The 72,089-nt window shown below is 48.7% G+C and overlaps 1 long non-coding RNA gene across 1 annotated transcript; it reads right to left on the bottom strand.

Moving 5' to 3' along the window:
- Positions 1–15,678: 15,678 nt before the first annotated feature.
- LOC146007590 (uncharacterized) lies at positions 15,679–22,683 on the bottom strand. Its single transcript, XR_014444358.1, has 3 exons — positions 22,524–22,683; positions 21,414–21,604; positions 15,679–19,269 (listed from the first exon to the last, which is right to left on the bottom strand). It is a non-coding gene; the product is annotated as an uncharacterized LOC146007590 (long non-coding RNA).
- Between the last annotated feature and the right edge of the window lie 49,406 nt (positions 22,684–72,089).

Below are 72,089 nucleotides of genomic sequence, written 5' to 3'. Positions count from 1 at the left end.
GATTACCTTTGCATGACGTCTGAATACCATGTACTAAATAATACTTGTTTAACCAATATTTGTCAGCATCCACATATGGTCTTGAGTTTATGGTTGTCTGTGATTTTCACATGCCAATCACCTCTGCATGACATCTGATTGCTACATACTCAGTACTACCTGCGTAACCAATACCTGACGGCATCCATAGGGTCCTTTGGGAGACCATTTACCACCTGATTTGTACTTATGTTTATTTATTACTAAATCCTAAGGACTGAATTGCTAATTATTCCCAGTCCTAATTACCCCAATCATTATTCGGATTCCCCGGTTTGTATCTGGTGTCTCTAGTAATATATACACTGACACTAGGTGCCTATTTCCCTTTCATCTAGGGACCGTGGGTACATTTACCATTTTTTGAATCCTCTCCTTAAGCCCTACGGGCTCACATACCCCCATCCCACCTGGTTGTTTCACTTTAGAGGAAGCTATCGCATGATCCTCTGACTCTCATCAAATCATCTGATGCTTGCATGATGTTTGACAGCAGAGATGAGGGTTCTGTTTGTTAGCACCTCCTATCACTGAACTATTCTATTTCGTGGCTCTCTCATCCATCCAGCCAGCACAAGCACTCCTGCAATGCTACATGGGTAACAGGTCTGCCTTGCTCTGAACGGTTTGGACAGCAGAAGCCTACTTGGGCTCATCCACCCTATTGACACCGGAATTAACCAGCAAGGGCTATACAGCCATACTTCACTGGACCGCCTGTATACCATCCGAACACAGAAGCTAAGCAGTGAGAGGCTGGACAAGTACCTATAAGGGGGACCTGTAGGGAACATCCAGTGCTGTATTCATCCACTGGGGCAGTACGTCTGTTAGTATCGTTGGGATGCAGCCACAACAAATTTGAACCCTCCCTTTCTCTCTTCCATCTTTTTGACCCAACAATCCATTTCTACCCTCTCCACCACTGTGGAGGACATCGTAGTGGCGGTGCGCAGTGACCCGTGCCCTCTTTTTGCCGATAACCGTATATTATATATAAAAATTTGGTATTAGGCAATGTATTATGTTAACATTTTCGCTCTTGTTGTAATAACTTGATTTCTGATATTGTCACATTAATTGGCGGGAGTCCACCATATATGGTGCTCTCCAATAATCACATAAACGGTGTGTGAAAATATTAATATGAATTTATTTTACTAACCAAGCTTTCCATTAAAAGTTACGTTTTATTGTTATATCATATGTACATCAATTAATCTGTAATTTATCATATTAAGTGTGCCCCAAAAACCTTTTTGGTTCTTCTTTAGTCTTCTTCGTTAGACTACATCCCTTTTTTCAGTGTATATTCTGAACTTTGTTTGGGAGCACCACCAACCGTTAATAGCCAGTCAGGGTTTTTCCCGCATGGCCACCCTCTTATGTTGGTTTACTTTAATTATTTAATTAATTAATAACACCTTAATTATATTTAATAATTGTCCCCTTAGCCTGTGCCAGCCCAACCCCTGTCACACTTTTGTTAATGCCAGCCGCAACGAGCGACGGTGGGGGTGCAGGCTCCATGTTACATTGCTGACAAGTTGTGTGAGTGCACATCATCAGCATTGTGCGTACACACTAGACCAGGGGTAGCCAACTCCAGTCCTCAATAGCTACCAACAATTCACATTTTTCAGAGCACCTAGCTTGTGCACAGGTGCACGCATTACTCAATGACACATTTTAAAAGATCCATAGGTGGAGCAAATTACTTTATTTGTGATTCTATGAGGAAACCTGGAAAACACGCACTGTTGGTAGCTCTCGAGGACTGGAGTTGGCTACCCCTGCATTAGACTAGATCAGGCATTCCCAATCACGGTCCTCAAGGCACATCAACAGTGCAGGTTTTAGTGATATCCAGGCTTCAGCACAGATGGTTTAATCAGAATCCCTCAGATACTAATTAAGTCACCTGTGCTCAAGCCTGGATATCTACAAAACCTGCACTGTTGGTGTGCCTTGAGGACTGTGATTGGGAATGCCTGGACTAGATTTTAGTTCTGTTATTCCGATCCATCGGTTCCTGCTAAAGTATTTAACATGTCACCTGATGCTATATATGTCACCTGATACTATATATGTCACCTGATGCTACTTATGTCACCTGATGCTATATATGTCACCTGATGCTTCTTATGTCACCTGATGCTATATATGTCACCTGATGCTATATATGTCACCTGATGCTATATATGTCACCTGATGCTACTTATGTCACCTGATGCTATATATGTCACCTGATGCTTCTTATGTCACCTGATGCTATATATGTCACCTGATGCTATATATGTCACCTGATGATAACATATTGGTGAGATTTAATAGGGTGAGAGATTCAAAAAGTGAGAGATTTGGTAAGAAATCTCCAGTTTTTTTTAAAGCGGCAATCATTTACTCTGCAAAACCAGTTTGATTTTGCCGTGTAAATGATTGCCACTTTAAAAAACTGGAGATTTCTTACCAAATCTCTCACTTTTTGAATCTCTCATCCTAAAAAATCTCACCTATTGTATTAACTTCCAAAAATGAAGAGGATTTCCCAGATATTAGGGGATTCTAGCAATAAAACATTAGTATGGGCTGGATGGTGTAATATTATTAATGAAACTTCCTGTCGGCAGATGTGAGATTGAGTGTGACCTCACACATTAACCATATTTGCTAGTGGATAAAATCTAACTTATGTAAAATAATGACACAGACAACAGTAAGGCCATTAAAATCAGTCAACCTTTTTATTTTGTAACATTTTAAATAACTATGGTGGCAGAGAGAAAGAACGGTCAGTTTACCAGTGACATAAGCCAATTGGCCAGTACACCACAATAGGCCAACTAGACAGTCAGTGACCCTGACCCCCAGTAGGGTAGGTCACACTTGATCAGTGTATTAGAAAGAGGGGTGCCGGATGACTGCCCGGCAATCGGGATCCTGACGGTAAGTGTACCAACATAGGAATTGCGACTGCCGGTGCTCTGACATGGGGGATCCCAACTGACAGGGTCTGTTCTCCCTTGTGGGGTCCATGACCCCCATAGAGGGAGAATAGAACCTGTGGCGAGCCACCGAGCCTGCAAGGGGCTTCTTTGCGCTCACCCCCTTGTCAGAGCACTAACTGGCAGTCGGGATTCCGATGTCGGTATACTGACTGTCATGATCCCGATTGTTGGACAGTCATACCACACCCTGAAAAGAGAGCGCACCTCCATAAAGCAGCGCATTAGCCACTGGACTGACGTTATTTCCCACCACAGAGAGGTTGACCAACCCCAACAGGCAAGAAAAAAGAAAAAAAAAGTTTGGGCTAGGGTGGGTGGGGAATCCAGGCTAAAAGAGTCAGCCCCTAGCTAGCCTACAATCAAAATGTCCACATCTCCAGAACTATAGAAATAACAACCTGACTAATGCCAAGGGAGTAAGGGGGTGGGATGACTTGGCCCGAGGTGAAAACCTGAAAAACCTGAAAAAACTGCACGGATAACACGAGCCAATAGTGTCACCGTGTATTCAGGAGAAAACAGGGAAAATCCCTCGGGACCCTCACCGCTAACGGTGACGAGTGGCAAATGCTCCCAAGTCTTGTCTATTCGTGATGTGGTGTAGAAAGTGGGGAAGCAGATCGTTGAAGGAGCCGCCCTGCCGATCAAGCAGGATTACACTATAAAAACTAGTGCATGGAGCAGCTGACTGGTCGACACAGGCGGCCCCAACCCCAAACCGCTAGCCCACCCCCACACCACCTGACGAATAGACCTATATACAATGATAGGCATTGCACCTCCTGCTGCTTTACTGATCGGAACGGCATCCTGGGCTGCAGTATCCGATCTCCTGTGACAACTTTGGCCAGCTCCGACCCAGTTGGGTCATGCAAGCCGACCATGGAATCTACTCCGATCAGGTCTGAAAATCTCAGTCCTCCGAAGTAGATCCTGGCCCCATCTTTCACAAACAACCTCCATCCCCATGCCATCCCCAAGCAGCATCAGACTATCAATCACTGACTGTCTGATGCCATAGTTCAACCAATGTTGTGGACACATACTGTACATGGGCAGTATGGGTCCAACACATGCGCAGGGTACCAAATATCAGTACTTTACTGAATGTGCCACTACAGCTTTGGATTATGATTCGGGCCCAATATGCTAATTTAGTATTTGAGTTTCTGTGCCATCGGCCGCAGGAGTGTTGGAGAAGTGTAAAAGAGACAAATACCAACCTGACTAATACCAAGTGAGGGGGGGGGGGGGGTGAGATGACTTGGCCCGAGGTAAAAACCTGATAAACCTGCACGGAGAACACGAGCCAATAGTGTCACCGTGTATTCAGGCAAAAACAGGACAAAATCCCTCGGGACCCTCACCGCTAACGGTGACGAGTGGCAAAGCTCTCAAGTCGTGTCAGCCCTAGGCTGCAGGAGTGTGGGTGGGGTGTAGTAAAAATAATTACTAACCTGACTAATACCAAGTGAGGGGGGAGGAGGGGGTGAGACGACTTGGCCCGAGGTAAAAACCTGAAATTCCTGATAAACCTGCACGGAGAACACGAGCCAATAGTGTCACCGTGTATTCAGGAGATAACAGGGAAAATCCCTCGGGACCCTCACCGCTAACGGTGACGAGTGGCAAAATGCTCCCAAGTTGTGTCAGCCCTAGGCCGCAGGAGTGTGGGTGGAGTGTAGTAAAAATAATTACCAACCTGACTAATACCAAGTGAGGGGGGAGGAGGGGGTGAGACGACTTGGCCCGAGGTAAAACCTGAAATTCCTGATAAACCTGCACGGAGAACACGAGCCAATAGTGTCACCGAGTATTCAGGAGATAACAGGGAAAATCCCTCGGGACCCTCACCGCTAACGGTGACGAGTGGCAAAATGCTCCCAAGTCGTGTCAGCCCTAGGCCGCATGAGTGTGGGTGGGGTGTAGTAAAAATAATTACCAACCTGACTAATACCAAGTGAGGGGGGAGGAGGGGGTGAGACGACTTGGCCCGAGGTAAAAACCTGAAATTCCTGATAAACCTGCACGGAGAACACGAGCCGATAGTGTCACCGTGTATTCAGGAGATAACAGGGAAAATCCCTCGGGACCTTCACCGCTAACGGTGACGAGTGGCAAAATGCTCCCAAGTCATGTCAGCCCTAGGCCGCATGAGTGTGGGTGGGGTGTAGTAAAAATAATTACCAACCTGACTAATACCAAGTGAGGGGGGAGGAGGGGGTGAGACGACTTGGCCCGAGGTAAAAACCTGAAATTCCTGATAAACCTGCACGGAGAACACGAGCCAATAGTGTCACCGTGTATTCAGGAGATAACAGGGAAAATCCCTCGGGACCCTCACCGCTAACGGTGACGAGTGGCAAAATGCTCCCAAGTCGTGTCAGCCCTAGGCCGCAGGAGTGTGGGTGGTGTGTAATAGAGGCAGCTGAAAGCTGATGGGATGGGATAGAGAGGTTGTGAAAAGAGGAGCGAGAAGAAAACCCAAAATGGCCACAGGAGTATGTGTGGAGTGTAGTAAAACCAAATACTAACATGACTAATGCTAAGTGAGTGGTAGGAGGGGGTGAGACGACTTGGCCCGAGGTAAAAACCTGAAATTCCTGATAAACCTGCACGGAGAACACGAGCCAATAGTGTCACCGTGTATTCAGGAGATAACAGGGAAAATCCCTCGGGACCCTCACCGCTAACGGTGACGAGTGGCAAAATGCTCCCAAGTCATGTCAGCCCTAGGCCGCAGGAGTGTGGGTGGGGTGTAATAGAGGCAGCTGAAAGCTGCTGGGATGGGATAGAGCGGTTGTGATGGTGCGAAAGACAGAAAAGAGTGTAAAGAAAAGAGGAGAGAGAAGAAGACCCAAAATGGGATAACACCTGTGAGGAGAGAGATAGAAGGAATTACCACGATGTACGGTGGAGAAGATCTTCATGTTCTCGGTGTATTCAGGAGAGACGACACAGGCCCGGCCACCGAGTGGATTGTCTGCGGCACACAGGACAGCTGGGATTTGAGTCCGTCCACACGTAGATGCAGCTCGGATGAAATCTGTGGCCACAGGGCAGAACTGACACCCGCTCTCCATTTTGGAACTCCATAATACAGATCACGCAGGATTGAGGATCATAGTGCAGGGAGGAGGAGGTCCGGGCAGCACAGCTCTGTGCTGCCCAGACACAGTGAGGGGGGGGGGGGGTCAGTGCGGGGCGGCGGTGGGTCAGTGTGGGGCGGCGGTGGATTCGTGTTAGAAGCCCATAGGCTTCTATGGGGCATCGCCAGATTTTTCTGGCGATGCCACCCGTCGCGGTAACCCGGCGGGGGATGCTTAGAGCATCCCAAAATGCGGTAAACACCCTGATAACGGGGTTTTTACCTCATTTTTAGTTTAGAGAATCTCCCCCTGTGTCTGCAAATACATCTGCTCCACGCCGCAGGAGGGCGGGGAGAGCAGGGGAGATAGAAGATGGCAGAGTGCTGATGGAATTGCACAGAGAGCTGGGATAGTATGGAAAGGAGAGAAGAGAAGGAAAAGAAACAGAGAAATATGGAAAGAGTGAGAAAAAGAGGGAAGAGAGAAGGAAACAGGATAACAGCAGAGAGATATAGGAGGAATTACCTGATTGTACGGTGATGTAGATCTTTATCCTCCTGCCGTACTCAGGAGATCCGGAACATGACCGGCGATGGGATGCACGGTCCTCGGCACACGGGGCAGCTGGGGTTTGTGTCCGTCCACTCGTAGATGCAGCTTGCGTGGAAAATGTGGCTGCAGGGCAGGACGGCCACCAGCTCTCCCGGCACGAAGTCCATCAGACAGATGACACAGGATTCTGCGGCTTCCTCCTCTGTAGCATGGTGAGCTGGGAATCCGCAGATGTCTGCCACCATGGGAGGGTTGTTCAGATCGCTGATCTCCACCAACCTGGCCGGAAGATTGTTGCTGGTGATCTCTGCCTCCATGACCTGGAAATCCTCACCTGGTCCGCCGAAAAATAGCATGAAGGCTGGGAGGTTCCGCCCGCTGATCTCCAGCAGCATGGGCGACGTGATGATGAAGTTGATCTCCGAAACGATGGCTGGGAGATTCGGCCCATTCTCTGCTGGTTGCTGACAGGGTTGGTGAAAATGGCTTGGCCCGGGAGGATGATCTGGGCCTGGTCTGTCCCTCGCTGAAGCAGAAGCAGGTGGAGGAGAACGGCTTCTGTCCTCTCGTTGTGGTCGCTGCAGACGAGCAGATGCTTCTCCTGATGACGGCTGCTCATGATGTTGCTGGCGAGTTCTTCTTCTTCTGCGCTCGGACCGCAGCCGCTCCTCAAACACGGTCTCCGAAGCGTCATCTGAAAATATATACATTATATAGCAGCCAAAGTAATTACAGCAATAACATTTAGGGGTTTGTGTTTTGATTTATTTTTGTTATATGTATTTATCCATTTGCTAACTTGGCAATTTCCAAACATGAAAACCCAGCTCCTAAGATAGAATAGCACAAGTCCAAATAGCCAATAATCCAGTTCAGCAATATATGTATACAATATGTTATTTGTACAGTAACAAAGTTAAATATTAAATTCAAATTAAAATGCATTTTTACTGGTTGTTGTTTTGTTTTTATAGTTTGCAATCTCATCACATGGAGGGACCCAGCCAGCGGGCGGCCTTGTCCTGTGCTGGTCGCTCCTCCGCATGCTGGAGTCAGCAGATACAGTTCTGCAATTGTTTGGAAAACTACAACTGAACCCAAATCAGGCCCCATGTACCGCTGTGGCCCCCATGTACCGCTGTGGCCCCCATACATCACTAGTAACCACAAAGAAATGATTCACAGACTCAACAAAAAAAATATTTTCATAAATTCTGTGATTATCCCCCCCCCCCCCCCCCAATATAGAGATCCCTTCCCCAATTTAGAGATTCCTCAATCTGCGCCCATACATTACAGATGTATATCATACTTGACTACTTTTGAAAATGAGTTTCAGGGAGATTATAGTTGGTAGTAGAATTTTGCACAGCGCCCCATTGAGGGGGCGTGTCATGCTCCACCCAAAGGGCGTGTCTAGTTCCATATATGGAGAGATTGTGAAAAGAGATTGTGAACGTGGCACCTAGAAGCGTGGGCGTGTACTGCTACATCTGAGAGGAATCTTTTAAAATGACTTATATCCAAATGTAGATGAGCTCCAAAGCAGTTACTAAGAGCTACTATACTTGGAAAAGTGCTGGGAAATGATGCTGGTGATTTAATGTAAACGTATCTTTCTCTCATTCTTTTTTTCCCCAAAAAATTAAAAATGTAATGTGGGTTAGGTGACATGAGGGAGATTGCTAGACTAATGAGGGAGATTGCTGCTATGTCAGGGAGTCTGCTGCAGAATCCAGGGGGGAGGTAACTATGATGTAACAGTGTAATGTGGGTTAGGTGACATGAGGGAGATTACTAGACTAATGAGGGAGAGAGGGAGATTGCTGCTATGTCAGGGAGTCTCCTGCAGAATGCAGGGGGGAGGTAACTATGATGTAACAGTGTAATGTGGGCTAGGTGACATGAGGGAGATTGCTAGACTAATGAGGGAGATTGCTGCTATGTCACGGAGTCTCCTGCAGAATGCAGGAGGGTAGGTAACTATGATGTAACAGTGTAATGTGGGCTAGGTGACATGAGGGAGATTGCTAGACTAATGAGGGAGATTGCTGCTATGTCAGGGAGTCTCCTGCAGAATGCAGGAGGGGGAGGTAACTATGATGTAACAGTGTAATGTGGGCTAGGTGACATGAGGGAGATTGCTAGACTAATTAAGGAAGATTGCTGCTATGTCAGGGAGTCTCCTGCAGAATGCAGGAGGGGAGGTAACTATGATGTAACAGTGTAATGTGGGCTAGGTGACATGAGGGAGATTGCTAGACTAATGAGGGAGATTGCTGCTATGTCAGGGAGTCTCCTGCAGAATGCAGGAGGGGAGGTAACTATGATATATATCAGTGATTTCAGATCTGACTCTTGAAAGGTGACATCGTCTCTTGTGGATCCCTCATACTATGTTTTTACCCTCAAAAAGCCCCCTATAAATCTGCATAAATACCAAACTAGTATTACTATACTATAATATACTATATATAGAACCTTGTTATTGCACAATATTAGAAAGCAGAGCTTATTATAATTATTATAGCATGGGCATCAGCACTGTAGTGTCCTTTCTTTGTAGAACTACAAGTCCCAGCATGATAGCACCTCTCGATGTGTGTGTACAATTAGGGTGTGCGGTGCAGGATTTCCCCCCCCCCATAGACTCTTCATGCTATCTCCATTCCCCTCCTCACATCATGTCACTGTCCCTGTCACATGCAGCCCTGTCATCACTGACACATACCTCCCAACTGTCCCGCTAAACGCAGGAACGTCCCGATTTTTGGGGACGTTTCCGCGTCCCTCCCGCGGCCGGCAGTGTCCCGCTGCGGGGGGCAGTTGGGAGTCCCAACCCCCCCAATCTCACAGAATAGACGTTGTGCGTATGCGCACAGCATCTATTCGTGACCGGAAACGAGGGCGTAGCCTAATTTGCGTAAGCAGCACCCTTATTTGTATACGCCACGCCCCCTTTTCGGGCACTATTTTAAACGTCACAAAGTTGGGAGGTATGCTGACATATCATGCAAGGGTGTAACTACCATATGTGCAAGGGGTGCAGCTGCTATGGGGCCCCGAGCTGAAGGGGCCCATCTTTGCTGTGTAATAATATGTTTTACATACATTTATCACCATCAGTTGCTAAATAGGGGGCCCTTACAAACTATTGCTATGGGGCCCACGAATATATAGGTACACCTCTGATATCATGCATGTCCTGATATACTCTGTGCTGCTGCCCCACCCCTAGGGGTGCTAGGGGGCGTGGTAACCCCACAGTATTTGTTCACAGATTGTAATTGATATGCGTACTATTTGGTGCTGGTGCCTCACTCCTTAGGGGTGCTAGGGCTGTCTTACCCCCACAGTGTTTGTTCCCAGATTGTAAGTCATATGTGTACGAAGTTTTGTGTAAATTGCTCCAGCCATTCTGGAGTTATGCTTTCTGCTGAAATACTCTGTGCTGGTGCCTCAGCCCCCACAGTGTTTGTTCCCAGATTGTAAGAAATATGTGTACCAAGTCCGGTGTAAATTGTTGCAGTCATTCCGGAGTTATGCTTGAACATAGATATGAGCGTAAAGCAAAAATGGTGGTTATTAATTAATAAAACATTAACAGTAATTCATTTTTATTTGGATTTTTTTTAGTTGCCTCAGCCATGTTTTAATGCGCTCGTTTGTAAAATGTCACGATCTTCCCTTGTAAATTGTGGATTTGTATAGAAAGACAGACACATTTTTGCTTTTATATATTAGATTGTATGAAAACCTGCGTTACCAATCCCAATCACTATGATCAGAATCTGCCATCTGTGACCCCCGTACATTGTAGATTTCATTTACACAATCATCTGTAAAATGCCAAATTGCCCCAGTTCATTGCTGATGTATGGGGGCCACATCTCCAAATGTCACCCGCATGCCACATAGGGTACAATGACATGGAGGGAGATTTATCAGTGCTTAGAGAGACAGAGATTAAGTATCAGCCAATCAGCTCCTAGCTGGCATGTCACATGATGTATTTGTAAAATGGCAGTTGAGAGCTGGTTAGTTGGCAGTCATTCTTTGTCCACTATATCTCTCTCCAAGTTTTAGTACATACACCACTTTGGGGGCGCATATATCATGAGTTTTAGCTATTTAAAACCCAATGTGTATGATAAATCCAGCCAATCAGCCCCAACTATCATTTTTTCAGACACATGACAGGAGCTGATTGGCTGGAGCAACACTTATCATACACATTGGGTTTTAAATCACAAAAACTCACTGATAAATGGTCTCCTTTACCTCTCCCCATCTGATCTCTCTCCAAGCTGTCATGAATCTCCCCCCAGAGTATAAGGTAGGACATATACTAATGTGCAGCTAACTTCAACTGCCGCCCGCATGCCACACAGGGTGAGAGGACAGAGGGGGAGATTTATCACAGCATCTAGAAAGGTACAGTGTTGAGAGAGATAAAGTACCAGCCAGTCAGCTCCTTACTGTCATTTTGGGTGGCAGTTAGGAGCTGGCGGTTTGGTACTTCATCTCTCCCCAGGCCCTGAAAAATTGCCCCCTTAGTATAGAATCACTGCCCCTAACATCACTTACCAGGATCTTCATGACGGCTCCTCCATCTTCTCTGGTCCTGGAGGAGCCGTCTCAGCTCTCTTCTGCTCATCTCCAGATGTTAGATGCTGCAAAGGAAAATATAAAATAAAAAAATCCAGGGAAAGCACAGATTTTATTGTGCGCTGTGTATCAGGAACCAAAGCCGGAAGTATAACACTAGATGCCGAGACAGTCTAGTTCGCTCTTCCAGAGGCAAGAGTCTAGCACATCCGCATAAACTGCTTCAACCGCTTCAACTCATCAAATGCCACTGATGGTCCAGTCTGCATGGGTTGTATACCTGTCCATAGGATTCAAACTGGCCAATCAGCTCTCAGCACTGCACTCCGGTGGCCATATTTGTTACTGGCATAGAGAAAACCAGCCATTGAGAATATGTATTCCCATGAATGTATTGAGTAGTTTATTATAAAATCTGTAGAAATATTGTGTAAAGCCCCACCCACTACCCCATAAGCACCTCCCCTGCAAGGCCACAGATTGGGACTGTGTGGCAGCAATGGTGGCAGTTGGCTGGTATGTCTCATGGTAAAATCTCATCCTCTGTCCCATTGCCATCACATCTTCCCCTAACATCTGCTCCATCCCAAATCATTACTCACCAGCCTGCAGCATAGTAATACATAGGCTCCAACTGATACTGGGGTAATTTGCTTATTATATATTTTATCTGATATTTGCCCCTTATGGTGATTGATGTTAAAATGCACCAATGAGAGGCACAGTATTAGCATATTCAGGTATTTCTATTCTATTCTATTTCAAAATATGGTGGGGTGGTGTTGTGTTTTTTGGGGGGGAGAACACTTAATAATCAGAGGGTTTCTCACACTGGTTATGATGTAACACTATGTAGGGGCAGGTCCAGATAAACAATGGGGTGGATGGAACTGCAGCTCCAGGCCCCTCATCCAAATAAGCCCATCAGCATTTGACAGGAAAAAATGTTTCCTACTACAGCAGCCTGCCAGTGTTTGTCCGGGGTCCCCCCACCCCCAGCAGTGGGCTGTGCCCCCCACTCTCCTATGACACCGGCAGACCAAACGGCATGCAAAACTCGATACTCATGGTGGTGCAGCGGAAGTCCTCACAAGCCGTCTCTGCTCCACATACGGGGTCTGAGTCTAAGGCAGAGGTTCCCAAACGCAGTCCTCAAGGCACCCCAACGGTCCAGGTTTTAGGTATATCCATGGCTCAGCACAGATGGTTAAATCAGACTGACTGAGTTACTAATTAAGTCACCTGTGGCCAAGCATGGATATACTTAATACCTGGACCGTGGGGGTTTCCTCTGGTCTGAGTCTGTTCATGGGGAATTCTCACTGCACTTCACTATAGAGCTGCACCAATAACATAATAAACCCATTTTTCTTCTGTATGCTATTCAGGTGCAGCAAATTTCCATTGGGCACCATTCAAAGCATGAGGTATCTTTTAAGATGCTTGTTTTATTAACTAAACCTTTTTTTAGGAAAAACGTAGCCCAATGCAAAATTAAATAGCAAAGTTGAAGAAAGGTGCAAATACAAGTTAAAGCAAACGACTTGCCTGATTATAGTAACCGTTGCTTTGTGGTATTATGCTTCATCTCCAACTTTATACCATTGTATATACATATATGACCGCGCCATCCCCCCCACAGCATTACTGGGAGTGTGGGAGGGGACGCGGTCACGCAGCAGCCACCTCTCCGCCATTGGTTGGTGCGGCCGCCGCGTGACCGCGTCCCCTCCTACAATCCCAGTACTGCTGTGCGTGCGGGGATGGCGCGGCTCGGGACCCTTCCGATGTCTGCCACTCACACACTGTCGCTGATGGCTGCCCGCACCGCAGTAATGTAATCTGCGGTGCCGGCGCAGCGGCCGGGCGGGGGGGGGGGGGGGGTTGGAGATCAATTCCCGGACTATATATAGTCCGGGACAGCCACCCTTCCGGACTCCGGACGCCGGTGTCAATTACCGGACTGTCCGGAGTAATCCTGGACGGGTGGTAACCCTACTAGCCGCATACGTTATTACATATGTGCTAGAATCACTGCGGCCGGCCAGCGATGTATATTACTACATCTCACCCCTAGTGAGTCCATTACAGTAGTTCCCCTTAGTAGTTGTACCCTGCCACTCAGTAGTTCCCCCTTTTGTTTTCACAAGCCCCCATAAAGTTAGGCAGCCTGTTAGTTCCCCCTTTAGTTTGTCCCCCACCTGCAGCCCCCATAGCATGCCCATGTGTATGTCCCCTCCCCTCTCTGCAGACAGTATGGACACATCCGTGCCAAGCGAAGATGACGATGGAAGCCGGGACTTATAGAGATCCGGTCTCGTGAGAATCCGATGCGGGAGGATGATGACGTTTTGGCCTTGTTTTCGGTTCGTATTATCGGTGGGATGGACGCGAACAGCTTGTGAATGCTTCAGAACAGGTAAGTTCGGGGGTGTTCGGATCTCTAGGATCTGTACGCGCTCATCTCTAATTACAGGTGCATAGTAGTTACAGACAAATAAAACCAATGGATATATACGGGTCCAGCTGTATACTCCAAGTATGTCACTTTGAGTACATTTGCACGAGGACCCCACATTATTTCTAGGACCACTGCTCCCTGCTGTATGAAATCCTCGGTCCCAGAAGTCTGTAAGAAAGTCAGAGTGGGCACATCATATACAAACAGAACAATCGGGTGCGAGAATAAAGAATATCGCTCCACTATTCAATATATATATATATAAAGAAGATTTTCAGGGCACTCCTTGAGATAATAGATAATGCTGCCCCGGTGCCTCCTCGTGTGCTCCCGCACAAACGTATAGGAAGAGACGGTAGTGGCACTCGTGGGTCTTTCAGGATAGAACAAAGCAACAGACACAAAAGTCCAGCAACGTTTCGGTTTATTACCGTTATCAAGCCTGAATATATATATACATGAATGATAAAGAATAATCTATAAAGAACATTGATAATAAGGCTGCTCCCACGGCAATGCTGGAAATTGCTTATGAACACTATATATATATTAAATACTCTGGAACCTATCAGATTAGTACAATAGTGCACCTAACAGTAACAGAGAGCGCCGCACACATCACTGTAAGAATAGCAATTTTTCACTTACAAATATTCAATTATATAAACACAATTCAATTATCTAAACACAATTCAATTATCTAAACACAATTCAATTATATAAACACAATTCAATTATCTAAACACAATTGGTGTAAAAACAATAATAATAATATAAAACATATCAGCTCCTCATAAAGGATTTCATGAGGTATATTCCTGTTATAACCAACTCCGGATTCCTAGCGCCTCTGTACATTCAGTTAGACAAGACTCTAAGTTCACATGAGGCTGTCACTGTAAATATAAGAACAGTGGCGTGGAATGAATGGTTAGGGAATTAGTCACACTTTGTGTCCACAATGGGTTTAATCCACAATTACTTTTGGGGGAAAAAAACACTTAGTGCGGCAATACCTCTTAGTTTATGTCCAATCCCAAGTTCCTGCGGTAGCCAGAGAATAATGGAGTATGGCTCCAGCTGCAACCCGCTGGGCGGTCGGCGGTCAGCTGCAACCCGCTGGGCGGTCCGCCATGGTGGTTGTCCCAGTCCATGATTGGCTGGTGGACGGGACAGTGATTACAGTGCTGCTGGGCTCCCGGACAAGCACTGAAGACGTCTGTGAGTATGTTTTCTCTCCACAGGTACCCCAGTGGATTCTACAGGACAAGGGGACCGATCCTTCATGGCAACATAGGTATGTATGGATGAATGGACTCCGTGTGTAATAAAGTTGTACTGTACATGTGTGTGTGTGTTTGTATTTATTTAACCATTTGTGCTACTGTGGGACTACATGTCCCAGCGGGCCCTTTATTGCCCCACATGCTGGGACTTGTGGTTCTCCAAGTCCCTGCATGTGGTGCAGGCTTGCTGGGACTCATAGTTCCACAGCAGTATACAATCGTTTTTCTATCTTTTTACACAAGTATAAGCTCGATGCCCACTGCCCAGGGGCATCGAGGACAGCCCGGGCTTCAGCGTGGGCAGGTAAGCTCTGGAGGGGGGACCCCTTCTTTGGGGGGTCCCCATTCCCCCAGGACCCCTGCCCACGCTGTCCTCTTCACAGCCGCCTCCCCCCGCACTGACAGCGGGGAGAACCGACTATCTCCGATGCCGCTAACAGCGCTACAGAGGCTGAGAGCGTGATTGGCCGGTGCGTCTCGGCTGAGCTATGCGTCTCCATGGAGACGCATAAGCCAAAGACGCTCTCAGCCTCTGTAGCGCTGGGACAGCGCAACAGAAGCTGTTAGCGGCATCGGAGATAGTCGGTTCTCCCTGCTGTCAGTGCGGGGGGAGCCGGCTGTGAAGAGGACAGCGCTGGACCTGGATCGGTAAGTATGTGGTTGTAAAAGTGAGGTGTGTGAATGTGTGTGTAATAAAGTTTTACTTCTCTGTGTGTGTGTTTTCTTTTAACATTCTTTTTACAGGTGGACTACAAGTCCCAGTGGGCCCATTAATGCCCCGCATGCTGGGACTTGTGGTTCTCCAAGTTCCAGCATGCGGGGGAGGTCTGCTAGTACTTGTAGTTCTCCTGTATCAAGCAATGTTATGTATGTAAGATTTAACCATATCAGGCCGGCGTCCACTGGCCACGGACGCCGGTGACAGCCCCGGGCTTCAGCCCTGGACGGGTGAAGCCTGGGGGGGGGGGACCCCTTTATGGGTGGGTCCCCACTCCTCCAGGTACCCCGTCCAAGGCTGAACAGCCACGGTGCTCATGTTTCGGCCGGGGGACCTTATATAAAAAGTGTCCCCCCGGCTGTGGCATGACACCGAGGGCTGTTGGAGCCCGGTGCTGGTTTCAAAATAAGGGGGACCCCCAGATATTTTGTCCCCCATATTTTTGGAACCAGGAACGGTCCAAGAGTCCGGGGCTGGTTTCAGAAATACGGGGGACCCCTATGCTTTTTGTCCTCCATATTTTTGGAACCAGCCCCGGCTCACTATTTTTTTGTCAAAAAACACTTTTCCACATTTTTTAACACAGGGCCATGCACAGATCTCTATGATCTGTGCAGGGTTCTGGCCAAATCGCATATCACAACCTGGTCTGATTATTTTTAGATTTTTAGACACATTTTTCAAATTCGCATCTTATTAAATATGCGAATTGTATACTTTTCAATGTGAAAACATCTGGATGCGAGTTCTGGCGAAAAAGTGCGATTTTGCGGCAAAACCGCACTTTTTGCAGATTTTCGCATCTCATTAAATATGCGACTTAGGGAAAAAGTGCGAAAACTGACGTTTTTGCGATAAAATTCGCCAAAGTCAGATTATCTCATCCCATAGAATGTCACCCAATGCGTCAGTAAGCCAGTGTTATACAGAGTAGGCTACTATAGTTGCACACAATGCGTCAGTAAGCCAGTGCTATTACAGAGTAGGCTACTATAGTTACACACAATGCATGTGTCAGTAAGCCAGTGCTATACAGGGAAGGCTACTATAGTTACACACAATGCGTCAGTAAGCCAGTGCTATTACAGAGTAGGCTACTATAGTTGCACACAATGCGTCAGTAAGCCAGTGCTATTACAGAGTAGGCTACTATAGTTACACACAATGCATGCGTCAGTAAGCCAGTGCTATACAGGGAAGGCTACTATAGTTGCACACAATGCGTCAGTAAGCCAGTGCTATACAGGGTGAGCTGCTATAATTACATGTAATTATTACTGAACAACGTCCCAATCCAAGCAGTCACCTTACTGGTCACATCCCGGGTGTTACTGTATATCGTCCCATTCCCAGCAGTCACCTCTCCGGTCACATTCCCCGGTGTTACTGTATATTGTCCCATTCCCAGCAGGCACCTCTCTGGTCACATTCCCCGGTGTTACTGTATAATATCCCCATACCCAGCAGTCACCTCTCCAGTCACATCCCCTGGTGTTACTGTATAATATCCCATTCCCAGCAGTCATCTCTTCGGTCACATACCCGGTGTTATTCTTTAACGTCCCATTCCCAGGAGTCACCTCTCTGGTCACATCCCCCTGTGTTACTGTATAATGTCCCATTCCCAGCAGTCACTTCTCCGGTCACATCCCCCTGTGTTACTGTATAATGTCCCATTCCCAGTAGTCACCTCTCTGGTCACATCCCCCGGTGTTACAGTATAACGCCCCATTCCCAGCAGTCACCTCTCCGGTCACATCCCCAGTGTTACTGTATAAAGTCCCATTCCCAGCAATCACCTCTCTGGTCACATCCCCCTGTGTTACTGTATAATGTCCCATTCCCAGCAGTCACCTCTACGGTCACATCCACCGTTGTTACTGTATAATGTCCCATTCCCAGCAGTCACCTCTCTGGTCACATTCCCCGGTGTTACTGTATAATGCCCCATTCCCAGCAGGCACCCCTCTGGTCACATCCCCCGGTGTTACTGTAAAATGTCCCATTCCCAGCAGTCACCTCTCTGGTCACATCCCCCTGTGTTACTGTATATCGTCCCATTGCCATCAGTCACCTCTCCGGTCACATCCCCCGGTGTAACGGTATAATGTCCCATTCCCAGCAGGCACCTCTCCTGTCACATTCCCCAATGTTACTGTATAATATCCCCATTCCCAGCAGTCACCTCTCCAGTCACATCCCCTGGTGTTACTGTATAATCTCCCATTCCCAGCAGTCACCTCTCCGATCACATACCTGGTGTTATTCTTTAATGTCCCATTCCCAGCAGTCGCCTCTCCGGTCTTATCCCCAGTGTTACTGTATAACATCCAATTCCCAGCAGTCACCTCTCAGGTCACATCCCCCTGTGTTACTGTATAATGTACCATTCCCAGCAGTCACCTCTCGGGTCACATCAAACAGTGTTACTGTATAATGTCCCATTCCCAGCGATCTCCTCTCAGGTCACATCCCCCTGTGTTACTGTATATTGTCCCATTCCCAGCAATCACCTCTCTGGTCACATCCCCCGGTGTTACTGTATATTGTCCCATTCCCAGCAGTCACCTCTCTGGTCACATCCACCAGTGTTACTGTATAATGTCCCATTCCCAGCAATCACCTCTCCGGTCACATCCCATGGTGTTACTGTATATTGCCCCATTCCCAGCAGTCACCTCTCCGGTCACATCCCACGGTGTTACTGTATATTGCCCCATTCCCAGCAATCACCTCTCCGGTCACATCCCCCTGTGTTACTGTATAATGTCCCATTCCCAGCAGTCACCTATTTGGTCACATCCCTCAGTGTTTCTGTAGAACTTCTTATTCCCAGCAGACACCTCCGCGGTCACAACCTCCAGTGTTAAAATATAATGTCCCCTCACTCACCTCCCCAGTCAGGTCCCTGTGTTAGCGATAGAGATACAAGTGGTGTCACTGTGACGCTCCCAGACCCCCTCACCTCCCCAGTCAGGTCCCTCTGATAGTAATAGAGGTGAGAGTGATGTCACTGTGACACTCCCAGACCCCCTCACCTCCCCAGTCAGGTCCCTCTGATAGTAATAGAGGTGAGAGTGATGTCACTGAGACACTCCCAGACCCCCTTACATCCCCAGTCAGGTCCCTGTGTTAGTAATAGAGATAAGAGTGATGTCACTAAGACACTCCCAGACCCCCTCACCTCCCCAGTCAGGTCCCCGTGTCAGTAATGGAGATAAGAGTGATGTCACTGTGACGCTCCCAGACCCCCTCACCTCCCCAGTCAGGTCCCTGTGTCAGTAATAGAGATAAGAGTGATGTCCATGTGACTTTAGCTCCCCAGTCAGCAGGCAGATGATCTCCAAGGTTATATTCTATAGCTTATTAGCGATGTGATTCTTCTCCTCCATTCCGTTCTCCATTCTCAGTAAATCAGATAATCTAGATGGAAGTCTTCTCCTATGTGTAAGTATCGCAGTTATGCGGCTTCTGGTTAGGAAATGATTCTAGCAGGTACAGTTTTCATCTATGAATGAAACGATGACATTAATAATGGCTAATGACTTAGTGCAGAGCTCACACTGATTCCTTGCCCTCAGATTAGTCCGAGACACAGTGCACAGAACATCAGAGTCTACCATGGAATCGCAAATCATCCCCGGTGTTACTGTATAATGCCCCATTCCCAGCAGGCACCCCTCTGGTCACATCCCCCGGTGTTACTGTAAAATGTCCCATTCCCAGCAGTCACCTCTCTGGTCACATCCCCCTGTGTTACTGTATATCGTCCCATTCCCATCAGTCACCTCTCCGGTCACATCCCCCAATGTTACTGTATAATGTCCCATTCCCAGCAGTCACCTCTCCGGTCACATCCCCCAGTGTTACAGTATAATGTCCCATTCCCAGCAGTCACCTCTCTGGTCACATCTCCCTGTGTTACTGTATAATATCCCCATTCCCAGCAGTCACCTCTCCAGTCACATCCCCTGGTGTTACTGTATAATCTCCCATTCCCAGCAATCACCTCTCCGATCACATACCTGGTGTTATTCTTTAATGTCCCATTCCCAGCAGTCGCCTCTCCGGTCACATACCCAGTGTTACTGTATAACATCCCATTCCCCGCAGTCACCTCTCCGGTCACATCCCCCTGTGTTACTGTATAATGTCCCATTCCCAGCAGGCACCTCTCCTGTCACATTCCCCAATGTTACTGTATAATGTCCCATTCCCAGCAGGCACCTCTCCAGTCACATCCCCCAGTGTTACAGTATAATGTCCCATTCCCAGCAGTCACCTCTCCGGTCACATCCCCCAGTGTTACAGTATAATGTCCCATTCCCAGCAGTCACCTCTCTGGTCACATCTCCCTGTGTTACTGTATAATATCCCCATTCCCAGCAGTCACCTCTCCAGTCACATCCCCTGGTGTTACTGTATAATCTCCCATTCCCAGCAGTCACCTCTCCGATCACATACCTGGTGTTATTCTTTAATGTCCCATTCCCAGCAGTCGCCTCTCCGGTCACATCCCCAGTGTTACTGTATAACATCCCATTCCCCGCAGTCACCTCTCCGGTCACATCCCCCTGTGTTACTGTATAATGTCCCATTCCCAGCAGTCACCTCTACGGTCACATCAAACAGTGTTACTGTATAATGTCCCATTCCCAGCGATCTCCTCTCAGGTCACATCCCCCTGTGTTACTGTATATTGTCCCATTCCCAGCAATCACCTCTCCGGTCACATCCCCCGGTGTTACTGTATATTGTCCCATTCCCAGCAGTCACCTCTCCGGTCACACCCACCAGTGTTACTGTATAATGTCCCATTCCCAGTAATCACCTCTCTGGTCACATCCCTCAGTGTTACTGTATAACATCCCATTCCCAGCAGTCACTTCCCCAGTCACCTCCCCTGTGTTACTGTATAATGTCCCATTCCCAGCAGTCACCTCCCTGGTCACATCCCCCGGTGTTACAGTATAACGTCCCATTCCCAGCAGTCACCTCTCTGGTCACATCCCCCGGTGTTACTGTATAATGTCCCATTCCCAGCAGTCACCTATTTGGTCACATCCCTCAGTGTTACTGTAGAACTTCTTATTCCCAGCAGACACCTCCGCGGTCACATCCTCCAGTGTTAAAATATAACGTCCCCTTACTCACCTCCCCAGTCAGGTCCCTGTGTTAGCGATAGAGATACAAGTGGTGTCACTGTGACGCTCCCAGACCCCCTCACCTCCCCAGTCAGGTCCCTCTGATAGTAATAGAGGTGAGAGTGATGTCACTGTGACACTCCCAGACCCCCTCACCTCCCCAGTCAGGTCCCTGTGTTAGTAATGGAGATAAGAGTGGTGTCACTGTGACGCTCCCAGACCCCCTCATCTCCCCAGTCAGGTCCCTCTGATAGTAATAGAGATAAGAGTGATGTCACTGTGACGCTCCCAGACCCCCTCATCTCCCCAGTCAGGTCCCTCTGATAGTAATAGAGATAAGAGTGATGTCACTGTGACGCTCCCAGACCCCCTCACCTCCCCAGTCAGGTCCCCGTGTCAGTAATGGAGATAAGAGTGATGTCACTGTGACGCTCCCAGACCCACTCACCTCCCCAGTCAGGTCCCCGTGTCAGTAATAGAGATAAGAGTGATGTCCATGTGACTTTACCTCCCCAGTCAGCAGGCAGATGATCTCCAAGGTTATATTCAATAGCTTATTAGCGATGTGATTCTTCTCCTGCATTCCGTTCTCCATTCTCAGTAAATCAGATAATCTAGATGGAAGTCTTCTCCTATGTGTAAGTATCGCAGTTATGCGGCTTCTGGTTAGGAAACGATTCTAGCAGGTACAGTTTTCATCTATGAATGAAACGATGACATTAATAGTGGCTAATGACTTAGTGCAGAGCTCACACTGTGATTCCTTGCCCTCAGATTAGTCCGAGACACAGTGCACAGAACATCAGAGTCTACGATGGAATCGCAAATCATCCCGAATCCCCACTTTGCACAGGGATAGAGACTGCGCGTGCGGCTGGATATGGGCTCTCTTATATGTCTGTTATGGGTGTAACCCAGGACAGTGCCAACCTGGGTATCAACCCTTACCCTATATACAGATACCCAGCTGGCATTGACACCAAAAACAAACAAAACCATACCCCTTTCGCATCGCACCTTAAACCCGAATTATTGCAGGGTTGATGTTATGAGGTGCGGTGTGAAAGCTCCCAACCAAATAACCCAGGTCGACCAACTCGGCCATTCGACCCGGTTATTAGAAGGGTTGCTACGCCCGATGGGGGTTATTCAGACCTGATCGCTCCGGTCAGTTTTAGCAGCACCTTATGACTATACTGCTATTAGTTATAGCGACAGAGTGTAATCCCACCCCGTGCCAACCTGCGAATGGTTTGCGCTTAGGGATAACAATCCCTGGGCATTTTTCTAATCCGGAGATATGGGATTGTAAAATGCTCAATCCCAGGATTGGTTTACTTAATATAACAAATGCCGGGCGGGTGGGCGCTGCGGCCCTGCGCAGCCTGACCTCTGACTACATCACGCTGCGCAGAGCCAGGGACGGGAGAAGCCGGGCAGCATTTGAGTGGGTGCACAGCCCAATCTAGAAATCCGGCCAATGTTGGGGCCCAATCCCAGGATCCCGCTGTTCCTGGGATTGGCCACTCTACCTGCGAATAGCTAAATCCATTCGCAACTCACTCACCACTGAATGATTTTCCCAGTGTGTGCAGCCTGTGCCAAGCCCAGAACTTACTCGGTGGCTGCAATCGAGGCCAGAGGGGATGTCACACGCCTTCCCAGACACGTTCAGAAAACGGACGGGTCATACCCCCAAACACTGGGTCCCTGTCAATCATCTTGCTTATGGAAACTGATTATAAAAAAAAAAAAAAAGAGACGCTGTATTTCATCAGTGGATGGCCTGAGCACTAGGACCTATATGCATGCGCAGACATTCCTTAATCGCCCGGCCTCCACATTTTTAGTCTTGCAATCAGGAGTGAATTACCCCCTACATGGCTGACTATGCGCACTCCCAAACATAGTCAGCAACATCCTCTGTCGGCCGTGCTTGAGGACATCGTTAGCAAGATCAATGCTGTGGAATGCAGAGAGGAGGAAATCTGGCCAGTAATGCGAAAGAGAAGTTGGCCTCAGCAACCAATGAGCTGCATATTGTCACATTATGGACAGTGCTAGATAAATGTGACGTCCCATGCACACGTTAGGATTTAAATAATAATAATAATAATATCGCTCACAAGGGCTTGTGTACACTCAATATCGTTATCGACCACCCCCGTAGGCTGAACATGCAGTCCGATATTGGCTACATAACCAAATGACCTGCACGTTCACCGGGTCCTGGTAACATTGCAGTAAAAGCAACATGGACGCACACTCAGCCCTTCTTCATGCAGGCCGAGGGGTAGGAGCCTCTAAAAGCGCTACAGAGTTACTCATTTTTCAACGAGTGATAACAATCGTCGTGACTGATAACACTTGTTGCGTATGATAATTGGTACACCAGCCAATCCACCCCTAACAGTCATTTTTTTTACAAATGACAGGGGCTGAAAACATGGCGGTTGGGGCGGATTGGTTGGAGCACTATTTATCATATGCAACATGTGTTATCATTCACAGCGAGTTTTATCACTCCTTGATAAATTAGGACCTTTGCATGCTTATATTAACACCTTCAATTCCACTCAAGTTTAAGTCCCGCTATAGTCACCCTCCCACACGTATGCCAATGTAATAATAGATAAGGGATCACCACCTTCATTACTGCGGATAAGATACCACAAACTAGGAAGACCCAATTATTGCGAGACACCAAGATCAAACCATAGTCTGCCAAAAGGAGGTGGGTAAGTTCAGGAAGAACCCGATTGGTCGATGGGAGCCAGTCCAAAATGCCAAAAACATCTCATCCACAGTGTGTAATTGTGTGTGTGTGTGTATATATATATATATATATATATATATATATATATATTATATATATAATTGTGAAATACCTGCATTACTCTTGCACTTTAGATAGATCACTAATAAAACAACCTGCAATATGACACACGTACCTATTAATATATGGGGAAATATCAGGAAGGAGGGCCACAAGCACCCGGGATTAGGGGGTACTCACCGCCACTGCATCACAAGTCTCTCTGGATTCGCTACACAGCACGCCCGGGATGCTGCGCTCCGCAGTTGCGGTGTAATGGCTGTGGCTGCTCCCAGAGGATCTCTGTCTTGTGTCCTGTCTGTGTCATCGGCTCCTGCAGCAGGAGGTGCTGGGTCGTCCATGGCTCCGCCTGTCGTGCTGTTCTGGGTCGGCCTCTGCTTCCACCCCCGGCTCCTATCAGGCTGGGGATCTTCCTCTGTCCTCTCCTCCACTGGGTTGTCCCCTGTCCTCTGCGCGGCTCTTGTCCTTGATGTTGCCTAGTGTTCAAAACTCACTTTCGGACAGGCAACTCTAGGGGCAGCTCCGCACCACTGAGGGGGCTTATACAGGTCTCCAGCTAGGGGTCCTTTGCGTGTCCTTCCTCGACAGCGGGTGTCCTCCGCGGTGCCTGCAGTCCTTGGTCTCCACTTGCTGCGTCCTCTATCTTCTTCGGAGCAACCCCGGGAGAATCCTCCGGCTGGGTGTGCTCCCAGGTAATTTACCCCTTCAGCACCTTCTTCCTCGAGGTTCTAGTCTTCACCCTCTCGGCTCCCCCACGGGCAGGCACTATGTAGGACACCTCGGCAGCACACATCATTCTGTTCTCTCCGGGTTTGGGGCTCCTCCTGTGGTTGGCAACTAATGGGGGCAGCGCGGTTCCCTTCCCTCTGGCAGGTGGCAGCAGTAGGGGACTTGGAGGAGCCTGGCTCTCCTGGTGCCATTCCTGGTCACACAGCTGCGCAGCCCCCGCTCCTTACAGGTTAGCAGCTCACAGCACTGCACAGGCCCTTGTCCTCTCCAGGGATCACCCTTCCCTGTGCCGGCTCTCTCTGCTGTGGGGTATGCATCGCTGCAGGACCGCCTCTGCCCCCCCTGCCCTACTCTCTCTTTAGTCCCCCTCAGGCATACCTTGCAGCCAACGACTCCTCTATTTCCCGCTGTAACCGCCTGTGCAGGGTCCCACAGGTCTACATCCCACAAGAGTTGCGTACAGAGAGAGGACAGAGGGCGTGTCACCTCGTGGGATGGGACAGACTGGCCAGAGGAGGGCATGTATGACCGGGTAAGTGGCTGTCTGTCCGTAGGGAAGCAGTATGAAATCCCGACCGCCGAAATCCCGACAAGGGGGGAACGTGGATCGCCCCGTCCCCCCCCCCCGTCCCCCCCCCTTGCGGGCTCGCTCCAAGTCACAGGAAACTAGTGATCTCCCCTAAATGCCAGGCTGGAGACCTACAGTGGGGAAAGGGGCTGTCTGCAGACACAAGTTGTCACTGGGGATAGAGCGCAAAATCTTTCTCAATTGGGAAGAACCCTGCTGCACTGCAGGTGGGGCAGATGTAACATGCAAAGAGAGATACATTTGGGTGGGGTGTGTTCAAACTGAATTCTAATGTGCAGTGTAAATATAAAGCATCCAATATTTACCCTACACAGAAACAAATAACTCGCCCAAATCTCTCTCTGCACATGTTACATCTGCCCCACCTGCAGCGCAGCATGGTGTTACCCAGGTCTCTCTGCACATGTTACATCTGCCCCACCTGCAGCGCAGCATGGTGTTACCCAGCTCTCTCTGCACATGTTACATCTGCCCCACCTGCAGCGCAGCATGGTGTTACCCAGGTCTCTCTGCACATGTTACATCTGCCCCACCTGCAGCGCAGCATGGTGTTACCCAGGTCTCTCTGCACATGTTACATCTGCCCCACCTGCAGCGCAGCATGGTGTTACCCAGCTCTCTCTGCACATGTTACATCTGCCCCACCTGCAGCGCAGCATGGTGTTACCCAGGTCTCTCTGCACATGTTACATCTGCCCCACCTGCAGCGCAGCATGGTGTTACCCAGCTCTCTCTGCACATGTTACATCTGCCCCACCTGCAGCGCAGCATGGTGTTACCCAGCTCTCTCTGCACATGTTACATCTGCCCCACCTGCAGCGCAGCATGGTGTTACCCAGGTCTCTCTGCACATGTTACATCTGCCCCACCTGCAGCGCAGCATGGTGTTACCCAGGTCTCTCTGCACATGTTACATCTGCCCCACCAGCAGCGCAGCATGGTGTTACCCAGCTCTCTCTGCACACGTTACATCTGCCCCACCTGCAGCGCAGCATGGTGTTACCCAGGTCTCTCTGCACACGTTACATCTGCCCCACCTGCAGCGCAGCATGGTGTTACCCAGGTCTCTCTGCACATGTTACATCTGCCCCACCTGCAGCGCAGCATGGTGTTACCCAGGTCTCTCTGCACATGTTACATCTGCCCCACCTGCAGCGCAGCATGGTGTTACCCAGCTCTCTCTGCACATGTTACATCTGCCCCACCTGCAGCGCAGCATGGTGTTACCCAGGTCTCTCTGCACATGTTACATTTGCCCCACCTGCAGCGCAGCATGGTGTTACCCAGCTCTCTCTGCACATGTTACATCTGCCCCACCTGCAGCGCAGCATGGTGTTACCCAGGTCTCTCTGCACATGTTACATCTGCCCCACCTGCAGCGCAGCATGGTGTTACCCAGGTCTCTCTGCACATGTTACATCTGCCCCACCTGCAGCGCAGCATGGTGTTACCCAGGTCTCTCTGCACATGTTACATCTGCCCCACCTGCAGCGCAGCATGGTGTTACCCAGGTCTCTCTGCACATGTTACATCTGCCCCACCTGCAGCGCAGCATGGTGTTACCCAGCTCTCTCTGCACATGTTACATCTGCCCCACCTGCAGCGCAGCATGGTGTTACCCAGCTCTCTCTGCACATGTTACATCTGCCCCACCTGCAGCGCAGCATGGTGTTACCCAGCTCTCTCTGCACATGTTACATCTGCCCCACCTGCAGCGCAGCATGGTGTTACCCAGCTCTCTCTGCACATGTTACATCTGCCCCACCTGCAGCGCAGCATGGTGTTACCCAGGTCTCTCTGCACATGTTACATCTGCCCCACCTGCAGCGCAGCATGGTGTTACCCAGGTCTCTCTGCACATGTTACATCTGCCCCACCTGCAGCGCAGCATGGTGTTACCCAGGTCTCTCTGCACATGTTACATCTGCCCCACCTGCAGCGCAGCATGGTGTCACTTTAATGTCCCATTCCCAGCAGTCGCCTCTCCGGTCACATCCCCAGTGTTACTGTATAACATCCCATTCCCCGCAGTCACCTCTCCGGTCACATCCCCCTGTGTTACTGTATAATGTCCCATTCCCAGCAGGCACCTCTCCTGTCACATTCCCCAATGTTACTGTATAATGTCCCATTCCCAGCAGGCACCTCTCCAGTCACATCCCCCAGTGTTACAGTATAATGTCCCATTCCCAGCAGTCACCTCTCCGGTCACATCCCCCAGTGTTACAGTATAATGTCCCATTCCCAGCAGTCACCTCTCTGGTCACATCTCCCTGTGTTACTGTATAATATCTCCATTCCCAGCAGTCACCTCTCCAGTCACATCCCCTGGTGTTACTGTATAATCTCCCATTCCCAGCAGTCACCTCTCCGATCACATACCTGGTGTTACTGTATAACATCCCATTCCCCGCAGTCACCTCTCCGGTCACATCCCCCTGTGTTACTGTATAATGTCCCATTCCCAGCAGTCACCTCTCCGGTCACATCAAACAGTGTTACTGTATAATGTCCCATTCCCAGCGATCTCCTCTCAGGTCACATCCCCCTGTGTTACTGTATATTGTCCCATTCCCAGCAATCACCTCTCCGGTCACATCCCCCGGTGTTACTGTATATTGTCCCATTCCCAGCAGTCACCTCTCCGGTCACACCCACCAGTGTTACTGTATAATGTCCCATTCCCAGTAATCACCTCTCTGGTCACATCCCTCAGTGTTACTGTATAACATCCCATTCCCAGCAGTCACTTCCCCAGTCACCTCCCCTGTGTTACTGTATAATGTCCCATTCCCAGCAGTCACCTCCCTGGTCACATCCCCCGGTGTTACAGTATAACGTCCCATTCCCAGCAGTCACCTCTCTGGTCACATCCCCCGGTGTTACTGTATAATGTCCCATTCCCAGCAGTCACCTATTTGGTCACATCCCTCAGTGTTACTGTAGAACTTCTTATTCCCAGCAGACACCTCCGCGGTCACATCCTCCAGTGTTAAAATATAACGTCCCCTTACTCACCTCCCCAGTCAGGTCCCTGTGTTAGCGATAGAGATACAAGTGGTGTCACTGTGACGCTCCCAGACCCCCTCACCTCCCCAGTCAGGTCCCTCTGATAGTAATAGAGGTGAGAGTGATGTCACTGTGACACTCCCAGACCCCCTCACCTCCCCAGTCAGGTCCCTGTGTTAGTAATGGAGATAAGAGTGATGTCACTGTGACGCTCCCAGACCCCCTCATCTCCCCAGTCAGGTCCCTCTGATAGTAATAGAGATAAGAGTGATGTCACTGTGACGCTCCCAGACCCCCTCACCTCCCCAGTCAGGTCCCCGTGTCAGTAATGGAGATAAGAGTGATGTCACTGTGACGCTCCCAGACCTTCTCACCTCCCCAGTCAGGTCCCCGCGTCAGTAATAGAGATAAGAGTGATGTCCATGTGACTTTACCTCCCCAGTCAGCAGGCAGATGATCTCCAAGGTTATATTCAATAGCTTATTAGCGATGTGATTCTTCTCCTGCATTCCGTTCTCCATTCTCAGTAAATCAGATAATCTAGATGGAAGTCTTCTCCTATGTGTAAGTATCGCAGTTATGCGGCTTCTGGTTAGGAAACGATTCTAGCAGGTACAGTTTTCATCTATGAATGAAACAATGACATTAATAGTGGCTAATGACTTAGTGCAGAGCTCACACTGTGATTCCTTGCCCTCAGATTAGTCCGAGACACAGTGCACAGAACATCAGAGTCTACGATGGAATCGCAAATCATCCCAAATCCCCACTTTGCACAGGGATAGAGACTGCGCGTGCGGCTGGATATGGGCTCTCTTATATGTCTGTTATGGGTGTAACCCAGGACAGTGCCAACCTGGGTATCAACCCTTACCCTATATACAGATACCCAGCTGGCATTGACACCAAAAACAAACAAAACCATACCCCTTTCGCATCGCACCTTAAACCCGAATTATTGCAGGGTTGATGTTATGAGGTGCGGTGTGAAAGCTCCCAACCAAATAACCCAGGTCGACCAACTCGGCCATTCGACCCGGTTATTAGAAGGGTTGCTACGCCCGATGGGGGTTATTCAGACCTGATCGCTCCGGTCAGTTTTAGCAGCACCTTATGACTATACTGCTATTAGTTATAGCGACAGAGTGTAATCCCACCCCGTGCCAACCTGCGAATGGTTTGCGCTTAGGGATAACAATCCCTGGGCATTTTTCTAATCCGGAGATATGGGATTGTAAAATGCTCAATTGGTTTACTTAATATAACAAATGCCGGGCGGGTGGGCGCTGCGGCCCTGCGCAGCCTGACCTCTGACTACATCACGCTGCGCAGAGCCAGGGACGGGAGAAGCCGGGCAGCATTTGAGTGGGTGCACAGCCCAATCTAGAAATCCGGCCAATGTTGGGGCCCAATCCCAGGATCCCGCTGTTCCTGGGATTGGCCACTCTACCTGCGAATAGCTAAATCCATTCGCAACTCACTCACCACTGAATGATTTTCCCAGTGTGTGCAGCCTGTGCCAAGCCCAGAACTTACTCGGTGGCTGCAATCGAGGCCAGAGGGGATGTCACACGCCTTCCCAGACACGTTCAGAAAACGGACGGGTCATACCCCCAAACACTGGGTCCCTGTCAATCATCTTGCTTATGGAAACTGATTATAAAAATAAAAAAAAAGAGACGCTGTATTTCATCAGTGGATGGCCTGAGCACTAGGACCTATATGCATGCGCAGACATTCCTTAATCGCCCGGCCTCCACATTTTTAGTCTTGCAATCAGGAGTGAATTACCCCCTACATGGCTGACTATGCGCACTCCCAAACATAGTCAGCAACATCCTCTGTCGGCCGTGCTTGAGGACATCGTTAGCAAGATCAATGCTGTGGAATGCAGAGAGGAGGAAATCTGGCCAGTAATGCGAAAGAGAAGTTGGCCTCAGCAACCAATGAGCTGCATATTGTCACATTATGGACAGTGCTAGATAAATGTGACGTCCCATGCACACGTTAGGATTTAAATAATAATAATAATAATATCGCTCACAAGGGCTTGTGTACACTCAATATCGTTATCGACCACCCCCGTAGGCTGAACATGCAGTCCGATATTGGCTACATAACCAAATGACCTGCACGTTCACCGGGTCCTGGTAACATTGCAGTAAAAGCAACATGGACGCACACTCAGCCCTTCTTCATGCAGGCCGAGGGGTAGGAGCCTCTAAAAGCGCTACAGAGTTACTCATTTTTCAACGAGTGATAACAATCGTCGTGACTGATAACACTTGTTGCGTATGATAATTGGTACACCAGCCAATCCACCCCTAACAGTCATTTTTTTTACAAATGACAGGGGCTGAAAACATGGCGGTTGGGGCGGATTGGTTGGAGCACTATTTATCATATGCAACATGTGTTATCATTCACAGCGAGTTTTATCACTCCTTGATAAATTAGGACCTTTGCATGCTTATATTAACACCTTCAATTCCACTCAAGTTTAAGTCCCGCTATAGTCACCCTCCCACACGTATGCCAATGTAATAATAGATAAGGGATCACCACCTTCATTACTGCGGATAAGATACCACAAACTAGGAAGACCCAATTATTGCGAGACACCAAGATCAAACCATAGTCTGCCAAAAGGAGGTGGGTAAGTTCAGGAAGAACCCGATTGGTCGATGGGAGCCAGTCCAAAATGCCAAAAACATCTCATCCACAGGGGTATGGGTAAAATCCGGAATCGGATAAGACACCGGAATGCCGGACTGGACATCAAACTCTGCATCAAACTCTGCATTCCGGAGCTTGAAGTATCCGGTCCGGGGGTGTCCTGTCCGGGGGTGCTCCATCTGATGAGGCTGCTCTCGCACCTGTCACCTGGGAGAGGAGAGGGGGGAGAATACAGCCTCACTGCATGGTCCGGGGGTGTAATAAAAACTGGAACGGTCCAGACCACACGGGGAGGCTGTAATCTCCCCTTCCCCATGTCCACTGCATCACAAGTCTCTCTGGATTCGCTACACAGCACGCCCGGGATGCTGCGCTCCGCAGTTGCGGTGTAATGGCTGTGGCTGCTCCTTTGCAGCATTGTACCCTCGCGGGCTCGCTACGCTCGCACGCTTCGGGCACGGTGGCTCGCTTCGCTCGCCACAGATTTATATTCCCCCTCCAGGTATACGTGGACCCAGGGCATGATGGGAAAATTACCTAAACTGCATGGGATCTAGACACTACCCAGAGGGGGATCTCTGTCTTGTGTCCTGTCTGTGTCATCGGCTCCTGCAGCAGGAGGTGCTGGGTCGTCCATGGCTCCGCCTGTCGTGCTGTTCTGGGTCGGCCTCTGCTTCCACCCCCGGCTCCTATCAGGCTGGGGATCTTCCTCTGTCCTCTCCTCCACTGGGCTGTCCCCTGTCCTCTGCGCGGCTCTTGTCCTTGATGTTGCCTAGTGTTCAAAACTCACTTTCGGACAGGCAACTCTAGGGGCAGCTCCGCACCACTGAGGGGGCTTCTACAGGTCTCCAGCTAGGGGTCCTTTGCGTGTCCTTCCTCGACAGCGGGTGTCCTCCGCGGTGCCTGCAGTCCTTGGTCTCCACTTGCTGCGTCCTCTATCTTCTTCGGAGCAACCCCGGGAGAATCCTCCAGCTGGGTGTGCTCCCAGGTAATTTACCCCTTCAGCACCTTCTTCCTCGAGGTTCTAGTCTTCACCCTCTCGGCTCCTCCACAGGCAGGCACTATGTAGGACACCTCGGCAGCACACATCATTCTGTTCTCTCCGGGTTTGGGGCTCCTCCTGTGGTTGGCAACTAATGGGGGCAGCGCGGTTCCCTTCCCTCTGGCAGGTGGCAGCAGTAGGGGACTTGGAGGAGCCTGGCTCTCCTGGTGCCATTCCTGGTCACACAGCTGCGCAGCCCCCGCTCCTTACAGGTTAGCAGCTCACAGCACTGCACAGGCCCTTGTCCTCTCCAGGGATCACCCTTCCCGGTGCCGGCTCTCTCTGCTGTGGGGTATGCATCGCTGCAGGACCGCCTCTGCCCCCCCTGCCCTACTCTCTCTTTAGTCCCCCTCAGGCATACCTTGCAGCCAATGACTCCTCTATTTCCCGCTGCAACCGCCTGCGCAGGGTCCCACAGGCCTACATCCCACAAGAGTTGCGTACAGAGAGAGGACAGAGGGCGTGTCACCTCGTGGGATGGGACAGACTGGCCAGAGGAGGGCATGTATGACCGGGTAAGTGGCTGTCTGTCCGTAGGGAAGCAGTATGAAATCCCGACCGCCGAAATCCCGACAAGGGGGGAACGTGGATCGCGCCCCCCCCCCCCCCCCGTCCCCCCCCCTTGCGGGCTCGCTCCAAGTCACAGGAAACTAGTGATCTCCCCTAAATGCCAGGCTGGAGACCTACAGTGGGGAAAGGGGCTGTCTGCAGACACAAGTTGTCACTGGGGATAGAGCGCAAAATCTTTCTCAATTGGGAAGAACCCTGCTGCACTGCAGGTGGGGCAGATGTAACATGCAAAGAGAGATACATTTGGGTGGGGTGTGTTCAAACTGAATTCTAATGTGCAGTGTAAATATAAAGCATCCAATATTTACCCTACACAGAAACAAATAACTCGCCCAAATCTCTCTCTGCACATGTTACATCTGCCCCACCTGCAGCGCAGCATGGTGTTACCCAGCTCTCTCTGCACATGTTACATCTGCCCCACCTGCAGCGCAGCATGGTGTTACCCAGCTCTCTCTGCACATGTTACATCTGCCCCACCTGCAGCGCAGCATGGTGTTACCCAGCTCTCTCTGCACATGTTACATCTGCCCCACCTGCAGCGCAGCATGGTGTTACCCAGGTCTCTCTGCACATGTTACATCTGCCCCACCTGCAGCGCAGCATGGTGTTACCCAGGTCTCTCTGCACATGTTACATCTGCCCCACCTGCAGCGCAGCATGGTGTTACCCAGGTCTCTCTGCACATGTTACATCTGCCCCACCTGCAGCGCAGCATGGTGTTACCCAGGTCTCTCTGCACATGTTACATCTGCCCCACCTGCAGCGCAGCATGGTGTTACCCAGGTCTCTCTGCACATGTTACATCTGCCCCACCAGCAGCGCAGCATGGTGTTACCCAGGTCTCTCTGCACATGTTACATCTGCCCCACCTGCAGCGCAGCATGGTGTTACCCAGGTCTCTCTGCACATGTTACATCTGCCCCACCTGCAGCGCAGCATGGTGTTACCCAGGTCTCTCTGCACATGTTACATCTGCCCCACCTGCAGCGCAGCATGGTGTTACCCAGGTCTCTCTGCACATGTTACATCTGCCCCACCTGCAGCGCAGCATGGTGTTACCCAGCTCTCTCTGCACATGTTACATCTGCCCCACCTGCAGCGCAGCATGGTGTTACCCAGCTCTCTCTGCACATGTTACATCTGCCCCACCTGCAGCGCAGCATGGTGTTACCCAGCTCTCTCTGCACATGTTACATCTGCCCCACCTGCAGCGCAGCATGGTGTTACCCAGGTCTCTCTGCACATGTTACATCTGCCCCACCTGCAGCGCAGCATGGTGTTACCCAGGTCTCTCTGCACATGTTACATCTGCCCCACCTGCAGCGCAGCATGGTGTTACCCAGGTCTCTCTGCACATGTTACATCTGCCCCACCTGCAGCGCAGCATGGTGTTACCCAGCTCTCTCTGCACATGTTACATCTGCCCCACCTGCAGCGCAGCATGGTGTTACCCAGGTCTCTCTGCACATGTTACATCTGCCCCACCTGCAGCGCAGCATGGTGTTACCCAGGTCTCTCTGCACATGTTACATCTGCCCCACCTGCAGCGCAGCATGGTGTTACCCTTTTGAGAAAGATTTTTCTTTTGTGATCAACTCTGAATCCGGCCCTAAGTATCCAGGGAGCTTGGGGTACTTAAGATAAGGGGAGACCCACTAAGGATAAAAACACACACACCATACACACAGCATATATACATACACACAGCATATATACATACACACACACACACATACACAGCATATATACATACACACAGCATATATACATACACACAACACACACAGCATATATACATACACACAGCATATATACATACAAACAGCATATATACATACACACAGCATATATACATACACACACACACACAGCATATATACATACACACACAGCATGTATACATACACACAACACACATACACAGCATATATACATACACACACACACACAGCATATATACATACACACACAGCATATATACATACACACAGCATATATACATACACATACACACAGCATATATACATACACACACACAGCATATATACATATACACATACACACAGCATATATACACATACACACAGCATATATACATACACACACAGCATATATACATACACACACAGCATATATACATACACACACACCATACACACAGCATATATACATACACACATACACACAGCATATATACATACACACACAGCATATATACATACACACATACACATACACACAGCATATATACATACACACACAGCATATATACATACACACACAGCATATATACATACACACACACCATACACACAGCATATATACATACACACATACACACAGCATATATACATACACACACAGCATATATACATACACACATACACATAGTGTTCCTTCTAGGAACCGGGGCAGGCAGGGCGCCGCTGAACGGGGGGCATCGTCAAGGGGGCGGACCGGGCCCGCCGTTGTCACTGTTCTGGGCGGTCCCGGGCCGCCAACATCACAAAAGGGGCTTGTCCGGGCCGCGTCGTGACGAAAAGGGGCGGGCCCGGCTGGCGACGTCAGGAAAAGGGGCGGGCTCGGCTGGCGACGTCAGGAAAAGGGGTGGGCCCGGCCAGCATCGTCATTAAAGGGGGCAGGCCCGCCCGCACCGAAGGCTCTCCGCTGCCGGGGAAGCGCCGGGCACCGCTATATACTGCGGCGCCGGGCTTCCCCGGTGTCACGATAAGAGGAGAGGGCAGGCTGTTTTAGCGGGGTGCTGCCAGAGGGGCAGGGCGCATTTTGCCCTTGAAAAATCGGGCAGGGCGCAGCGCCCCGCTAAAACAGCCTAGCGGGAACACTAACACATATATACACACACACACACACAGCATATATACATACACACAACACACATACAAGGCACGCATACATTAAGGAGCAGATGTGCTGTTATCGTGGCCCCTGTGCATAGATTGGGACAAGCCTGACTCTGTCTCTTAAAACATATTTGGTGCATCGCTTGCCGGCAGGCACGGGGGGGGGGGGGGGGGGGGGGTAATGTATCTCCCTAGGGTAAAACTGGAGTGGTCAGGACCATAAAGGGGGCTGTAATCTCTCCCTCCCAGTAATAGCTGTTCACACAAAACGTTAGGTAAAAAATGGCAGAGATCCAATGACCATTATCAGTGCTTTCTGGGTACAACCCTGCAAGCTGTGCAGGTTGTGTTTTCTGGTCACTGGACCTGGGTTACACTGGGATACTAGCATACCTCCCAACTTCTTGGCTGCTGGAATAGGGACACGCCCGGAAAGGGGACGGGCCTATGCAAATGAGGGTGTGGCTTATGCAAATTAGCCGCGACCCCATTTTCGGCCGCAAATAGACGCACAGCGTCTATTCAATCAGCTTGGGCGGGCTCCCAACTGCCACCCCCCGCAGCGGGACAATGCCGGCCGCTGGTGGGACTGTGGGACAGGACCCGAAAATCGGGACTGTCCCGCTGAAATCGGGACACTTGGGAGGTATGTACTAGAGTGGATGTCACCTACTGTATATCTCCCTAGTGTTGTTCAGCCCCTGCATGTCTTAGCTAAGCCAACAAGCCACTGTTGGTTGCAGGCCCTTAGATCCCCTCCCTTACCACTGTGCCCAGTGTTGTTTTAGAATATAATTCTTCATCTTGGATCTGCAGGTTCTAGTAGATGCTCCGTGTACCACAGACCGGCATTCCCTTCTAGAGGAGGAGAACAACATCTTCCATCGTATGAGGACAAAGCAGCGTCATAGGTGCCACTGCTGCAGACTATGCTCCTGGTGTAAGTCACTGATACCCAGGTCTCTGTATTATGCCAGGAATTTTAGAACTACAGATGTAGCCGGCCTTACTGTTGCTGTCAGGGATAAACTGGGGCTAAACTTAAGCCCTGGCATTCCTTCTGTCTGTGTATGCACACAAACAGGGGGTGTGGTCACATGCCACGGCCCAATATGCGCATACCAGTCTGGCGGAACTGCTGGCAAAAGGCCTCAAGACTGTCTGAACGGTGCATCAGGCCATTGGTCCTTATGACATTTGTCAGATTGCTAGTACTGCCTTGGTGTCAGCTGATGAGGAGGGGTCTGGTGTGTGCATCCTGGGCATAAGATGCCCATAAGATGCCATACTATGCTGACCATCAGAGCACAAGTTAATGAAATGTATAAACTACATTCTTATATTCACTATTGTGTGATATTGCCTTTGGCGTTTCCCCTGGTAAGTGAATCCATAATCAAATTCAACCAACGATTTTACAAACTTTTATGAAAAAACTGGTATGTAGAACCATCCGCCAAATGTTCTGTGCTAAATTAGTCCTCCCCCCACCCTGCTCCTTGTCTCATGTCATTATGCAAATTTATTTTAGATGCGGCATAATTTGCACACTCTAGTAGGACACGTCTGAGGTCCTTTTTTTACCAAGTGGAAGTTGATCCATGTGTTAAAATCACATTATTCATTGGTATGTACGTTTTCTCAATATCTTGGCACTATCCATATTCTATAGATAGAAGCTAACTTATTCCTCCATTCTCCTTCACCACCTAGACAGTCACCCCTGATGAAGTCAGTGTGACGAAACGCGTTGGGTGTTTCAATGTACCGAGTGAAAATGACTCAAACTTCAAACAAGATTTTTTAAATCTTTTTTTATTATGTATTAAATCACTGAAAATTGTGATAAGTGTCATTACATTTTTTGTACATTGTCTGTACATTGGTGGTGGAAAGTTAAGATATTGGCGCACTCTGTCCTTTGTATCTATCCATTCCCACTCTTCCCCTACTAACAGAGGGGACTTAACAGAGCTGCTGCCCAGATAACTTATCTGAAATCAGCGCATTGAAGGGGTACCCTCTTTTTTCCATATATATATATATATATATATATATATATATATATATATATATATATATATATATATATATATATATATAAAGTGCATTTGTGAGTCAGTCTGGAGGAAGGCAAGTTGTGCCGAAACGGATTCGTCGACTGCGACCACAGCCACACAGCCGTTACAGCCAAACTATGGATGGGTGAATGTATCTAAACTCCCACTATTCCTAATCAAAACGCTGTTGACTATGCTTATTGTCATGCTGGTGGCCTGAAACCATATTTTGAAAATTTTGAATAAATAAGGAACTATCTTTTTTCACTTGATGAACGGAGTGCTGCCCTGTCTGTACCTTAAGGATACACGGTTTTCTTATATAATTTTCCATATATGCCGGCACTCCAATTATAATAGACAGCTTGGTCGGTGCACTCCTAATCAATTTGTAGACTTCCAAGAATGAAGGGACACAACACAGGATAAAGTTTTCACCGCAAGTGTATTTTCTGGCTAGTTACATCTAGCAGAAAATACACTTGCGGTGAAAAGTTTTGCTGTATATGCTGCAATATGCTGATCTCTGGTGCCCTCCGTAACAGCCAGCTGGACGCCAGCTGTGTATGTAGCAGGATGGGGGGGGGGGGGGGGGGGCGGCGGCACTCAGTGAATAAATGACACCAGGACTCTGGTTACGGTCACCAACGTTTCTGAGCCGGTGCGGCTCCTTTATCAAGGTGCAGAAGACGTCCTCAGGCTTTTATCAAAACAGCTTACATGTAAGCTGTTTTGATAAAAGCCTGAGGGCTGAAACGTCAACTTAACCATTGTCTGGCTATGAGTTGTTTGTTATTGAACCAGTCCCGAGTGACGCAGTCTTCTCCTATTATATATATATAGAGATTTCGGCAGAGTCTGCACTCAAGTTGACCATCTCAATGAGGGGGGTGCTCCTACAGATGCCTAAACATCAAAGTATATCGGAGGTGTGAATCACACGTGACCTACCAGGTCAAAAGGACATTAGCTAATGTCCTTTTGACCTGGTAGGTCACGTGTGATTCACACAGCATATCAACAGCGCTCCCCTGCCGTCATTCGGCAGGTGGAACGCACAGGACAGTTCCTCCTCATGTCCTTTGGAACGCGGGCTACTTCCGGCGTTGAGTTGAGTCTGTGGAACGCACAGCTCACTTCCGCCGCTTACAGCTGACACGCAGGTTACTTCCGGTCCGGCGTACTTCCGGTCCGGAGGTTTACAGCGTGGTTTACATTGTTTTAGACTATCTATAGATCTTTTACATGCCCCTAAGTGGCGTTTTATGTCTGGAGACATCCCTAACTCTTTTTCTGGCATTTAAGTACGTTTATTCATATGTTTTGTGGAGTTGATTGAGTGAGATGTGGAAATGCATGGAGTAATGATGTCAATTCCTGCATATGGGTATTTAAACTGGCCCGGTGAGGCAGTACAGGTGTATCCTCCCCAGGGATGGATGCCAGGTTGCTTGTCTGACTGTTGCTGTAACCCAAGCTGTATCAAATCCTGATGATGGTCTTTTGTAAGACCGAAACGTCACGTTACGTCGATGGTATGTCAGCTTTTTCTATTTTCATGGAATAAAACCTAAAATTGCTTTTAATATGGTGAGTGCCCTTTTTTCACCTCCGATATATATATATATATATATATATATATAGCTTGGGGGCATCGGCACTCGGATGCAAAAAAATAGACAAGAAGCGGTATGTGGGAACTTGTGCTTCCGAACTTGTGCTTCCGAGTGCCGCAAATCGTGGTGTGGACATCCAGGAGTGCCACCTGAAGCAACACATATATATATATATATATATATATATATATATATATATATATATATATATATATATATATAATTAGGGATGGCCATCGCCCATCGATGATTCAAAATCATCGATGGTACATGGCCGATGTCGATTACTTTTGCCATCGATGGGGGAGAACCAGATGGTTTCCCTCCTTCAATGGAACAGCAAAACAATGTTCTGCTGTTTTTTGTCAAAGCGCCGGGACACGGAGCATAGCTCCGACACCCGCCAAGCCCCGCCCCCTATATTTTGAATGGCCCACAGGCCAATCAATCAAACATAATGGATGACCATCAAAATGTAAATGTAATATCGATGGTCATCCATTGCATAGTTAAGCACTATCAATGGCCAGTTGCAGAATTGCCATCGATGGCAACCATCGATGGCCATCCTTAAGGAGAGAGATCCTTGAGAGAAAGGTTGATCACACAGGGAAGAAAAGTATTTTTTGCCAGAATTTATTGGTATTTATACACTTGTATACGATTAAGCATGTCACCAGCTTAACTCTACTCTATAAAAATAATTGGTCTGGAATCACAGGCATTCCTCCCCGTTTTCTATTGGAGGAGCAATAAGCACTTTATTCCTATTATAGGAAAGAAAAGAATTTTATGATGTTACCCCTGATGAAGTCATTCTAGACGAAACGCGTTGGGATACTTCTCACGGTTTTGCCGATGAAAAAGTTGACATCAATAAACAAAGAAATTGGATGAATTCTTCTGGTCTGTTTTACTGATCTATGACCACCATACATATGGACTTTATTTATTATTTTTAAGGCGCCATACCACAATTGTGCTTCATATATATATATATATATATATATATATATAGATATGTGTAGAAATATAGATATGTGTAGAAATATAGATAGATATGTTTGCTCCTCAGGAATGGTAGCTGTCACAACAGTGGAGAGATGGCAGAGGCAATGACAGATTAAAAAAACTGGGTCCCCATGCCCAAAAACCACCCTGCCCTTGGTGTGGTGACCCCTGAGCACTAATCTGTCACTTTTCACTGATTTCCCAAATGTGTTACTGTGTAATATCAGTGGGAAGATGATGTGAGGCATGGGACAGAGAGACCAACTGCCATTTCCAACTGCCGCCCGCATGCCACATGCCAGGTGATAAACCTCAGTGTGCTGGCCTCTCACTGGCATTTCTTGAGCAGGAGCAGAGGTGAGCACAAGAAAAAAATACCCCCCTAGAGAGATCCAGCTTTTACAGCGAGTTTCCTCCAGGTATTATCAGTGATCAGAGAGATCAGCGCACATTAACATCTGTGTTTTCTTTTCTTTTTTTCTTTTTTTTTTCTGTGCACCTTTGGTGCAATTTACCATCAACAATGAGCCGGAGGGAACTGGCCCAGTTATTTGGAACTGGGCCATATCCGAACACCTCCTGGCTACGATCTGGACGCCGCAGACCATCTTCAGGCGTACCATCTGCAGCAGCCCAACCAGCAGCGGCACCGTCCTCAGGAGCACCAGCAGCGGCAGCACCATCCTTGGTAGCACGGAGACCAGCAGTCATCCTTGCCCGCCTTCCATCCTACAGGAGATGCACCTTTACAGGAGGCGGCGCTGTAGAGTCCTGCACCATCTGCATCTCCCAGTTTCGGGTTTGTGAGGAAGTGGCGGTCACATCCTGCAGGCATGTTTTCCACGTCTCATGCCTGACACAGTGGCTGGACGTCAACAGCATCTGCCCCCTGTGCCGCGCCCGATGCTTTGACCTGAGCAGATTTCCCCAGCGTCATCTTTAGAGGAAATCAAGAACATCATTGCCCCCAAACATCCAGGGGTGCAATCCAAGGACGTAAGTACTATTCTAACTGGTCATGTCCTTGTTGTCTTGTCTCCCCCTGTCTACCCTACTCGGGGATTAGCTACTTGCTGCTGTTGTCAGCAGAAGTCTTGAGGGATTTTACCTTTTTTACCTGAACTGACGGACTTAATTTGGCACATTAAAATTTGGCTTTCAATTTCAAATTCTTCAGTCCCTCAGCAGGATTTTGGTTTCACCTCTTGCCGAGTTCTACTTGTGTTATCCTTGCTCTCCTGCAACCCCCTATTCCCTTATGTGTCTTTATGTTGCTTCTGATTGGCCCTGAAGCTTGTCATTATTCGGCTAATTGGCATTCAATTAAACATTTTTTCTTTTTTTGGCAGATCATCCATTTTACTAAATTTTAATGCTTTGGGAGCTATCCACGAAGCAGTGGAAAGAGGGGAGAATTGTGATTGGTTGCTATGGGTAACATCTCTACTGGCTCCTCCCTCCATTCTTCTCACTGCTTCCCCAATAGACCCCTTTGCCACCAATCTTAGTTTAAACATATTTAAATATTTTTAATGTGCTTCAAATAAATTCCACCTTTTATTCTGCCAAATACATGTCTCTGAGTCTTTATTTATATTATGGTTACTTATGATTGTGTGATTATATTGTATATACATGGGACACCCCTCAGATGGTGGAAGGTAATGGGCACCATACATTTCCTAATTGATTTAGTTCTAATAAATAAATAAATAACCAATGAATGGCAATCACTGTGTCTGAGTCTTTCTGTTATATAATTTTATTAATGGTATTTCATGGTTATATTATTATTTTGTGGCTGGCGTGGGGGTCAGATAGAAGATGTTAATCCTATGTCGCATAATGCATGTGCAAGGGTGATTAGCGTCAGAAAATGCAAATGGATCATAAACACAAACTGTCCAGACTCTGGGCCAGATGCACTAAGCTTCAAAAGTGATAAAATGGAGAGTGTTAAACAACCAACCAATCAGCACCAGCCTGACATTTTTCAAACACAGTCTGTGATGTGTCAAGTAGGAGCTGATTGGCTGGCTGTTCATCACTCTCCATTTTATCACTTTTGAAGCTTAGTGCATCTGGCCATGTGACTGACAGGAAACCGGCGTTTGGGGGGGGGGGGTGGAAACCTGCCATATTCCAGGTGTTTCTGAAAAATGCAGCCATGCCCAGGTATTTAAGAGGAGGGTCCGCAGGGGCTGGCTGGCAACTTTCAGCCTGGGGGGCAACACAAGCCAGTGGCCCATCACCATCGCCATTGTTTCACGACCCTATCCCCTCCCCTCTAGTATGCAGCAAGGATTACACAATCCTTCCCCCCCACACACATACACCAGAAATGGGAACAGTGCGTGCCGAAGGCGCATTGCAAAAATGTACACTATAATGCCCACTACACATATTGCCACACACCGTAATGCCCACTACACATAATGCCACACACCGTAATGCCCACTACACATAATGCCAACACCGTAATGCCCACTACACATAATGCCAATGCCGTAATGCCCATTACACAAAATGCCAATGCCATAATGCCAAGGTCGTAATGCCCATTACACATAATGCCAACGTCGCAATGCCCATTACACATAATGCCAACATCGCAATGCCATTACACATAATGACAACGCCGCAATGCCCATTACACATAATGCCTCAATGCCCATTACACATAATGCCAATGCCTCAATGCCCATTACACATAATGCCAATGCCGCAATGCCCATTACACAATGCCAATGCCGCAATGCCCATTACACAATGCCAATGCCGCAATGCCCATTACACAATGCCAATGCCGCAATGCCCATTACACAATGCCAAGGCCGCAATGCCCATTACACAATGCCAACGCAGGAATGCCCATTACACAATTCCAACACCGCAATGCCCACTACACATAATGCCACACACCGTAATGCCCACTACACATAATGCCAACACCGTAATGCCCACTACACATAATGCCAATACCATAATGCCCAGTACACATAATGCCAATACCATAATGCCCATTAAATATAATAATGCCTATTACATATTATACTATCTACCTACTGCTTACCTACATGCTCATTATCAGAGTTGCAGTCACTGGTGCCAGGGGTTTCATTTCTGCCATGTGGAGTAATATTTCTTGCCAGGGGGGAGCCAGGCTACATCCACATAACCAATGGGTCCATTTAAATAGCGCGCCAGCGCTACCCGAATCTGCACTTCCGGGTAGCGCTGGCAGCGCTGTTCTCTAAGTTCTGACAGACACTAGAGGTATGGCTATACCTCTAGTGTCTGTCTCCTCTACGGCGGCGGACATTTTTGGAGAGGCCGTCGCTACTCACAGTTATGCGCCGTATGCGGCCGGACTCTGAGTTTGCTGAACAGGGAGGCGGCCGGCGGCTGCGGTGGGGACGGCTGCGGCAGCGTGTGCAAGAAGCACACAGCCGGCCCAGCCACTAAATAGCCAGATCGGCCTGGGGGGCATGTTGCACCCTGCCCCCCGGCCCAGCCCGCCCCTGAGGGTCTGTGATGTCAGCAATGACCACTGTCACACTCCTAGATTAATGGAAGGGGGGGGGGGATTTGAGGAAGAATTACTTCACAGAAAGAGTAGTAGATACGTGGAATAGCCTTCCATCTGAGGTGGTAGCGGCAAATACAGTAGTACAATGTAAACATGCTTTGGATAGGCATATTGATATCCTTACAAAAAAATGAGGATCAAATATGGTTTGAGGTAACGGGGGAAATTTATTAAGAAAAATTAGTGGAAAAAAATTGTATTTTCATACGAAAATACGGTTTTTGGGGGGCTTATTCGTATTTTTGGCATTTACTGTGCCAAAAATATGAATTTTCGTATTGATGGGACATTCGTATTTGTATTTACAAATACGAATAAATACACCATCGATAGAATACGACAGAAATCACCATTCAAAAGAATGGTGGTTCCTGATTTAATAAGCAGCTGTATTGAAAATACGACCGCTAATTAGCATAAAACGGCCGCGAATTGCCGGGCAAATACGGCAGGAAAATACACTTTATTTTCCTGTCGTATTTGCAGCCTTCAGTGTTAAAAAAAATAAGAATTAAATAAATATATATATATATATATATATATATATATATATATATATATATATATTAAAAAAAAACGGCGTGGGGTCCCCCCACAGCCGTAAACAGCACCAGGCGGAAAGAGCCGGGGCGGGTAATAAAAAAAATCAGGAAACCCGACAAATAGGGGTTCTCCGATTTTTTAAAACCAGCCCCAGGCTCCAGGTCCAGGTCCCAAAATACGGGGGACAAAATGAGTAGGGGTCCCCTGTATTTTAAGAACCAGCCCCAGACCAAATCAGCCAGCAGGGTAATGTCACAGCCGGGGGACACTTATTATATAAGGTCCCGTGGCCAAAACATTCATCCCTATTGACCAGTCAGCCTGCCAGGGGCCCTGGGGGAGTGGGGACCCCCCCAATAAAGGGGTCCCCCCCTCCAGGACTTACTTGACCAGGCTGAAGCCTGGTGCTTTCCTCGATGCCCCAGGGCGGTGGGCATCGAGCTGATTGCCGTGTAAAAAAAAGAATAAACTATTGTTTAATACTGTGGAACTATGAGTCCAGCAAGCCTCCCCCGCAAGCTGGGACTTGGAGAACCACAAGTCCCAGCATGTGGGGCATTAAAGGGCCCGCTGGTACTTGTAGTTCCACAGTATGAAAAATAGTCAAATAAATACACACTGACATATGAAAAATAAAACTTTAATACAGCCAAAGCCCACACATACTGATACTTACCTATCTTGAGAACGTTGGTATGTCCCTGGGTCCGGGGCTCCATGGTCCAGGGTCTGGTGCCTTGGTTCCTGGGTCCGTGGCTGCAGAGTCCGTGGTCCGGGGCCTTGGTTCTGGGGTCCGGGTCTCCAGGGCTGAAGAGTCCGGGGTCCAGGATCCAAAGAAATCCATTTGGTGACCTGTGGAAGGAAATCCTACTCACCAGGTCCTCTGGCGAAGATCCCGTCCTCTTCTCTCTGCCGCAGTCCAAGTCGCACATCACCCCGCTCGGACTGAGGAGAGACGCAGAGAACATTCATCTTCCGCGTCTCTCCTCCGAATGATTCAATTGGCCGCCTAGCGGCCAAACAGGAGCCGACTTTCTCAGCTCCAACATAGAATAGCAATTAGCGATTCATACACAATTCTCTCACAATTTAGCAAAGGGTGTATTCTCTTTCTGCCTGGACGGTCAGGTAAGGGCCTGCGTCCTTTGTAAATATACCATGCAAATGGGTGTGGCCCAGAGGCAGATTTACCACAAGTAACCACTGCACCTGCCTAGGGCCCAGCACGTCCCAAGGGGCCCCATAAGGATATCCTGGTCATCCAAAACATTCCCAGAGGAGCATTGCATGACTACTGCCTGATGTCCTGGCATCACATGGACCAGCGCACACTCCCAAAGTCCCTTTAATAGGATATAAAACATATGGTGTCATCCACTGTATGTGGGAAACCAGGTTACTGTACATGTGACCCAGGTAGTCAGCTACTTCCATAAGACCTAGAGCCTGATTCAGATTTGTACTCAATGCCGATGTTCATGCAGCTGAGCATTTATAGGTAAACCCTGCATGCGCCAAGGTACTTTATCTATGGCGCCTGCAATCAGCAGCAAGATTATAGTGCTATGGATTGTTTGAGGAGGGCCTCAAACCGGTATCTTGCCTTGGGCACCGTGAGGTTTAAATCCGCCTCTGGTGTGACCAGCTGTAGGTGGGTGCAGTGGCATTACTTATTACCCGGGCCCAGGTCTGCTGGAGGTTCCCCCTCCCCTGTTGCAGGGAGCCGGGTAGTCGGGAGAAATGAAAGGCTGCCACAGCACAGCCTCTCTCTTCTGCTCAGGACATGCTGCTCAGTGCTCAGTGCGGAGCTGGGGAGAGAGGCAGATGCTGCAGCCCTGATCCCTCCATGCCACCCACCTGTAGTGCCCACTGCCTGTGCAATTTTTTTTTTTTAACAAGGGCATTACTCCGGTAACCATAGCGGGGCCCATGCTCCCCGTCAGTGCCCCTGGATGGGTATGACTACCCATCACCTGGTGCAGACACATGCTTGGAGAGCTTGGGCCAGGGGATGTGTTGGCCACCTCTACTTACATCTCTTCCTTCAGTAATGTCAGGTAGTTACACCAACATGTTTATAAATCGTGTCTGTGTAAAACCCCTCCGTGCAAAGTGACCGTACTGACATCCAACACTATAACAATGGAGATTACCATCATTTTACCAAGTCAACGTAATGGCATATGTGTTTTGTTATTTTTTTTTAACCCTTTGCGACCAACATCTCATGTGTTCAAAATATCTGCTAAAATTGCCAGGTTTGTTATATCAATTCAAATAACAAAAGTGTAAAAACAGATGATATTTCCTATATAAGGTAACATTGCCGGTCGTTATGATGATGTTTGCTTGGCAATTTTCACACCTATTTTGACAAAATCATTGGCACTCAAAGGGTTAAAGCACCACAAAGCCATTCCCCAATGAAATGCAATCCAGTAAAGGGCTGGTTTTCTATAACCACAAAAGGCCTGAAGCAGCGGCATCTCATATGTACCACCCTGCGCATGTTGTCCAAGTCAGACATATTCCTCTCTATGGATCTGTGGCCAATATGGGCTGTGCACAACTGAACTTCATCTCCTCGTGTGGCTACATGGGGGACACTGGATGGCAACGGGGCATTTGCACATAGAGTATAAATCAGGTTGGCATGCAAATGCATACACAGCTGTGATTATATAGTTTATGTAACCACCAATCATCACAGGAGAAGCTGCCATCCAAGAAAGAAGACAGACACCCGCGGAGCCATCTCAAGTCACTATTGAGGAACATCAACTCCTAGGGTTAACCTATGGCCCTTCAGTCTGGGCGACGCAGTGGTGAGGCTGGTGACATGGTTCTCTGCATGCAATATAGCAGCTAACGAGGTAATGGGCAAGTTCTAAGGGGATGTACCAGTGGCGTAAATACAGTAAGGCAGCCCCCGCTGCTGCTTGGAGGAGCAGGGGCTGCGTGGGCGCTGGGTGCCGGCACATCGATGAGTGAGTGTGTGACAGTGTGTGTATGTCAGTGAATAAAAAACCCTCCCCTCCACACTCACGATCGTGGCTGCTGCCTGTTAGGCAGAGGCTGGTCCTGCTGCTCCTGTAGCTGGCAGCTGCTGTAGCCGGAGCTAATAAAAATGGCTGCCCCCATAGGACTACAAAAAGATGGCCGCCGTCCTCCAATCAGCAGCCAAAGTTTCATTTCATAGAAACACTAGAGCCGGGTAGAGAGAGGAAGAGGGGGCGGGGCCTAACGGAGGAGTGCTCAGTTCTGGCCAGAGGAGCTGAAGGAGGAAGTTTTGATGAACCCCAGGAGCCTGAGGCTGGGATGAGAGACACAGAGGTCAGGGGTGAAGATACTCCAGAAAGCAGAAGACCCTGCTGCATGCCTACTCCACCTTTTCATTAATCAGGTAAGTGTCTTGGGGGAGGGGAGATCCTATCTATCTATCTATCTATCTATCTATCTATCTATCTATCTATCTATCTATCACACAATATATGTGTCAGTGTGACATATGAAAGCTTTGCTGGTGTGGGGTGTCATTTTGCTTAGAATATGTGTAGACTATGGGGGGAATTCAGGATACAGACAGATGGCCGGCATTTGGGATGCCGGCAGTCAGAATACCGACACCAGCATCCCAAAGGAGGGAATCTTGTCCCCACAGCCTAATTCTTCCCCTAACCCCTGTACCTGCTGCCTAATCCTAACCCCCCACCCCCGCCCGGGCATCCTAAATTTAAGTGACCCCTTATATGTGTCTAGACCTAACCATCCCAAATACTGCCTAACCCTAACCCCTGTACCTCACTACCTAACCCTCCCTCCCTGCAGCCTAACTCAAATTTTCCCCCACCTGCAGCCTAACCTTCCCCATCCGCAGGCTAGCCCTTATTGCCCCCCTAGTGCCCAAACATAACACCCCCTTCCTCAACATGACTCTAACCCGCCCCAGTATACTTACGTTCGGCATCCCAGTAGTCGGCATTCTAATTAATGTTAAGATTCTGGTGCCGGGATACCAGCATTGGTATGTTAAACGCCACAATGCTGAACACTTCCCAGGGAATTCAATTAGGTGCCAGGAGGATTAACCCCGATGAATCCGTGTGACACTTGCACAGTTTATTGCAGTGGGGATCTTGCATAAAACTACTACCAGACCCATAGGTAGCTAGCACTTTTATGCTCCTCCTCTCCCTGCCCAGCATGTACCCCCTCTCACTGCACATTATCTGTCCCCCATCCCTCTCTGCCCAGGATCTGTCCTCCTCTTCCTGCCCATTATCTGTCCCCCAATACCTCTCTGTCCAGCACCTGTCCCTGCCTTCCCAGCATCTATCTCCTCCCCACCCTCTGCCCATATCTGCACCACTCTCTCTCCACACATACTGTATGTACCACCCTCTCCCTGCCCAGCATCTATCATCCTCTCCCTGCCCAGCATCTATCCCCCTCTCCCTGCCCACCATCTGTTCCCCCCTCCTTGCCCTTCATCTCTCCCCCTCTCTGACCATATTCCCCCCCCCCCCCCCCCCCCACACCGCTCTCTGTCAGGGGAGCTCAGTGCGCACAGTGCCTGCAACTCCCGGCAACGAGCATATAGGTTAAAAAAAATTTATATATCGCAGGGGGGGCGCCCGAAACTTTTTTGGCAGGGGGGCGCAAAATTTCTAGTTACGCCACTGGGATGTACTAAAGCCGTATACACACGGTAGCGATATGGGCTATAATCGCTGGAAATATGGTCGCTGGTGACCATATTGCCAGTGATGGGAGTGTGCCCCTGCTATAAATCGCTCCCGTTTTCAGCCCCATTCTAATCGCTGGTCGCAGGAGTTTGCTGCTGCGACCAGTTGATTACCTCTGCGGCTCCCCCGGCAGAGGTTCCTTTTCATCAGCGACCATCTCTGGTCGCTGATGAAAAGGAGACACTGAGCAATATATCTCCCCGTGTGTACGCACCTTTAGTTTGAAAAGTGATAAAATGGAGAGTGATAAAGCACCAACCAATCAGCGCCTGTCATTTTTCGAAACAGCATGTAACATATGGCCTAATTCAGACCAGACCACTGGGCTGCGAGTCTTCGGGGCCCACATCCATGGTGACGACATTAAAGAGTATTCTTTCCTGATTATGAAGCTGTATAAATGCGGCAATATCTACCTTTTAGGTTGGTCATTTCTGTCACTGGTGTTAGTGTTAGATCACATCGCTGTATACATACTGTGCGTGTACCTGAGGAATTACACAGATGGCAATAGATAAATGTGTTTTTCTAGTAGTACATCAGCGTATGCGCGCAGGGGGGGGTCAGTTGAATACTGACCAGGCGAGCGGTGACAACAAGCAGACAGCCCTGCTCGCTGTCACCACTCGCCCACGGCATTGAATACACCCCAATGAATTCATCACCGATAATTGCTATGATTTTATCACTTAGACCAGTGGTTCCCAAACTGTGTACCTAGGCACCCTGGGGTGCCTCAGGACACTTGCAGGGGTGCCTTGGGTTGGTGGGCTAGGATCAATTCATATTATTAATGGACAAGGTAACAGGCAAAACCAGTGCTGGTGGCTGCCAACAGGGGCGGATTGGCCATTTAAGTCACCGGGAACTTTCCCGGGAGGCCGGCCGCATGTGAGGCCGATAGCTGAACATGGCTCCACCCACTCGCGGGTGTAGCGCCACCCACACAATTGGCCGAGGACCGGACAGTGGACACCACAGGAGGAATGCAGCAGAGGCGCAGCGGAAGGTCAGGTACGCTCTAGTAATAATGCTGTGTGCATTAGCCTGCGCCTGTCATACTGTATGACAGGCAGCAGCACCAGCAGCAGGATCCCCTCACCTACTCCTTCCCTCTCCTCTGCGCTGTGCTGCCCTGTCCTGTCAGATATTTCAGGCAGCGTATATGTCCCCGGCCCCAGCTTCCTGTAGGGATGGCCATCGACCATCGATGATTCGAAATTATCGATGGTTCATGGCAGATGTCTAATACTTTTGCCATCGATGGGGGAGAACCAGATGGTTTCCCTCCATCGATGGAACAGCAAAACAATGTTTTGCTTTTTTTTTTTTCAAAGTGCCGGGACACGGAGCATTGCTCCGCCCCGGGCACCCGCGAAGCCCCGCCCCCGTGTTTTGATTGGCCCACAGGCCAATCAATCAAACACAATGGATGACCATTGATATGTAAAATTAGCGATGGTCATCCATTGCATTGTTTAGCACTATCTGTTGCAGAATTGCCATCGATGGCAGCCATCGATGGCAATGGCAACGATGGCCATCCCTAGCTTCCTGATCTAACAGGAAGTCACATGTTGCACACTGTGTGCACTGGAGGAGCCCTGCCCAGCCTCGAGGCTCAGCCCAGTCACTAGTGAGGAGAAGAGCAGCAGCAGCAGCAGCCACCCCTTTGTGTTTTGGATCGGTATTTATTTGCCAAACCATAAAAATAACTAAAATCTCAGATTTTTTTTTTTGGCTCCTATGCTATTATTAACCTCAATATCATTAATTTCCACCCATTTCCAGTCTATCCTGAACACCTCACAATAATGTTTTTATGCCAAAAATCTGCACCGAGGTAGCTGGATGACTATGCAAAGCGACACAAGTGGGCGGCACAAAAACTGGACTGATATGGCACATTTAATAGCACACTTGGACTGATATGGCACACTTAGCATCACCCCTGGACTGACACGAGTTGGCATCATCCCTGGACTGATATGGCACATTTAGCATCACCCCTGAACTGACATGACACACTTAGCATCACTGCTAGACTGATATGGCACATTTAGCATCACCCCTGGACTGACATGACACACTTAGCATCACTGCTAGACTGATATGGCACACTTAGCATCACCCCTAGACTGATACGACACAGGGAGCATTACCCCTGGACTGATATGGCACATTTAGCATCACCCCTAGACTGATACGACACAGGTAGCATCACCCCTGGACTGATATGGCACAGGTAGCATCAGCACTGGACTAATACGGCACATTTAGCATCACCCCTGTACTGACACGGCAGACTGGGCTCACCACAGGAATTATTCAGCACAGATGGCGGCACCCCTGAACTGATACGGCACACTTGGTAGCACATATGGAATTATACGGCACACATGACAGCAATCCTGCAATTAAAACAAAAAGAGAAAAATGGTTTTATTCAGTACTTGTGTAGTATCACGGCGCCCATCGCATCGCAGACCATAAGGCATGTGATGCGATATCGTGCAATGTTCCCCAATGTCATACAATTTTAAAATTGTATGGCATTGTATATGGCAAACAATGCCATACAATGCTCGCTGTGCTCGCTGCGCTTCAGGCTCGCCACACTTTATAAAATCAACTCCACGCCAACGTGAATAGTGGGGGTATGAAAAGGTCGGAGGTACCTCCGCCCCTCGTGGGCTCGCTGCGCTCACCACACTCCAGGTTCACGTTTATATTGGGGGGTGACGTGGGGGTGCATTTAACATTGTAAGCACCCATTAGGGTGCTTATACAATTTATCATCGCATAGGGGGCTAAAATCGCATCGCAGTGCATCGGGTGTATGGCATGTGATGCGATGAAAAATCGCGCGATCACATATCGGGGGTGCCGTGATAATACACAAGTACCTTTTATTCTTTTAATAAAAATGGCAGCTCCCCAGGAACTGTACGGTTGGTTTATCAGCACCCCAGAAATTATATGACACACTTCGCTCACCCCAGAAATTATATGACACACTTGACTGACCCCTGGACTGTACAACACTTCTGGTATGATATGGCACACTTAGCAGCTCTTAACTATTTTATTGTAATTAAAAAATGTGTGGTAGCTCCCCTGGACTAATATGAGACACTGGGCAGCACAGCTGGACTTATACGGGACACTGGGCAGCACAGATGAATTGTTATGGGACGCTGGGCAGCACAGATGGATTGATATGAGACACTGGGCAGCACAGCTGGACTTATACGGGACGCTGGGCAGCACAGATGGATTGATATGGGACGCTGGGCAGCACAGATGGATTGATATGGGACACTTAACACCCTTTGCAGGTATAAAAAAACAAAACACATTTTTTATTTTTATTAAAAAGTAGGGGGTAGCTCCCTTGGATTGATACGGGACAATGGGCAGGTCAGCTGGACATATATGGCACACTTGACACCCCTTGCAGGTAAAAAAAAAAAAACTTTTTTATTTTAATAAAAAAATGGGGGGAGCCCCTTAGTTTTCCCCCCACAGCAGTCCTATACAGCAGCCCCCCTTAGTACTGCTCCATAATAGTACCCTTAGTAATGCCCCCTTTAGTAGTTGTACCTTAAGTAGTTCTTCCTTAGGGTGTGATGTACTAAGCTAAAAATGTGGTAAAACCCCCGTTTTGGGGGTTCTATTGCATTTTCTAATGTATGAATACTCGGCCGCCGCGTCATCGCAGGGTATCGCCATAAACCCGCCGTCTCTGCCGAGCCCCCTTCCCCTTGACTTACCTTGATGCAGGTCCTCCTGAACCCGGAAAGTAAACCCCTCCTCCCCCTAGCAGCGCAGCTGGATGTCCTTCTGGCTGCAGGGGGGAGGAGGAGGCATCGGGGACAGTCTGCTTAGCTGTCCCCGGCATGAGGGGAGGAGGAGGCGCCCAGGGAGGTGACAAAGACACCCCCCGCTCACCACATTACAGGTATTGCGGGGGGCCTCCGTCACTGCACTGAGATGCTAGCCGCATATGTTATTACATATGTGCTAGAATCACTGCGGCTGGGCAGCGATGTATATTACGACATCTCACCCCTAGCTCCCCCTTAGTAGTTGTACCCTGCCACTCAGTAGTTCCACTGTTTGTTTTCACAAGCCCCATAAAGTTAGGCAGCCTTTTAGTTCCCCCTTTAGTTTGTCCCCCACCTGCAGCCCCCATAGCATGCCCATGTGTAGTTTGTCCCCCTCCCCTCTCTGCAGACAGTATGGACACATCCGTGCCAAGCGAAGATGACGCTGGAAGCCGGGACTTATAGAGATCCGGTCTCGTGAGAATCCGATGCGGGATGATGATGACGTTTTGGCCTTGTTTTCGGTTCGTATTATCGGTGGGATGGACGCGAACAGCTTGTGAATGCTTCGGAACAGGTAAGTTCGGGGGTGTTCGGATCTCTAGGATCTGTTCGCGCTCATCTCTTATTACAGGTGCATAGTAGTTGCAGACAAATAAAACCAATGGATATATACGGGACCAGCTATATACTCCAAGTATGTCACTTTGAGTATATTTGCACGAGGACCCCACATTATTTCTAGGACCACTGCTCCCTGCTGTATGAAATCCTCGGTCCCTTTGGGTGCAAACAGAAATCTATAAGAAAAGTCAGAGTGGGCACATCATAGTGTGAAGTGCACGGTCAGGTTCAGATCTCTAATCCGGGGTTTTGAGGAGGCAACGGTTGGTGGGGTTTAAAGAACAAGTATGATTTATTACCTACCAATACACTCTTGGCCTGGATCAGACTTTTAACATACAATTGATGAAATACTTACACAGTAAAACAACTTCATGGTTACTCTGGACGTCTCCAGGTGAATAACTAACTTGCGCTCATAAATCACTTCATAATTGACTTGGTCTTACTAAAAGGGTATGGTACACCTACACTATGTGAACCACTAGTACCGGTAACAATTATCGTCCTGAAGTCGATTCCAGAACTCGCCCTGTGCACAGGAATTAACATACCATTCCCAGGGGGGGGGTGTCTCTAAGGAACGACCCGGCCTTCCTATGGATCAGTAGCCTGGGTCTTTGGGGGGTGGTCCCTTCCCTATGGGGGATCGGGCCGATATGTCCTGATCTGTCCTTGACTCAGTAATGTTGCTATTACTAACGGGCAGAGGGGTCTTCTGGCGCAAGGACAATGGGTTCGGGGTATTGGGACTCTACTTGGGCCGACATCTGTACACCCTTTTTCCGATATGCCCTGCACTGCCCGGCTCCCCTGAAATCTCACTTGCAAGAGGCATACACTCTTGGCCACTGGAGCCTGACTCACTGTACTGTAGCTGGGTCAGAGTCATGCAGGCTCCTCTCAAGAAGGTGGGAGTGGGAGGTTACTCTAGCTGGCACCCTCCTCTGGCTGTGCAGTGTAGCTGCCAGCCTCCGGGGTCTGCTGCTCTGGCCCACGGCTCCCCTGGTACACACTCAGTGCGGCTGTCTGGAGCTGCTGCTCCCACAAGAGGTTAGTAGGGACGGGGAGAATAGCCCCTCTAGTTGCTGCTGACGTCACCTCTAGCTGCCGCCGGCTACTGTGTGCGGCTCCGACTCCTGTCACTGCCGCTCGGTTGGACCGCGGGGCTGCACAGCCTCCCGCGCTCAGCCCGTCTCCTTTCCTCCTTCTCGCTCCACGTGAGCGCGTCCTCCTCTCCTCCTCCCACACTTCCGGCGTCCTCCCTCTTCTGTCCACCCTCTGGGGGAGTCCCGCCTCCTGACTCTCGGCACCTGCAGTGATGGGGAGAGAAATTAACTCCCTCTCTGCAGTGGTGCCAATGGCACACGGGCTTCTTAGTGGGACCCGCTGCAGGGTGCCCCAATAGTTTAAGGGAATATAGTTTGTAAGCTCCCCTGGGGCAGGGACAGAGGAGAATGTTCAAATATTCTCTGTAAACTGCTGCGGAATATGTGTGCGCTATATAAGAAACTGTTAATAGTAATAATAATAATAGTGCAGAAACGTTTTTTCTTAAAAGTAGCAGTCACACAAAAATTAGACTTGTACCTGGGTATCCACCACTGTGGGCAAGACCCACATGTTGGGGTTAAAGTGAGGGGGGACCGGGTGGAACTGAGTTCCACCACCTCTAATGGTGAGGTGGAACATTTTAACCTCCACATTGGCCCTGCACAGTAATTCTCACAGAAAAGCATTCTAGTTTGCAGGGGGATGCCAAAAACCCTACCACTGGCCCTGTCTCTATCTAATGGGGGTAGGGGAGAGGGGTAAATAGCAGGGACGTGCGGTGAGGTAAAGAGCCAGATTTGCACACAATTTATGAGCCATGGGGTACATTTGAGCATTATGCACAAGTACAGCAGTATATACTGCTGGACATTCACTGAGTTTTAATAAGAGCTGTGCAGAAAAGGTAGCCAGGTGAGGAACTGCCTCACCTGCCATAGACTTTTTACTCCAGAGTTTTGACTATAAAAATTATTAGAATAATAACAATAAGATTTTTATATATATATTCTTGGTATTTTTAACATACTTTATAAACTCAAAACTCCAGCATATATGTTAGTATGGCAGGAAAGGCTGGGCCACACCCCACCGCATGCCACTGGTAGATAGGTGGCATAGAGAAAGGGGTTCCCCCACTTCTGCATGACCACTTTATGCCCTGCCCACATGATATACAACATATGTGACCTGCCAATTACAGCTGTATCATCAGTCTGCAGGAGGCCATGGCACCTCACAAAGTGACGGTGGCCCCAAACTACCACCACCCGTCGGGACACCTTCACACTGTGACCCAGAAGTAGTAAGCCGGGTCAAACAATCACACCAAGCAAGCCACGTCTCTGCGCATTTCGTCATCAGACTTCATCCCGACTTTGCGTAGGGTCATTTTTGTTACATATCATGTAGTTCTAGCCCACAGCTGAATTTTATGCGCCTGTTGAAAGATGATGATTGGCTATATTTAACAATAACCATTTCTGCACTCAGAGGCGTACCTAGATATTAGTAGGCTCCATAGCAAAAGTTTGTAAGGGCCCCCTATTTAGCAACTGATGGTGATAAATGTATGTAAAACATATTAGACAGTAAATATGGGCCCCCTTCAGCTCTGGGCCCCATAGCAGCTGCACCCCTTGCACCTATGGTAGTTACGCCCTTGTCTGCACTATCAAGAGCCTTTTTTTCTAGACAATGGGCACCTCTGTCACCCATTGCCATGCTATATTGTGAACTCGGGTTGGGGTGGAGGAGGGGGCCAAAATTATATTTTTTTTAAACCTGGGCCCTCCACCCACAAATTCCTCCACTATATATATATTTATACAGGGCCGTCTTAACAGCAGTGTGGCCCTGGGAAAAACAATGCACTGGGGCCCTTACCCATTCTCCCTTCCTAGGGGTGTGGGGTGCTATCAGCAGCAGCTTTGATGTCCCACGGGTGGCAGGGGGTGCTCTATCTTCCACTCAACATGTAGGACCTGGAGCAGTAACTTCTGCTAATTACTTCTTTACTGCACAGGTGGTGGGAGGGAGAACACTAACGTGTGGGAGGGGGCACTGAGCTGAACGAAGGGTCCCTTGTAAATTACTTACAGGGAGGTAGGGGGTGTTTTATACACAGGGGAGTGTTGGATAATGAACTGGGCTTAATATTCGTCATTTTCCGGTGGAAGGGCAGCTTGTTTGACTGCAGATCAGGGCCGGCGCCACCACTAGGCAGCTCTAGGTATTTGCCGGCCACTGGAGGGCGGTACTGAGCCGCCGAGGAGACCAGGAAGAAATCTGCAGCAGCATGCGGGACACCCAGCCAGGAATTCAACCAAGCAGGGAGCTGCCAGGTGAGTCCGTACGCCCCTGCCCCCCTCCCTGCATCGAGCAATGTGCTGCCCCCCCTGCTGCTCAGCCGCAGGTGTGACCCCCCCCCCCCCCTGCCCGCACCCCTTCCCCCCCCCCACTACTGCGCCCGCAATCCCCCTTCCCTTCCCCAGTCCCCAGTCCCCTCTGCAGTATCAGAGCGTGGCGGGTCTGGTGCCCGTTAGACACACCGCCTCCCCGGCACGAGGGCGGAGGAGGGGGGGGGGGCGATTTGGGGGTCGCCTAGGTAGCTGGCAGGGCTTGCACCGGCCCTGCTGCAGATATCGCCATTATCTGTAAGTAGATTTCTTAGCCTTTAATAGTATAAAAACCTAGAGTCCCAACTTTCAGGGGGTGCTGGGAACTTGGGCATCAGAGGTCAGGAGCCAGAGCAATCCATTGACAAAAATATAAAACTGTACACCAGACATTTGGAGCTGGAGCAGGGACCGGCTGCTGGAAGGGAGATATCTCTGGTTCTGGGCATGATAGAGACAAGCCGCTAGTGTCGACAGAAAGGGGAGAGTCCCAGCTTTTGGAAAAAAACTCTCAGGAAAACTCTACATCAGAGAGAACCTAAGAAATATGACTGTGAAGTGCAATTAAGAGGTTGTATGTGGACTTCTGCTTTGAAGTTGGATATCTCCAGTTCCCAAGGGACGATTTTCAAAATTCTGGTATCCCTGGAAAAATAGGATCATCAGCTATCAGCTTAAAGCCCATATACACCTGGGGCCCCTGGGCAAGTGCCCATTAAGCCCATACGAAAAGACAGCCCTGTCTGGGGTGCTACATGAGCCCTAAGGTACTCCACCTGATAGAGGTAGAGAAAAAGAAGTGGAATCAGAGAAACAAACACTGATAGGTAGGGTGAGAACCAAGAAAGAGCAGTGTCTTGAAGACCTAGGGATTGTAGCATCTGTATGAGAAGGGATCATCCAAGGGTAGAACTACCATTGGTTTAGCAGGTGCAGGTCACTAAGTCCCCTGATGACTAAGAGCCCACTGCTACCCTATTACCCTTACACTCTGCCTAACCTTCTATCTCTATTACTAATACCCCTTTCACACCAGCCTCATTTTCCGGGTTGGGCCCGGGAACATCCCGCGCAGGTGTGAAAGATTCTGCTCCGTCTCACCCGCTGACTCTGTCACAGTCAGGCGGGCTGCTGCGCAGCTCTCCGTCCGTGTGCTGCCCCCAGCCAGTGCACACACTTCTCCTTCCTTTCGTTCGTGCCCCGCACTTCCTCTATCCGTGCTGGGACCTCTGACCTGCAGGAAAATCCTCTTCGCCTGCTATTCGTTTACCCAGCTGTCAATCAGCCTGGCCACATTATGTGGTTGCTGAGCAACCCAATAAAGCAGTCCCTGTAGAACGGGGTGTTCCGGACTGGGGTGCCACATATGCCCCTTCCCAGCAAGAACACACCCCTGTTTGGGCTGCGCACCGAATGTGTGCACTGTTTCTATTTAAAATATTGCGGGTAGGAGCACCAAAATGATGACTGCTATGATGAGGGTTGATGGTGCTGGGAAAGGGGAGCAAGGTCAGAGTCGGAACTAGTGGCGGTGCTATGGGGCACCAGCCAAAATCTTGCCTAGGGCATCATTTAGGCTAGGGCCGGCTTTGACTTCACTCTTATCCCTATTACTAACACAGGGACCTGATTTGTGAGGGGAATCTGGGAGTGTCACAGTGACATCACTCTTATCTCTATTAGGGCGGGATGTATTAATATACATCGCTGTTCTTCGCCTGCCAGCCGCCGCAATGCTGCTGCATATGTACTAACATATGCGGCTAGCATATTGCGACCCCCGCAATACCTGTGATGTGGTCTGCGGGGGTCTCTGTCACATCCCAGCGGCTGGCAGTGTCCCCCTGCATCTGCTCCTCCCCTGCAGCTGGATGTCATCCCGGCCGTGAAACCTGCTGGAGGAGGAGGAGACAATGGAGGATGGGAGGGGGGCGCGCGGACGGCGGGCGGTGATAGAAGCCCATAAGCTTCTATAGGGTATCGCCACCCAGAGGGTGGCAATACTCTGCCAGGCGAAGACAGGGCGGACGGGTATTGGTACATAGGAAAATGCGGTAAAACCCCAGTTTTAGCGCAATTTCCCTTTAGTACATCCTCCCCAAGGTTCCTGATTTCCAGCGGCTTCCTTCGACATCTGTGCCAGCGGTAACCTTGACTCTCCAGCAACTGCGTCACCATTGGAGAAAGGTCAGGAAATCCTTGGTCAGCGCCTCTCAAAGGTACAAAAAATTTGCCGATAGAAGAAGAGCAGTTCCAAATGTAAAAGTAGGTGATAAGGTATGGCTGTCCACACGGAATCTTCGCCTTCGGGTCCCCTCGATGAAGTTTGCACCGCGGTTCATCTGTCCTTTTCCAATCATGCAGATCATCAACCCGATTGCCTACAAATTAAAATTACCTCATTATTTAAGGGTTCCCAACTCTTTTCATGTCTCCTTACTGAAACCATTGATTCTAAACAAATATCATGCAAGTCTCCCCAAATCTCCTAAAGTCTTTACTCACAGGGGCGTGGAATATGAAGTGGCTCGCATCCTAGACTCTCGTATAAGGTACAAGAGACTCCAGTACCTGATCGACTGGAAAGAATATGGCACAGAAGAGAGATCTTGGACCAATGCCACAGGGGTACACGCACCCAAACTAATCAAAGATTTTCACAGGAAATGTCCAGCTAAGCCTAAGGAGTGTCCTGGGGCCACTCGTAAAGGAGGGGGTGCTGTCACGACCACCATGTCTGCCACCCATGCCTCCCACACTGAGGCGCCATGATGCTGTGAACTCTGCCTGGGCCTTGCTGGACACGCTGCCTGGAGTGTACTGCACACACTTCCTGGTTCTGAAACCTGTCGCCTTCCCTGGCGGAGGCCATCTTGTTGGTTTCTCCAACCAGGCTGCACTACCAATTACCTTTAGCCAATTACAGTGCAGCTCTCCTTTTAAATACTGACCAGCTGGGCCAAACAGGCACTCAGTACAATGATGTCCTTTCCCTAGGCATCTGACTCCCACTCCTGCTGAAAGCGCTGCTGCCTGTCAGCTATCTCCAGACTGAATCCATTCCTGGTCACCTGCTGTGAAGACCATCCACCTGCAGAACCCTGCTGCCGCCTCTACGGTCCGGACAAGCATAGCCCCCCAAAGGGGATCACCCTTTCCTCACCTGACGGTTACTTCCACCGCAACTCTCCCTGGTCACAGCTACTCAGGCCTGCTGCAATACTTCCCGGATTCATCCTATCAACCATCCAATCTTCCAATCATCCAATAGTCCAACCGTCCAATCATCCAATTGTTCAACCATTCAATCATCCAATCTTTCATTCAATCATTCAATCTTCAATTCAATCATCTCTTCAAGTAAATCCTTCAAATCAACTATTCAAGTTTACGTTTATTCTTCAAATCTACACTTCAAGTCATCTTCAGTTTTCAACCTCGTTATCCATCCACTACAAACTTTATAATAAGTTTTATATATCATTGACTCTGGTTATTTCATATCTTCAGTATTACCTTTGTGCCACAGTTCATCTTCTATATCGCAGTTTCTTTATTAAAACTGGTTTTCTTTTATCCAATTGCATCCCTTCCAAAGCCCTTTCATACAGATACTTACCTATCATAGGCCTCTGGGTCCGGGGCTCCAGGATCCGAAGAAATCCATAGAGGTACCTGTGTAAGAAAATCCTACTCACCAAGGTCCTCCGGCAAAGATCACGTCCTCGTCTTTCCAGGTCTTCTTAAAAAAAAAAAAAAAAACAGACTATTCCAGCCGGTAACCGTTTATGGACTGAGGGGAGACACTGATGTTTCATGTTCAGCGCCTCCCCTCCGAATGATTCTATTGGCCGCCTAGCGGCCAATCAGGAGCCGGCATTCTCGGCTCCTGGTTGGCCGCTAGTTTATTCTATTTTTTACACTTTAATCAGCCCGGTGACTACAGCCCAGGGTCACCGGGGACAGCACCAGGCTTCAGCCTGGTCAGGTAAGTCCTGGAGGGGGGGGGGGCCCTTTATTGGGGGGGTCCCCACTCCCCCAGGGCCCCTGGCCAGGCTGACTCGATAGGGTGAATGTGTTGGCCTCGGGACCTTGGTTGGGTGGTGGGCCTGGTTCTTAAAATACAGGGGACCCCTACTCATTTTGTCCCCCCCGTATTTTGGGAACCAGTCCCAGCCCTGGGGGGGACCCCACGCCTTTTTATGTATTTATTTAATTTTTTTTCTATTTTTTTTTTACACATTGCAGCCTGCAGTGCAGACTGCCTATAGGAATTCGTATTAGCGGCCGTATATATGGCCGCTAATACGAATCAATACGCCATCGGAGGTTTATAAAGCAGTTGTACTTGACTGCTTTGTAAATTCCCCTCCGGAACACGAATTTGCATACGGCTGAAACAGCAGTATGCAGTCATATTCAGTCATATTAAGAATACGAATACGATATATCGTATTCGTATTCTTAGTAAATTTCCCCCTGCACATCTATTGGTACAGTAAAAAAATATGAAAAAGTATTATTCTTCAATTGTATACAGTATCCCCAGGTTTGCTACAATTTATATAATGAGCACTTTTATTTTCAGGGCATGTAGCAAAATCTGGATTCTTGACGGGTTCTGTTGTATACAGCATCTTCACAATTCGCTACTGTTTATGTAATTGGCCACTTTGCTGTCTGGGCATGTAGCCAGAATAGGGTTCTTTGCAACTGTATACAGCACATACAGTATAGAACTCAAAGGAAGTAATGCACCTTTTCTATATATCATTTTATTTCATCTCCTTAAATATAAAGCTCCCTGAGTATGTTTTCAATACACTTCTAATGAAATATCGGGTGATTAGCTGGGTTATAGCTGACTATGCACTGCGTCCATCTTACTTGTGGTTGTAAAAGACAGATCATTTTATTGTGCCTTATTCTTGGAATAATATAGCTGAGATATACAGTATTGTCCGGCAAAGGGTTAAGGTGGGTACACACGGAACAATGTTGGAGGCGTTCCGACATCGTTAACGAGTGTATCAAATCATTCATCGAGCGTATAAAAGGAACAATGTCGGAAGCGTTACGACATCGTTAACGGGTGTATCAAATCATTCACCGTGCGTGCCCTCTTACAATTCTAACTAAAAGGCTGACAGCGTGTCCCGCTGAACAGCTGACCTTGTGATACTACATCACACCGCAGTATATTATTTGTAACAACACAGCAGTCAGTTTGTGTTATCCACAGAGGCGTAGGGAGGGTGGAGCCGGTGGTGCACAAGCTCCAGGCGCCGAAAGGTCATATGGCGCCGGAGCTGTGCACCGCAATGGTATCCCTTCCCTCCCTGTGTGCTGTAAGCCCGTAACTACCTGCTCCGAGGGGAGAGCACTGGCAGAAGTGGCGGCGGCAGCAGGGAGAGAAGGAGGAGGAAATTACCCGCTGCCAGGCCCGGCGATAGGTTTCACTCCGTTTTGTTATTACACGGTCTGCTCCGCTGCCGGCTCGGAGCAGACAGAGCAATCTTCCCTTCCATGCACCTCCCCGCACCCTCCTGCAGGGAAGCACGCGGCACCAGTGAGTCGGGACGCGGTGACGGAGGACCCAGCAAGGCGGAAAAAGGAAATGGCAACTGCTACTCACAGCGTTTCGCACTGCGCAGGGAAGTGGCTTTTCCCCACAGCCAGCCGCCGGTGAGACACCCCGGCAGCAACTAGTGAGCATTGCACAGTAACGGCACACCCGGAGTGGAGAGCAACGACAGTCAGGAGCCGGCAGACTCAAAGGAAGAGAGCGTTGTCTACTATCCCACATGCTGCGGGAAGTTGTGCAAAGCTCCCACATTCCTTCACCCCCATGAAGCCATGGCTGGCAGTGGCTCTGCTCCCTTAGCTGAATATTTAACAATGTTGGCTGCATGTCATGGTGTCAGCCGCGGTCAGACCCAGCGGCGTCAAAGGGGGGTGCGGCCTGCACCCGGGTGCCGCACTCCCACACGCGTCCGTACCCCGACGGCAATATACTGTTGAACACCCACAACCAGCTGCCTCAAACCCTGCCGCAGTGCAATATTGCTGTAATTGGATGACAGGTACAGTGTGCACTACAATGTTTTACTGCATGTGTGACCCACGCTCGTGTGGTCTCAGGGGTCACAGTTTTGGAGGAGCACATCAAGCCCCTTACCTATTATTGAAATTGCTGTCCTCAGAAATTTTTACTGACAGCCTTGCTTAACCAATACAATGGTTGGCCCAGCCCTTGGGACAAGCCTTCAATGAGTTGAGTTCCTTTCCAGGCTGGTCCCTCCTCTCCAGTCTTCTTTCCTCCTCCTTTCTGTGTCCCACCCTCCTCTCATACATCCTATGACTTATACTACATATGCTGGGTAAGTTGTTAGGATATTGATTTGAAAGGGTGTGGTATACGGTCTGGACAGTCGGGATCCCAACAGTCATTAGCCCAAAGTCAGGATCCCGACTGGCCGGCTTCAGACTGCGGGGCAAGCACAACAAAGCCCCTTGCGGGCTCACTGCGCTTGCCACGAGGGAGAATAGCCAGTGGCCGTCGGGAACCCACGGTGTTTTAACAGTCGGGATCCCGAGGTCGGGTTAATGACTGTTGGGATCCCGACTGTCCAGACCGTATACCACACCCTTTCGTATCAATATCCTAACAACTTACCCAGCGTATGTAGTATAAGTCATAGGATGTATGAGAGGAGGGTGGGACACAGAAAGGAGGAGAAAAGAAGACTGGAGAGGAGGGACCAGCCTGGATTGTTTTCTTTGGTTTTACTTTATTATATTATGTATTTTCAGTTTAATATATGTTTACATTATTGGTTATATTATTGCCTGCTTATGACGGTTAATCCTGGGATCCACCCTTGATGTACAGTATTTGACAGCCAAAATATTTGCTGTATAGCTTGGTGGTCTATGGGTTTTATGTAATTGCAAGGGGCATTTTTGTGTGTGTCATAAAATGTTATCAGTGGCATAAATAAGTGTGGAAGGGGCATTTTGATGTGTGGCATAATGTGTTATGTACCTTACTGTGTGTAATGGGCCCACGGTATGTGGCATAATGTGTAATAGGATCTACGGTGTGTGGCATAATTTGTAATGGGCCTTACAGTGTGTGGCATAATGTGTAATGGACCTTACGGTGTGTGGTATGATATGTAATAGACATTATGTTTGTGGCATAATGGCCCTTATTCTGCTTCGTGCGGTACGGCCCGCGTGCGGCCGTACCGCCGATGTTTTTACTCTGCACATGCGCAGAGGTCAATCTGCGCATGTGCAGCCCCCTTCGCCGCAGACGTATTTCGTCCGCCGCAAAGGGGGCGTATAGGGGCGTGAGAGGCTTCATGCCCTCATTTCCCTATGTGTACGCCCCGCGTTTCATGGGCGTTCCCATGCAAACGCGGGGCGTATGCATGGTAATGAGGGCATGACGCAACTCATGGGGGCGAAAAGCTGACGTCGCCGGATGTCAGCTTTCAGCCCCCATACAAGCTACCACACGGACGATTGTCCGTGTGGTCTCAGCTTGCGGGAGCTGCTGGGGCGTGCGGACCTGCCTTCGATGGTCGACGACCATCGAATGCAGGGGGCAGCTCCCACCATGGTGGAGGCGTACGCCTCCACCATTTTTATGCGGATCGCCAGCCGTCCGTGTACGGACGGCCGTGGCGATCCGTAGGGTGGGCGGGGATTGGTTTGTGCGGCCGGAGCCCCGTGTGCGGCTCTGGCCGCACCAACCAGAATAAGGGCCAATGTGTGATAATGTATAAATCAGGATTTTTTTACCTCTGTGGTGGCCAATGTATGGGTGTCTAGGTTGCAAAACTGGGGTACACAAGGCCACACTCGCTTTTTGGAATGTGTGCCTATGGCAAGAACAAGTTAGATGTTTTAAAATGTTGATGGGGAGCATGTGCATTATTAGCTGTTCAAACTGGTAGCCAAATTGAAAGTCGTTCTGCAATCTGAAGGTTTCCTGCAGAACCCGTATAAACAGAAAAACCACAAGGCAGCACTCCCATCCGGTAAAGCAATGCTCAGCAGCCAATAGGCAAAGAGCATGTAAATGCATGTAACCCTTGGCAACTAGCAAGAAACCCCTGGTAACGAGCATGTTACCCTTGATGAATGTTATAATTGTTGTTGGGGGGCGCAAAACATGCCCTTGTTCCGGGCACTGTGGCACCTAGCTACACCGCTGGTTATCCATTAACCCTTCATATGCACATGGTAGCTATTAAAAAGTGGGAATCAATATATGAAACACACTGATTTGCTTTACATAATAATTGATAAGAAACCTAGTTTCCAGTTTTTTTTTAAAGCGGCAATCATTTACACTGCAAAACCAGTTTGATTTTGCAGTGTAAATGATTGCCACTTTAAAAAAACTGGAGATTTCTTACCAAATCTCTCACTTTCTGAATCTCTCACCCTATTAAATCTCACCCTGTGTCTTTTTGATTAAAGCGAAAGCACAGACACATACAGACTACCCCGCTGTCTGATAAGATAATACAGAGCCCTTTTTCCATACAAACGCAACAAATGTTACTTAACTGTCTTAATTGACACAAAAATAATGCTGCGTACACACGTGGGCGATAGGGGAACATATTGCCAGTGATTGGAGTGCGCACCAGCGATAAATCGCCGGGTGCGCGCTCCCGTTTTCTGCCCCATTGTAAACGCTGGGACCAGCTAATTACCTCTGCGGCTCCCCCAGCAGAGGTTCCTTTTCATCAGCGACCATCTCTGGTCGCTGATGCAAAGGAGACACTGGGCAATATATTGCTGAGCAATATATCTCCCCCCGTGTGTACGGGGCTTAACAAAGTAAAAATTGTGACAAAGTATTGATGGTAAAAGGTGGTTTATGAGAATAACAACTGAACAAATATCCATTAATTAGCTGGGAAGCCTTTAATATATAAAATTGGATTTACACAAGATGCTGGCAATTCTTATAAATTGAATTGATAGATTGAACGGAATCGGTACATCTGTCAGAATGAACTTAGGTCTACAGTCATTAGGTCGACCACATTAGGTCGACTGGTAGGAAGGTCGACCTGATTTAAGGTCGACATGGGCCAAGGTCGACATGACTTAAGGTCGAATTTGCATAAAGGTCGACATGAGGAAGGTCGGAAGGTCGACTGGTCATAAGGTCGACATGGGTTTTTCACTGTTTTTTTATCCAAATGTCGACACAGTCGACATGGACACAGTTGGCAATGAGAATCGGACCCTCGCATCGCTCGCTTCGCTCGCAATGCATCGGGCACGGTGGCTCGCTTCGCTCGCCACAGCTTTAATAACCTCCTCCACGCCCTAGTGGATGGTAGGGCATGAAATACCGCCTGTCGGCACACGTCGGGTCAAAAAACAGTGAAAAAGCCAAAGTCGACCTTATGACCAGTCGACCTTCCTCATGTCGACCTTTATGCAAATTCGACCTTAAGTCATGTCGACCTCGGCCCATGTCGACCTTAAGTCAGGTCGACCTTCCTGCCAGTCGACCTAGTGGGGTCGACCTAATGACTGTAGACCTAAGTTCATTCTAATAGATGACCGCTTCCCGATTGAACACACAGAGGCACACACACAGTCTTCTTAAGAATATATGGTGTTTGTTTCACTTATATGTACTGTATGTACTGTATGTGTGTTCTTTTATATTCTGCCTTTTATCCCAATAAAGGTTAATTTTTAGGACTAAAAATTTCTCTATGGTGCACTACAACGTGACAAACTTTTCTTTCTCTTGACAAATACACACAGAACGATTTGATACACTTGACAAAAGATTTGTCTATGATCTTCCTGCATGCAGGAAAGATCATATACCATCGTTAACGATTTGTGGGTACGCGCATCGTTAACAATGAATGGAACGATTTGGACGATTGTCCGTTCCCATCGATCGGGAATGCCCACATCGGGCTTCAAATCTATCCCTGTGTACCCACCTTTAGTGCTATCTGTACGGTGTAACAATTATTTTCAAGAAGACTGTTCTCCTTTTAGTGGTTCACAACATGATTTGCCCCACTCTGTGCTAGTTAGATGTCAGTCAAAATATTTTTTATATGACTTGTCATTCCATGCGGGGTTAGGTGGTATGTTCCACTAATATGTTGTGCTTTTTATTATAAAGCAGTTTGTGATTTTCTGCTATGCATAATCACATTCATGTATGTGATTATACTTTATTGGGATGCGGTCATCTATTAGAATGAACTTAGGTCTACAGTCATTAGGTCGACCCCACTAGGTCGACTGGCAGGAAGGTCGACCTGACTTAAGGTCGACATGGGCCAAGGTCGACATGACTTAAGGTCGAATTTGCATAAAGGTCGACATGAGGAAGGTCGACTGGTCATAAGGTCGACATGGGGTTTTTCACTGTTTTTTGAGCCGACGTGTGCCGACAGGCGGTATTTCATGCCCTACCATCCACTAGGGCGTGGAGGAGGTTATTAAAGCTGTGGCGAGCAAAGCGAGCGATGCGAGGGTCTGATTTTCATTGCCAACTGTGTCCATGTCGACTGTGTCGACATTCGGATAAAAAGACAGTGAAAAACCCATGTCGACCTTATGACCAGTCGACCTTTCTCATGTCGACCTTTATGCAAATTCGACCTTAAGTCATGTCGTCCTTGGCCCATGTCGACCTTAAGTCAGGTCGACCTTCCTGCCAGTCGACCTAGTGGGGTCGACCTAATGACTGTAGACCTAAGTTCATTCTGACAAATGTACCGATTCCACTTTATTGGAGCACCAACATGTTGTCAGATCAGGCTGCAGAGTGTAGTTATCCCACTGTTGCTATAAGTAATAATATAGATACATGCAACTGCAATTTCTCAAAGCACTGAATGTTTTAATTGTTGTGGTTACTGCTTTTATGAATATACCACTTATAAAAACACATGGAGACAGGTAATTGGTTGTATGTGTTGTTTATAATTTAACACCACATTTATGTTATTTAGGGACTGCATTTCCTACGACATTTGTGTTTTAAATAATAGTGTTGTGGATGACATACTGTAATGCAGATATTTATTATGCCAGTAGGAGAAAGCAGTAGCACAAAAAAACAGTAAATCAGGCTTTATTCTGTATGATAAGAAAGCAGAGGTACATATGATGTGGCTGTCTAATATCGTAATGGCAGCACTAGCTCTGACTATTCCATCTGTGGCTGCTCCTACAGGCTCTGCCTTGTGTCCCGTGTCCTCGGCTCCTGCAGCAGGAGGTGCTGGGTCGTCCTCTGCTCCGCCTGTCGTGCTGTTCTGGGTCGGCCTCTGCTTCCACCCCCGGCTCCTATCAGGCTGGGGATCCTCCTCTGTCCTCTCCTCCGCTGGGCTGTCTTCTGTCCTCTGCGCAGCTCCTGTCCTTGATGTTGCATCGTGTTCTTAACTTACTTTCGGGCAGGCATCTCTAAGGGCAGCTCCGCACCACTGAGGGGGCTTCTACAGGGCTCCAGCTAGGGGTCCTTTGCATGTCCTCCAGTCCTGGTTCCTCGAGAGCGGGTGTCCTCCGCGGTGCCTGCGCACCTTGGTCTCCACTTGCTGCGTCCTCTATCTTCTTCGGAGCAACTTCAGGAGAATCCTCCGGCTGGGTGTGCTCCCAGGTAATTTACCACCTCAGCACCTTCTTCCTTGAGGTTCTAGTCTTCACCCTCTCTTCTCCTCCACGGGCAGGCACTATGTAGGACACCTCGGCAGCACACATCATTCTGTTCTCTCCGGGTTTGGGGCTCCTCCTGTGGTTGGCAGCTAGTGGGGGCAGCGCGGTTCCCTTCCCTCTGGCAGGTGGCAGCAGTAGGGGAGTAGCCCCCGCTCCTTACAGGTCAGCAGCTCACAGCACTGCACAGGCCCTTGTCCTCTCCAGGGATCACCCTTCCCGGTGCCGGCTCTCTCTGCTGTGGGTTATGCATCGCTGCAGAACCGCCTCTGCTCCCCCTGCTCTACCTCTCTATAGTCCCTGTCACTGGCTCACCCGCCATATCCTGTACTGGCTGTTTCATATATTTTTATATTTCTTTATACTCAAAGGCTATATATCCTCCTTCCCACACAGATTTAAGTGGACGAGGCTGAAGTTGGCTTCTTATTCGACCTCCAGCTTCTTATTCAAGCTCCAGCTTCTTATTCAGGACAATCACTTTTACAAGGGTTAATGAATCTTGGACCACAAATTTGACTGCAGAAATCAACACAGGGGGGTCACGTACATATGACCCACTAGAAATTTCTTTTGACCAACAAGGATTTGGGCAGAAAATGGGCACAAAAATGGGCATGGGTCCCAGATATCATTTTGAATAAGTAGCTGGTGTCTACCAACGGTTTAACAGCGTTGGTCAAACAGTATGACACTTGAAACCCGTACAGGGGGTCACTGACATATCACACACCAAAATTTTTCTTTGACCTACAGGCATTTTGGCATCAAAATAGGCAGTAAAATTGGCATGGGCAACAGATTTGTTTGAATGGACAAAGTAGCTGTAGTTTGCAAGGGTTAAACACGTCTGGTCAAATAATGTATACCATACATTAGTGTATAATCAGTTTAAACTTTATATACTTTAATATAAATCAGTGGTGCAAGTAATGGGGTACCGCATGGTACGGCGTACCTGTAAGAAATATATTGCAGATCGCCATACCATTCCCCCCGACCCAATCAGGAGCAGCTCCTATTGGATGGTGACCCGGCGCTATATTTCAAATAACCATGGACCTGATCAGAAGACATCCCAGCTCGTGACATGTCCGGCTCGTGAATCACAAGCCAATCGGAGTTGCTGGCATGTCATTTTAAATAGCTGCGCTGTGGAGTCGCAGACAGATGAACCTGCTCTAAGAGAGACATCCGGGTTTCCACTGCTCTGTTCGGCTGTCGCCTTTACCACACAGTGGCGCAATGTATTTAACCCCTGGCACTATGCATGTTACCCCTGGCACTGTGCATGTTACCCCTGGCACTGTGCATGTTACCCCTGGCACTGTGCATGTTACCCCTGGCACCGTGAATGTGACCCATGGTACAATGCATGAAACCCCGGCATCGAGTAAGAAAACCACCACATCACCAGGACCACTTTAAGCATTGGTGTGGGGCATAATGTGAAGTGTGCAATACCGTGAGGATCATAATGGGGGAAGTTTCCTAAGGCTAATACACCTAAAAAATTTGTATAGTAAAATACAAATTTTTAGGAGTATACGTATATTTGTATTTATGGCACATTTATATTTGTATTTACAAATACGAATATATACGCCATCGGAAAATACGAATAGGAATCACCATTCAAATGAATGGTGATTCCTAATTTACTATTTACGTAAAATACGGCCGCTAATTAGCGGTAAACGGACGCTAATTGCCGACCAAATACGCCAGGAAAATACACTTCATTTGGCAGAAACCTGCATGGATCAGTCCTGTGAGCCCTGTGAGTATAATTTGCTTCCACAGGTCTCCCCTTGGAAGAGCAGTGGAAACCCGGATGTCTCTCTTAGAGCAGGTTCATCCGTCTGCAACCTCACGGTGCAGCTATTTAAAATGATGTGCCGGCAAGTCCGATTGGCTCGTGATTTACGAGCCGGGCATGTTATGAGCCAGGATGTCTTCTGATCAGGTCCATGGTTATTTGAAATATAGCGCTGGGTCACCAGCCAATAGGAGCTGCTCCTGATTGGCTGCCGGGCCGCGATCTCCTATTGGCTGCCAATATTTCAAATAGCCGTGGACCTGCTCAGAAGACAGCCGGGCAGCCCACCACTCTCTTCCCGGCTGTCATATCGCTTCCGTTCTGTCAGGTGAGCCGGCATGCAAAAGCATCGGCTGCGGGTCGGGGGGGGAGTGGTACGGCGACCTGCAATATATTTCTTACAGGTACGCCGTACCACGCCGCACCCCATTACTTGCACAACTGATTTATATTAAAGTATATAAAGTTTAAACTGATTATACACTAATGTATGGTATACATTTAACCAGGCCTGTTTAACCCTTGCAAACTACAGCTACTTTGTCCATTCAAACAAATCTGTTGCCCATGCCAACTATACTGCCTATTTTGATGCCACAATGCCTGTAGGTCATAGAAAATTTTTGGTGTGTGATATGTCAGTGACCCCCCTCTGTGGGTTTCAAATGTCATACTGTTTGACCAACGCTGTTTTACCCTTGCAGGACACCAGCTACTTATTCAAAATGATGACATCTGAGACCCATGCCCACTTTACTGCCCTATTACTGCCCAAATCCTTGTTGGTCAAAAGAAATGGCAAGTGAGTCATATGTAATTGACCCCCCTGTGTGGATTCCAAGTGTAACATTTTTTGACCAACGCTGTTTAACCCTTGCAGGACACCAGCTACTTATTCAAAATGACGACATCTGGGAACTTTAGTGCCCATTTTCTGCCCAAATCCTTATTGGTCAAAAGAAATGGCAAGTGGGTCATATGTAAGTGACCCCCCTTTGCGGGTTTCCAGTGTAATATTTGTTGACCAACGCTGCTTAACCCTTGCAGGACACAAGCTACTTATTCAAAATGATGACATCTTGCACCAATGCCCACTTTAGTGCCCGATTTCTGCCCAATTCCTTGTTGGTCAAAATTAATTGCAAGTGGGTCATATGTATCTGACCCCCCTGTGTGGATTCCAAGTGTAATATTTTTTGACCAACGCTGTTTAACCCTTGCAGGACACCAGCTACTTATTGAGAATGGTATCTGGGACCTATGCCCATTGTATTGCACTATTTCTGCCCAAATCCATGTTGGTCAAAATAATTTGCAAGTGGGTCATATGTAGGTGACCCCCCTGTGTGGATTCCAAGTGTAACATTTTTTGACCAACGCTGTTTAACCCTTTCAGGACACCTGCTACTTATTCAAAATGATGACATCTGGAACCTATGCCCATTTTAGTGCCTCGCGCAGCTCGCTGCGCTCGCCACGCTTCGGGCACACTATTCTATTCTCAACTCCACGCCGACGTGGATAGTGGGGGTATGAAAAGGTCGGAGGACGCGTACCGCCGCCCCTCGCGGGCTCGCTGCGCTCGCCACGCTTCGGGTTGACGTTGATCGTGGGGTGGCGTTAACAATTGTGGGGGCCATTTCAGACTTCAGGGTGACTATTTGAGCTCTGTGGCCCATTTAACATTGTTTCCTATGGAAAAATCGCGGGCTATGAACACTAAAATCGCGTCCAATCTCACTTTTAACATTGATCCCTATGGGAAATCGTGGCCATCGCGGGCATCGCATCGCACCCGTTTTTTAGTGCATACGATGGTTGCGATGGTCGTCGTTCTAGGTAAAGAGTACCTAACATTTTTTGACCAA

This window comes from Crinia signifera, chromosome 6 (assembly GCF_055691185.1).
Source record: "Crinia signifera chromosome 6, ASM5569118v1, whole genome shotgun sequence".
NCBI classification, from domain to species: domain Eukaryota; kingdom Metazoa; phylum Chordata; class Amphibia; order Anura; family Myobatrachidae; genus Crinia; species Crinia signifera.
Note: the sequence above shows the minus strand (reverse complement) of the source record. Positions and strands in the feature narration are given on the sequence as shown.